Below are 72,089 nucleotides of genomic sequence, written 5' to 3' on the forward strand. Positions count from 1 at the left end.
AAAGTAGCTCCAACAAAGATTTAATTTCCAAAATGTATAAAAATTCATAAAGCTCAATACCAAACAAACACCCCAATCAAAAAGTGGGCAGATGGCCTGAAAATTCACCTCTCCCAAGAAGTCATACAAACAGCCAATAGATATATGAAAAGATCTCCAACCCCACCAGCAGTTAGGGAAATACAAATTAAAGCTGCAGTGAGATACCACCTTACACCTGTTAGAGTGCCCATTGTCAGCAGGACAAGCAATAACAAGTGTTGGAGAGGTTGTGGAAAAAAGGGAACCCTCATTCACTGCTGGTGGGAATGTAGACTGGTACAATCACTATGAAAAGACTTTTAAAAGAAAACACAGCTCTAGCCGGTTTGGCTCAGTGGATAGAGCGTGAGCCTATGGACTAAAGGGTTGCAGGTTAGATTCTGACCAAGGGCACATGCCTGGGTTGCGCTCTCAATCCCCCCACCCCCCAGTAGGGGGCGTGCAGGAGGCAGCCAATCAATGATTCTCTCTCGTCATTGATGATTCTATCTCTCTCCCTTCCTCTCTCCAGTCAATAAAAAATATATTAAAAAGGAAAAATAATATTTGAGTGAGCACTTATTTCCATTGAGGATGGATATTGGGGAAAACCAAATGGTAATAAAAATCCAGGATGATAACTGTCATATAAAAATTCTAACTGATTAATTACATTTGACTTTAAATTAGAATACCGGTAATGATATACACATGTATAAATATGACAAATTAAAGACTTTTTTGGCATAGTATTTGGATAGATTAAAGTATATTTGCTTCCCAGTGTCTTTGAACTGGAATGATTTAAATAAAATTTTATTAATGATTTTAAAGAGAGAGGAAGGGAGAGAGCGAAGCATCAATTTGTTGTTCCACTTATTTATGCATTCATTGGTTGACTCTTGTATGTGTCCTGACTAGGGATTGAACCTACAATCTTGCTGTATCAGGACGACTCTCTAACCAACTGAGCTACTGCCCAGGGCTGAAGTGATTTCTTTTAAGGGAGAAAGATATTTCTTATTCCATATATTTCCTTCAGGAGGAAACTAATATATACTGTGTTCATGACTTTATTAACTCTATTAACTTTAGTGTCTGTAAAGTAGGTATATGTAGAAACAGGTAAATACCCAAGAAATCAATGAGGAAAAATTCCTCTGAGGTACTGAGTTTGCCACCTCTCCTTAAGAATAAATGCTTTACTTTGATTTGACTAAATCGAAAATATAGACTCAGGCCTGGTTACCTGTGTAGTTGTTTCATTGCTCTGAGCATCTTTTCTTTTTCAGGAGGTGTCTCAGCCCCATGGAACTAAAGAATTTAACACATGTCTCAGAATTCTTCCTCCTGGGTCTCTCAGATGACCTGGCCCTGCAGCCTCTGCTCTTGGGGCTCTTCCTGTCCATGTACCTGGTTGCCGTGTTGGGGAACATGCTCATCATCCTGACTGTCAGCTCTGACTCCCACCTCCACACCCCCATGTACTTCTTCCTCTGCAACCTGTCCTTGGCGGACATCTGTTTCATTTCTACCACTGTTCCAAAGATGACTGTGGGCATCCTGACTCACAGCAGAGTGATCTCCTATGGGGCCTGCCTGACACAGATGTCTTTTTTAATCCTTTTTGCATGTATGGATGACCTGCTTTTGACTGTCATGGCCTATGACCGGTTTGTGGCCATCTGTCACCCTCTGCACTACTCGGCCATCATGAACCCACACCTCTGCTGCTTCTTAGTTTTGGTGTCATTTTTCATCAGCCTTTTGGACTCCCAGCTGCACAATTTGATTGTATTACAGTTTACCTGCTTCAAGGATGTAAACATTTCTAATTTCTTCTGTGATACTTCTCAGCTCCTTCATCTTGCCTGTTCTGACACCATCACCAATAACATAGTCATGTATTTTGTTGGCGCCATCTTTGGTGGTGTTCCACTCGCAGGGATCATTGGCTCTTACTATAAAATTGTTTCCTCCATTCTGAGAGTTCCATCGATAGGTGGGAAGTATAAAGCCTTCTCCACCTGTGGTTCTCACCTGTTAATTGTTTGCTTATTTTATGGAACAGCTCTTGGAGGTTACCTGGGATCAGCACTGTTGCCTTCCCCCAGGAAGGACGTGGTGGCCTCAGTCATGTACACTGTAGTTACCCCCATGCTGAACCCTTTCATTTACAGTCTGAGGAACAGGGACATTAAGAGTGCCCTATGGCGGCTCTACAGCAGAATAATCTAATGTGAATATCTCTGCAATCCTTTTTGGAGTACGATTGGTAAAACCAACAAAACCAAACATGTAGACCATGTACTCTTTCCTTGGTCACATTCTTTTTTTGTCTCATAGTTTTCATTCCTCTCCATGCCTCATATATGAACTTTACACCTTTTGATCTGTCTTTAATTGAATTGGCAGAGTATCCTGGGATCCTTTGTACATCATAGTAAATGAATGAGAGGTTCTCCTCATTGATTCTGATATCCAGGTGAAAGGCACAATTTTCTTAGTATATACTTAAACTTTACTTCTTTCCCCATATTTTTAGAGTATTTTCCATACAAAATTTGCATCTGTCAAATATATTTACTGAGGTAATTTCTGATGATGAAGTTCACTGGTTTTCAGTTGTGGATTTTATTGGATTCCCCTTGGCGATATATAAACACTGGTGACTGGGTTTGTTGGAGGAGTTCATCAAGACGATGTAACTGCCAGTGGACCCAAGAATTGGATTGTGGAATCAGAGACCCTTAACCCTCTCCCCTGTCCTTGGATTGTTCACATCACTTGCCTAACCTGAGCTAGAAGCTAGCCTTAGGAGACTATCTGGATGTATACATGACTGAATGTAGTTGGATTGTCAAACCTCAGAGGGAAGGCAGGGAAGAGTGAATGGGGGTGGCACGGGAAGTGGGGGGGGAAGACTTCAACCAATGAACTCATATGCTTATATACATAACCCATAGACACAGACAATAGGGTGGTGAAGCCTTGGGGGCGCAGGAGTGTGCAATGAGGGAAGAAAGGAAAGGGACATATGCAATACTTTCAACAATAAAGATTTATTTTTTAAAAAGGCCTTTACTGAATATAAATGTTTAAATTTTCTTTAAATGTCTTTATTGATTAAGGTATTACATATGTGTACTTATCCCCCCATTACCCCCTCCCCCAACCCCCCACTCAAGCCACCACCCCCCTGTTGTCTGTGTCCATTGGTTAGGCTTATGTGCATGCATACAAGGCCTTTGGTTGATCTATCCCCTATACCCCCACCCTCTCCTACCTTCCCTTTGAGGTTTGATGGTCTGATCAATGCTTCTTTCTCTCTGAATCTGGTTTTGTTCATCAGTTTGTGTTGTTCATTATATTCAATAAATGAGTGAGATCATGTGATATTTCTCTTTCTCTCACTGGCTTATTTAACTTGGCATAATGCTCTCCAGTTCTATCCTTGCTGTTGCAAATGGTAAGAAAAAATTTGGTGCATTCCTAGAAATGTACAATCTTCCAAATAGAATCAGGAAAAAAAAATCTGAATAGATAGATTACAACTAATGAAATTGAAGCAGTAACAAAAAAACTCCCAACAAACAAAAGATGTCTCAATAAATTTAAGAAGTTTGATATCATATCAAGCATCTTCTTTGACCATAATGGTATAAAACTAGAAATTAATCACAAGGAAAAGAAAAAGGAAAATCAAAGAAAGACATGGATGCTAAATAGTATGTTACTAAACAATGAATGGTTTAATGGGGAGAACAGGGAGGAAATAAAAAGACACCTGGAAACAAACAGCAAAAGCTGTCACAAGACATAATATTTTGCATTACAGACCTATCTTAAGAAACAAAAAATCTGAAATAAACAATCTAAATTTACACTTACTGGAACTAGAAAAACAAAAAGATTCACTTGTTGATAGATGTGTTTTTGTTGTTCATAATTTGTATCTTTACCTTTTTTTTCTTCTTCCTCTTCTTAAAGAATACCATTCAGCATTTCATATGATACTGGTTTGGTGGTCATAACTCCTTTAGCTTTTCCTTATCTGCGAAGCTCTTTATCTAACCTTCAATTCTGAATGATAGCTTTGCTGGGTAAAGTAATCTTGGTTGTAGGTTCTTGGCATTCCTCACTTTGAATATTTCTTGCCACTCCCTTCTGGCCTGCATAGTTTCTGTTGAGAAATCACCTGACAGTCGTATGGGTACTCCCTTGTAGGTAACTAACTGTTTTTCTCTTGCTGCTTTTAAGATTCTCTCTTTGTCTTTTGCTCTTGGCATTTTAATTATTATGTGTCTTGGTGTGGTCCTCTTTGGATTCCTTTTGTTTGGGGTTCTCTGTGCTTCCTGGACTTGTAAGTCTATTTCTTTCACCAGGTAGGGGGGGTTTTCTGTCATTATTTCTTCAAATGGGTTTTGAATATCTTGCTCTCTCTCTTCTTCTGGCACCCCCATAATTCGGATGTTGGTACCCTTGAAGTTGTCCCATAGGCTCCTTACACTATCTTCATATTTTTGAATTCTTTTTTCTTTTCCAGTTGAGTGTTTTTTGCTTCTTCATATTTCAAATCTTTGACTTGATTCTTGTGATCCTCTAGTCTGCTGTTGGATCTCTGTATAATATTCTTTATTTCAGTCAGTGTATGCTTAATTTCTAGTTGGTCCTTTTTCAGAACCTCGAGGGTCTCACTAGATTTATTGAGGGTCTCACTAAATTTATTGGTGGTTTCTAGAAAATTCTTGAAAACCCTTATAACCATGGTTCTGAACTCTAGATCCAGTCATTTGCTTTCCTCCATTTCTGTCATTTGTGACCTGTCTTTGTCTCCACATTGTGGCTGCTTCCCTGTGTTGATAGAGTGGCTTTTTGTACTAGGTGTCCTATGGGGCCCAGTGGCTCAGCCTCCCCAATTACCTGAGGTAGACACTCTTGGTGCACCCCTTTGAGGACTTTGTGCACAATCTTGTTGTAGTTAAGCCTTGATTTTGTAGGTATCACTGAGAGGAATTGACCTCCAGGCAAATTGGCTGTGAGAATCAGCTGTGTCTACAGTGGGAGAACTTCTGTGCTGGTGAGACCCCTCTGGGGCAAGACTTGCTTCAGTGGGGCTTTGGTGCTCACTGAGTCTGCCCCCTGAGTGTGTCCCTTATGGATCTGAGGAGTTGTAATCTGGATGGTCCCACTCTGACCACTGGGTACACTGGCTCTTGGATCTCTAAGGAGGTGCTAATTTAGCCTCTTCCTGAGGCTACCCAGCAGGAGCTATGGAGAGATCTGCAAATTCCTCTTCTTTGTTTGGGGTTTGGAGTTGCCCAGATGAGGCCCAGCTGTGAAGCAATGCAAGCTGCTGTGGGGCCTTGGGCCTTCTTTTGGAAGTTCTGGGTCTCTCTGACCCAGCTGCAATTTGTTAGGTAATTTTCAGATTGCAAAGGGCCAGGCCATTCATATGCAAAAGCCTCTGTGCACAGCTTGGGTGGGGCGGGGTCTCAGGGGATCAACAGGGCAGAGCAAGCAGGTATGGCTGATCGTCAGCCCTGCCCTAAGAGGCCCCGGGTCTCAGTGTCCCAGTAATCGCTGCAAGCACCTCAGAGAGAAAGCCGCCCTCGAGTTCTGACTGATGCCAGACAGTCTAGTTTCTCCCCGTATGAGTCTGGGTTCCCAGAGACTCACCGGAACTGGAGTTCAGAGCAGTCAGGAGCTTGAGACGCCCTCCCAACCGTGTCCTCAGTCGCCAGCCCTTTCCACGTGCCCCTCCATACCTCTGCACTTTACTTCCGTACCTCCTCTGAGTCTCAGTGTGCTTTTCTCTTTCCTTCTAGTTGTAGACTTTCCACTCAGCAAGCCTTCCTGTGGTTCTGGATGATGTCCATTTTGTCTTTTTGTTGTATTTTTGAAGTTGTTCTGCGAGGCAGCAATTTCCGGTGTTTACCTATGCCGCCATCTTGCTTTCTCCTATTGGCTTTCTTGTAGTTCTTCAAGCAGACTTCTTTGCAACCTGAGGACCATTAAAATTAATTATCTATGTCTGTAATGTTCTTCCCCTTTCTTACTCAACTTTCCACTTAAATATCAGCACTTAAAGATGTCTGACCATTCACCTAAATTCTCCTGATATTATCTCCATCAAGTTAGTCTCTATTCCTCTTTGATTATCATTGCTCTCTGAGTGAACTAACAGATTTTGAGTGTTATGAAAGACCATCTTTCTACCAACTATTTTGTCTCAACTAGCTTGTTCCAAGTTAAATTGATGAAGTTCTCAAGAAAGTGAGCTTTGCTCCTCTTCCAGTGCAATGATATTTGTGAATTGTGATATTATTGGCATAAACAAGCAAAGCATCACTCAAATTTACTGCCAAAAAACCTTTGGTAGAAATTTGTTATAAATACAGTTCTAGAAAAGCCATTGATTGTGGCAAAGAAAACTTGCATGAGAGATAGTCAAACACATAAGTAAGACTTTATTTAGGATTACTGAAAAAGGGGTCAAGACTATTGTAATAAGGAAGAGAAATTGAACCCAACTCCACTGAAAGATAAGGCAGGAGGATTTTTAAAATTGAAATATCTAGAATAGGCAAATTCATAGAAACAGATTAATGCATAGATTAATGGCCTGTCAGTGTATGGGGCTTGGGGTAACAGTGAGTGACTTTTTAAATTTGTTAATTACAGTTGGCATTCGGTATTATTTTTATACTAGAGGCCAGTGCACATATTCGTGCTCCTTGAAAGGAACTGTGGGCTGCAAGGCTGCAGTGGGCACAGGGGCGGATCTTGGCCCATCCTCCACGTCCCCTCCCAGCCCCTCCCACTGTGGCCCCTGGTCCCCCGTCTGCTGGTAGGCCTGTTCTGCTGTTGCTGCTCCCACACGCTGATGGTGCCAGCCCCGCTCACACCTGCTGACAGTGTGGAGCGATTGGGGCCAGTGTGAGCAGCAGGTGTGATTGGGGCCGGCACTGTCAGTGTGTGGGAGCGGCAGCTGCTGCCCTGATCACCCCTCAGGAGCAGGGAGAGGTGGAGAAGCAATCGGGGCCAGCAGCTGCCGCTTGCACTGCTGATGGTGCCACGCGATCGGGACCCGCGCTGGGTGCCAGCAGCGGTTGCTAGCGGCAGCTCTAGCACCAGCAGCGGGTGTGAGCAGGGCTGGCAGAAACTGTGGCATGTGGGAGCAAAGAATTTTCAGTAACCACTAGAGGCTCGCCTCAATGACAGTGATTGGCACCTGCCTTGGTCTGGTGGCCCCACTCACCTGCTCCACCATCCCACCACGGCTGATGCCCACCATGTTCCACACTCTGCTGCCTGCTGCTGATGCCAGCCATGTCCTACGTGTGCCCCCTGATGGTCAGCATACATCATAGTGACCAGTTGTTCGCTTGTTCCATCGTTAGGTCTATTTGTATATTAGGGTTTTATATATATACTAGAGGCCTGATGCACAAAATTTGTGCACAGGTGTGTGTGTGTGTGTGTGTGTGTGTGTGTGTGTGTGTGTGTCCCTCAGCCCAGCCTGCACCCTCTCTAATCTGGGATTCCTAAGGTTTATCCAACTGCCCGTTTAGGCCCGATTCCAGTGGGATCGCGCCTAAACGGGCAGTTGGACATTCCTCTCACAATCAAGAACTGCTGGCTCCCAACCACTCGCCTGCCTGCCAGCCTGATCACCCCCTAAATACTTCCCTGCCAGCCTGATTGATGCCTAACTGCTCCCCTGCTGGCCCAATTGCCCCTAACTGCCCTCCTCTGCAGGCTTATCGCCCACAACTACCCTCCCTTTCAGGCCTGGTCCCTCCCAACTGCCCTCCCCTGCTGGCCTGATTGCCCACAACTGTCCTCCCTTTCCTGCCATCTTGTGGTGGCCATCTTTGACCACACGGGGGCAGCCATCTTGTGTGTTGAAGTGATGGTCAATTTGCATATCACTCTTTTATTAGATAGGATAGATTACTTTCAGGTGCATAGTGTAGTTTACATAATTTATAAAGTGATCCCCTCCATAATTTATCACATATAGTTATTACAATATTATTGACTATATTTCCTATGTTGTACATTATATCAACTATAATTAAAATATTTTAAAAACAGATAATGTAATTACTCCTGATTTACCTTCACAGCATTTCATTTCAAAGTTAGGAGTTTGCAAAGAGCCAGATAGCGATGACCCTCCAAATCTATTGTAACAAATGAAGTACACGGGAAAGGTTCCTATTTTAAGAAACAGAATTCAGCCATTAGTACCATCACTACCGAAATAAACAAGCATTTTGGAGAATGGAAATATCCCTTAGGATTTGTTGGTCACAAGAAGTCACTGCAGGGAAAGCAATTGTGATAGAGGTGGAAAGACTCCAGATGAGTTGGTTGAAGGGAGAGTGAGCAGTGTGGAAATTAAAGTAACAAGTATTGACCAACTCTCCAAAGTTTGGAGCAATACTGAAAGGGGAGTGTGGTTCTAGGAGTGAGTTTCATTTTCATCAACAGAAATGGGGATGTGGGTCATTCTCATAATATTGAACATGATACATTGCAGACATTGGAATATATAAGTGAATGAAAGGATAAGTGAATATGTACATTCCTTAAAAGTTAGAAAGAGATGGGATTCAAAGCTCCAGTGCGGGTATTAAGAGGCAGTCATTAATAAAATAATTATTTGTATAATTATTATACAGTGGTTGTCAATATAAGAACATCCAAACCTGTAGAGAATTTTTATAAGAATTTATCTGAGAGAAACTGACAACGATTGCTGGGAAACAAGATCTCAAAAATGCTTTAGGAAATTGAGTTTTGCAGTTCCTTTTATATACTTGGAATCAAGCAGGGAATGTAAGGAAGATTTTATAAAGGTAGGGGAAAGCAAGGCAGGAATTCTTTATACAGTGGGGCCTTGACTTACGAGTGTCCCGACTAACGAGTTTTACAAGATACGAGCGTCTCTCGGCCGATTTTTTGCTTTGAGTTGCGAGCTAAAATTCGGGTTACGAGCCAGCTTCAGATACCCCACCGCTAGTTGGCACAGCGAGAGTCACAGTGAACGCCACAACATCAGCCCAGCATCATGTGTCTCACTCGTTCACAATTGATTTGCCATAGGAGTAATTTGAGTTACGAGCTCCGTCACGGAACGAATTAAACTTGTAAGTCAAGGCCCCACAGTAATTGTCTCACAGGATAGTTAACAAAATTGTGTGCTCCCTTGAGGTATCTGAGAAAAGAAGATTCCTCTGGCATTTCAAAGGTGTGTTAACCTAGGTGCACAAGAACAACGGACAGGGCTCATATAGGCAGAGATAAATCTCTCACTTCACTGAGTTATAGGCCTGGGACATGTCTTCCTACCATGACCTTCCCAGGTAGGAAATTATGATCGGATCACCCTGTGAGACCACCCAGGTTGTGGCAAATGTAGGGTTTTGGTTGTTTGTGTGAAAATAATGCAATGAATAATCCTATATAATAAAAGGGTAATATGAAAATTGACCCTAACAGCAGAACAACTGGGAATGACTGGTCACTATGACACACACTGACCACCACAGGGCAGACACTAAATGCAGGAGCTGCGCCCTGGTGGTCAGTGCGCTCCCACAGTGGGAGCTCTGCTCAGCCACAAGCCAGGCTGACGGCTGCCAGCACAGTGGTGGTGGCAGAGCCTCTCCCACCTCCTCAGAAGTGCTAAGGATGTCCGCATGCAGCTTAGGCCTGCTCCCCGCTGGCAAGTGGACATCCCCTGAGGGCTTCCAGGCTGCCAGAGGGATGTCTGACTGCCAGCTTAGGCCCAATCCCCCGGGGAGCAGGCCTAAGCCAGCAGGTGGACATCTCCTGAGGGGTCCCAGACTGCGAGAGGGCACAGCCCGGGCTGAGGGACACCTCTGAGTGCACAAATTTTTGTGCACCGGGCCTCTAGTAAATAATAATTACAAAAATAAACCCTGTGTTTCTCATATTCACAACTGTAAAACTACTTTTGCTCCACTGTATCAGATAAGGCCCCCATAACTGAGAACGAAAGGATCAGGGGTAGGATTCAGCCAGGTATTGGCTTGTCTTTCTAACTTCTAGCTCTCTCAACAGGAACTTCTCCCTCTTCCTGTATAATTAGCTAATTTATACTGATGGCAGTATAGTATTGATTAATGCCAGCTCAATACTGCATATGTGACTTCTGAGATAATGACACCAATGGGGTGTTCTGTAGGCCCTTCAACTCAACCTTTCCAAGATTAAACTGACACTTTACACTCTTTGAGAGTTGCTTTCCCTACTATCCCAACACTGTCAACTCTGGTACCCATGGAATTGTTTTACTCCAGGGGTCCTCAATCAGGCTGATTTTGTCCTCTCTTAGGATAATTAGCAAAGTCTAGAGACATTTCTGATGATCACAACTTGGTGCTGGCTTCCAGTGGGTAGAGGCCAGGGATCTGTGAAATATTTTACAGGACGTAGGACAGACCCCTGTGACAAATTATTCAAATCCGAAATTTCAATATTGTTGAGGTTGAGAAATCCTGGTGTAGACTGTTGAAAAATAATATTAAATATTTTACCTAAAAAAATCCCAACCATTCTCTATTATTGTGTAATGATATTAAAACATTATCTGAAGGGAATCTTCATCTTTCTCTATTATTTTGTTCTATTTAATATTTTTATGATGGTTAAATTTATATATCATAAAATGTACTGTTACTAGTTTAAAAGTTAATGTGCGCAACACTTCAAAAGGCCAATATACAAAACATCAGAGTTTGGAGTAAGGAAAGGTTCATTGATTAAGAAGACGCCCAATTGAGAAGATGGGGGCCTTAGAGGTTTCTCAAATCCATCTTCCCCCAGCACAAGGTAAGGCTTCTTTTAAATCAGGGAAGGGAAAGTAGGGGTGGGAGGGGAGACAAGTGGTGATTCAGGACAGCATACTTCTTTAGGAACCTGCAGGGATCTGAGGAAGAGCAAGAAATCTCTAAATCTCTTTGCTGAGTCCTGCTGATGCTTGATAAACACTCACTATTTTGCACACATTTCCCCACCTCCTTGGAAGAGGCACCTTCTGGCTGTTTTTCCAAAAACTGAAGTCTCAAGCAGAATTCCTCATGAATTAGCATATGTATAGCAGGAGCTATTAATTAGCCTGAAGACCATGGGGGAAATGCAGGCTGAAAGGAAGACAGCCTCAAAAACCAAGTGTTTTACTTTGTTACAGTACCATGTTAACAATTATCACCTGTGTTATTTTTATTCCCGCAGAAGGAGATGCTCAGCCAGGTATGCATGTGCAAGCACTTTATTGGAGGGAGCAAGGAACATGGATAGGAAAGAGGACAGTGAGTAAGAGAGGAACATACATCCAACAAAGTTTGCAATAAGTCAGTTACAAGAGTGAATGAGCTGAGTGATCATCCTGTGGAGAAATTGCGGGAAAGGGTACAAAAGCCAAATCTCAGCATTATCCCAACTAAGGAATGAGCGATATGGTAACCCCACACCTCTCCTATAAGAGCTGTCTATGGCACAGTGGTTGAGCATTGACCTGTGAACCAGGAGGTTATTGTTCAATTTCCAGTCAGGGCACATGCCCAAGTTGTGGACTTGATCCACAGTAGGGTGCATGCAGGAGGCAGCTGATCCATGATTCTCTTTCATCATTGATGTTTCTACCTCTCCCTCCCTCTCCATTCCTCGCTGAAATCAATAAAAATATAGATTTTTTTTTTTTATAAAAGAGCTGTCTCTGATATAACACAATTCCCTGTCACTTCTGCTCTCACCTATTGGGCAAAGTAGGTTCCAGCTAGTGCTGGATGTTGGCAGTCATGCAATAGAGATGGTGAGAGGTTCCCAGGGAACGTGGAAGGAATGTTGATAGCATGTACCACTCCATGCTTCCTTGCAGACTCAATTCTATCAACATTCGTTCCCCCAAGTGAATTAGGTTCTAAACATGAATTAGGTTCCACATATCTATAACTAATATTCCTGATGCAACACAATAGAGTCCCAGAAACAAATTGTATCATGTGAGAAAACAACTCTTATTATACTCAATATTACATGCTTTTGGATCTTAGAACATGTATCTCAAAATTGCAATAATGGGAAATATAAGTCAAATAAAAAAGGAAAGGAAGGAAGATGGATGAAAGAAAGGATAACAAAGAATGACACTTCTCAGTTTTTGAGGCAGTAAATTCCTGTACGTCTTTAGAAGAAACCATCTTTCAAAGCTAGATCCCTACTTTGAAGTAGAAAATCACATCACTGTTCTTGTGATAGGTAGGATAGCGAAGTCAGCTAGCCTGGTTGTAGTCCAACTCAATCTCAGCTCCTTCTTTTGAAAAGTGAAGTGAATGAGAGAAAATATCTCAAAGAAATATTTTTAAGATGAAATTAAATCATTTATGTGAAGAAACAGGTAGAGTCCTGATATTGTAAGCACCTTGTTCTGATTATTGTATAATTTTCATTCCATTCTTCTGGGAAAAAAAGGCATACAATCCAGTTAAGGTGAAGCTCCGAAACATATGAGGACAACATTTTGGGGAACTAACTTAACACTTGATATGATAAGTGCTTCAAATTTAAAGTAAAAAAATCTTCAGAACAGCTGGGGGAATGCTGTCCACACATGGAATATCGGGAAGGAAAGTGGAAAAGGAATTTCTGAGGGAGTTGATGAGAAGAAACTAATACAAAAATAAGCAAAAGCGAAATCACACGTGCTTTGAAAATAGAAGAAATAAACCATATCATTTAGGAGAAATAAGAACCAGATATTTAAATTTGCAACATTTACCTTTGGATACACAATGTACACTTAGTTCTGAGGCCAGTGATCCATCACAGACAAGATCCTGCTGGTTTTAGGAGCCTTCTCAGGGCCCCCTTCACATCCTTGTTCCTCAGGCTGTAGATGAAGGGGTTCAGCATGGGGGTGACCAGGGTGTACATGACTGAGGCAACTGAGTTTTGTAGGGAAGAATGGGTCAGAGCGGAACTGAGGTAGACCCCCAGGCTTGTCCCATAGAACAAGGAGACCACAGACAGGTGAGAGCCACAGGTGGAAAATGCTTTATATTTCACCCCTGTAGATGACATTCTCATTAAAGAGGAGACAATCTTGGAGTAAGAAAACAGAATCCCTGTGAAAGGAAACATGCCCAGTAGCGCAGCAGACACATACAAGAAGATGTTATTGATGAGGGTATCAGAGCAGGCCACCTTGAGGATCTGAGCCAGTTCACAGAAGAAATGTGGGATTTCAGTGCCGACACAGAAGGTCAGTCGCCTTATTAGAAGAGTATGAAGCAGAGAGACCCAGAACATGATGAACCAAGATATCAGAACCAGAATGCCACAGAAGCGTGGGTTCATGATGACCATGTAGTACAGGGGGTGGCAGATAGCCACATACCGGTCATAGGCCATCACAGTCAGGAGTAAGGTGTCCATTCCACCAAACATTAAAAAAAAATACACCTGAATGAGGCATCCGATGTAGGAGATGTTTTTGCTCTGTGCCTGGACATTCACCAGCACCTTTGGGACCGTGGTGGAGGTGAAACAGATGTCAACAAAGGACAGGTTGGCGAGAAAGAAATACATGGGCATGTGGAGGTGGGAGTCAGAGCTGATGGCCACAATGATGAGCAGGTTTCCAAGCACAGTGAACAGGTACATGCACAGGAACACTCCACAGAGGAGGGGCTGCAGTTTAGGGTCATCTGAGAGACCCAGGAGCAGGAATTGTGACACTTCTGTGTGGTTTTCTGCTTCCATGCAGCTGGTTTATCTTATGAAGAAGGAGACAAAAGCAACATTCAGTAAACAGCCAAAAGGCATCTAAGGGAGTCATCAACTTTTGATTCCACCTTTGTGTGGACATCATTCATGATCTAGTAGTCATTCCAATGCCAGTGACTTACTCATTTAACCCAGTTTAATTTTAAGTTGTGTAATCATTCAGAGTTTTTTAAAATTTAGCAGTAATATTTCTATCTCTTGTTTATATTCTACTCACTGGTTCTAATTCTCTTATCTAAATTTTGGGATATAAATCAATTTCTTCTCTCATATCAGCCTTCCAAAATAACTAAAGACATTTAAGGTATTCTCTTTGATAACCTCCCTACCTCTTTCATTTCATAATAATCATTTAAACATGTGTTTTCATCTCAAACAATCTTATGTCTATGACCTGATGCTTTATATTGATGTTACAGTTCACCCTCCATGTGCTTTATTGTATGTTCATCTAAAAATATGATTACTGCTAATACCATCTTTCTGAGGTACCAAAATGCCTTTAATTACTAAAAGAACTCCATAAATTATAGATATTATTGTAATTATTTATCTACATCTTTTAATCAATTATTTTCTTTTTGTTAATTTTCACCAAGAATATCCCCCCCGCCCCCCCCACACTGATTTTTAGAGAGAGTGGAATAGAGAGGAGAGGCAGAGAGAGAGAGAGAGAGAGAGAGAGAGAGAGAAACATCAGTGTGGGAAAGACACATTGATTTATTGGTTCCCACATGCACCACTGCAACTGAGGTACATGCCCTTGACCCTTCAGTCCATAGGCCACCGGTCTAACCAGTGAGCCAAACCAGCCAGAGCTAAATTATTTTTTTTATATAACTCTTCCAAAGTACAGTATAGAGCTATAATTTATAAAGTAGGCTCTTGAGTCAAACTTCCTGGAATAGAATTTGGTGTACTATGTTACATCTCTGTGACCTTGACTAAGTTATTTTAGCTGCTGATACCTCACCTATACAATGAGAGTAGTAAATATTTTTTACATTGTAGGATAGATGAATGATTACATGAGACGATGCATATAATTTTTCTAGTGTAGTTTCTTAGACATACAGTGTACACTTGATAAAAGTGAATTTCTGTTCTTAACATCACCCTAAATCTGCCTTGCATGGTCACCATTTTTAGTATTTCTAAATGTACTAAGCTGGGTCAGTCATCATTATAAACATATCAGGTCTATTATCTTTCTTTTATCACTGTGCAACACTTCTAATTAATGAAGATCCTCTGACTTCCTCCTCCAGATACTGCCTGCCAAGTGGATTCTTCTCAGAAGAGGAAGATGCATATGCACTACATACATAATAGGGGAAACAGAAGCACACTACCATCATAATAAAATAGAAAGCATGTGTGAGGGTACGTGCCTATGTGTACATGCTATTAAGTGGAGATGTGCTGTATTAAATTCAGTGGAATTAATTGAAAAAATGATATAATTTATGTTAAAGTATTCAAAGTGTCTATCTATGAAATCACCCTAAAAATTGAAAGGCAAATTTAAGATTTGAAAATAAAAAGGCAATCATTTAAATGGGAGAAGTTAAATATTTGCAAACAATACTTCCAATAAAGGGGCTAATATCCAAAATATATACAGAACTCATTCAACTCAACAACAAAAAACCCAGCAGTTCAATTTAATAATGGGCAGGAGACCTGAACAGACAATTTTCCCAAAAAGACATGCAGAGGGCCAGGAGATATATGAAACAAAGCTTAAGTTCACTAACTGCAGGGTCAGTGCAAATAAAATCCACAAGATATCACCTCATATCTTTTAGAATTGCTATTATCAATAACAAATGATAATAAGATTTTGAGAGGACGTGGAGAAAAGGGAACACTTTAGGGAATGAAAATTGGTGCAGCTTCTATGTAAAACAGTATACAGGCTCATAAAAAAAAGAAGAATAGATTACTTCATCACTCAGCAATTCCTTTTCTGGGTATTCACCTGAAAAATTTGAAAACATTTATTCATAAAGATATATTTAAGTACCTTTATGTTTATTGCAGCATTATTCCTAATAACCAAGATATGAAAACAACCTAAGTTTTTTTCAATGGATCACTGGATAGTGAAGATATGGTATATACTTATTATTGAAAACTACTCAGCCATTAAAAAGACAAAATACTGCCATTTGTGACAGCATGGATGGATCTGGAGAGTATCATGCTAAGTGAAATAAGTCACATAGTAAAGGACAAGAACCATATGATTTCCCTCATATGTTGGATATAAAACAGAAATCAACAAGTGAACAAACAAAGCAAACTCATAAATATAGACAGTAGTATGGTGGTTATCAGCGAAGAAGGGTGTAGGGGGAGGATGAAAGTATAGACGGGGTCAAATATATGGTGATGGAAGGAGACTAGACTTTGGGTGGTGTTGAGCAGACAATAGACTGTTCAGATGATGTATTCTCTAGACTTAAGCAGCGTTATTAACTAATGTCATCCCAATACATTTAATTTTAAAAAGAATGTACATAAGTGCTTATGTTCTCAATAAAATGTTTCACTGTTACTAATGACTAGAGGATGCTAATTACATAAGGAGAAAAGTCACTGAGGACCCATTCAGTCTGTGAAGGTTGGCAGAAAAGACTTTTCTGAAATATGAATATTTGAGCAGAGAGAGGGAGGATGGATAATTGGAAATTAGGAGAAATTAAAAAAGGGTAAGCACTTGGGACTCAGAGAAGAGAATTTGCAGTTGTACTTGGGTTGGTGAGCTTGGTATCAGAAGGGATTTGAGAAACCAGTGAGATAGAGGACAGGTCACTGGTGTCAGGTGGGATAGAGTGTGTGAGTCCTACAGTCTGAGCGTCCTGTACTATTCCTTAAAGTGCCTCTCATGTTGGTAAGTTTAAGTTCATTTGTTGGTAGAAGTTGCAACTATTTTTGCTCATAGTTGTCATGCCAGGAACCTATCAGGTACCTGGCACAGGTGTTCAACATACACAAATGTTAGATGTATAATAAAATCTGAGACCAAAGTGGCAGGCATAACACAAAAGAGGAATCTTCCAGTTCATCTCTAATTGTTTTCCTCTTGCTAAATGAGGAAACCAATGGCAATTCCTTAACAACAGCTGTTTTAAAACTGCAGACAACAGAATATTCTACATCAACTCCCTAGAATAGTGGTGTTAAATTCGTGAACAGAACAACACAGTAAATTCCATTCTCAAGCCCTTGATATTCTGCTGAACATCCAAAGGGATTGGTAAAATGAGGAAAGAAAATTTGCCTGAGTACTAAAGTCAGAAAAAATTACATTATTTGCAAGTACAATTATGGACACTGTGGTGAAACAACAATAACATCAATATAGAACTATTAAGTGATATAATTTGAGTTAGATCTGCTGCAAATTAGGTAGGCAGTACAATAAAGAAACCCAATCACATTCGGAACAACATAGACAATACCTCATGCATAGTAGATCTCCAGTGAGTGGTTAATGAATGAATTGTTGAACATATGGAAATCAAGAAGAGCCTACAGCTTGGGAAAAAAGATCGAGATAACCTGGGAAACAAGTCTCACTGTAGACATCTCTTGAACCCAAAAAGAGAGAGAAGGAAACAGACCCAAAGCTGGAAAAGACAGGTTTCAGTGGAAACAAAAGTACCTTTAAAGTACAGGGACTTCATTGTCATAAATTATATATTACAGGACTGTCCCAGTCTAATTATTCCAGAGTTAAAGTCCAGTACCCACTTTGTCTCATTTCCTTCTCATTCCACCAGCCCTCACTGGAAACTAGGACCTTTTCTGAAGGTTATCAGTGAAGCTTTCTGCTCTCCAAGGTCTGTCTCTGGCAAGCCCAATGGAGTTTTTATTTGGCTGGGTTCAGAGAATTAAGGAAATGGACAAAAGGAACACATTTAAAGTTTCCCGCATCTCAAGCGCTGCATTCTCAGAGCTCCTCATTAAGTAAATTGTTCCATTGTCTTTTCACTCTCCAAACAATTCAGATCCCAGGAGGTGCAAAGCTAAAAGAATGGATTTTTTTTCTCTGATGCTGTTCAAAGAAACATCAAGGGGGGAGATAAATTTATTTCCTCCAAGGAGATACACTTCTTTCATTGATTTGACTTAAAACGGACAAGTTGTCTCCCAGGGAATGTTTAATTGTCCCAGAAACTCACTGTCTGTGATGTTCTTCCCCTGAACAAGTTTGTAGGTGTCATGGATCCCTTGGTGCTAACAGTGATGCAGAGGCAGAGAGGCCCTTTCTAAAGAAAAGCAGGGTTTGGTTTAATAGTTTGATTTTTGAGTCACCATTCTGGGAGGTGTAAGTGATCCTGGTCATCAGTGTCATTGTGTGAGCAGGGCAATGGGCATGCACTGGCTTCTGCTGCTCTCAGTGAGTGGTTGGGAGCAGCTCAGGAGCACCCACAGTGCACAAACAGTGGTGAATGAAATGTCAAGAGCTCTGAGAGGGGTCTCCTGGGTGCGGCAGCTTCCTTTCACTGATGGGTCTTTGCAAAGAGGCCTGAGTGCTGTCAGATGGCTGCCCTCCCTGCACCCACATCATAAGCCCTTGACCCTGAAGAGGGATCTGAGCAAAGAGCACAGCATGCTCTAGTTCATTTCTAGGGACATTTAAATACACCATTTATTTTTATTTTTTTTAGCCTCAGGAGATTTTTTAAAATTCTTAAAACCAGTCGGAAATAGAGAAGTATCACATGATCACATTCATGTGGATACTAATGAACAAAATAAACTGATGAACAAAGTCGATCCAGAGACATGGAAGATTGGAATAGACTGATGAATCCCAGGCGGGTGGGTCGGGAAGAGATTAACCAAAGAATTTATATGTGTATTTGCATAACCCATGGACACAGACAATAGTGCAGTGAAGGCTTGTGGTGGAGGTAGGCTAATGGGGGGAAAAAAGGGACATCTGTAATACTTTCAAAAGATAATATAAGTTTTGAAAGAGCTGCATTTGAAGAAAATAAAATATTTTTTGCAGAAAATTAGATTAGATTAAATTAGATTTTATATGTTTGTTCATACTATATTTCTAGAAATGCATTGTCAATACAAGGACCACCAGCTACATGTAGCTATTGAGCACTTGAAATGTGACTAGTACAAATTGTCGTTGCTGTATTATAAAATACACATCAGATTCTGAACTTAATAAAAAATGTATAACATCCATTAATAAATTTTATATGGAATACATGTTAAAATGGTAATATCTGGATACCCTGGGTTAAATAAAACAAAATAAAATATACTATTAAAATTAAATCTTTAAAAAAATTTTCCATTATAGTTAACATTCAATATTATTGTATATTAGTTTCAGATGTACAGCATAATGATTAGACATTTGTAGAATTTATGAAGTGATTCACCTGATTAGTTTAGTACCAACCTGGTATCAGAAATAATTATTACAATACTAAAGGCCCAGTGCATGAATTCGTGCACAGGAGTGTTCTGGCTGGCCTGCCCTGATCAGGACCCATCAAGCTGGCCTACTGGGGGAGGGCCCATGGGTGGTTGGCTGGCCGGGCCTGCCCCCTGGTCAAACTCCCAGTTGAACTCCCTGTCAAGGGGACAATCTGCATATTAGCCTTTTATTATATAGGATTATTGACTGTAATCCATAAGCTCTTCTTTACATTCCCATATTTTGTAACTACCAATTTGTACTTCTTAATTCCATCACCTTTTTCACCCAGCCCCCAAAGCCCCCTCTCATGTTGCAAACATCGGTTTGTTCTCCATATCAATGAGTGTTTCTGCTTTGTCTGTTTCTTAATTTTGTTCTTTAGATTCCACATGTAAGTGAAATCATAAGGTATTTGTCTTTCTCTGACTGATTTATTTCAGCATAATATCCTCTGGTCCAGGCATGTTGTCACAAATGTTAAGGTTTCCTCCTTCTCCATGATAATGGTGGCTTCATAGAGTTTATGTACTTTGTGCATAAATTAGGTTTGAATTAATCTCTTTATTGTGCCACAGAGGTGCCATGCATGTTTCTCTTTAAAACTCTGAGGATTTATATCTGGGTTGAGACAAAGGCATGGGTAACAGTAGCAGCAGACATATTGAAAGGCCCTGGTGAGCTTCCTGTTTTCAGGAGTTCAGACCTCCACATTGCACATAATGTCTGCATTTCTCTCCTCTCCTTTTTCTTCCCATCCTGACCCTCCCCTTCTCTTCTTTTTCTTTTCTTTTCCCTCCCCTTCCCTTCCCTTCCCTTCCCTTCCCTTCCCTTCCCTTCCCTTCCCTTCCCTTCCCTTCCCTTCCCTTCCCTTCTGTTCCCTGCCCTTCTCCCTCTCTCCAAATGACGAATCTTTTGTGATCAACTACCCAATGGACCTATGTTGCATACAGGTTATACCTTTCCTCCTGAGCACCCATAGAGGCCAATGCCTGGTTGAAGAACACAACCAATCAGGTTAAGAATCTTTCCCCTGAAGCCAAAGTCATTCATATCTTCACTGTAAGACATACAGATAGGTCTGGGCCAAGAAACAAGGTCCAGAGGCACATTAACGAAAGATCCAATTCCATCCTCTTGTCTCTAATAGCCAAGTAACTATTGAAACTTCTAAGTTAGGTCAGTTATATCTATAAGCAATATTTGGAAAGTCCCGACAAATGCAGCACTGTCTAAAATGCAAGCCTGCAGCAGGCAGTAGCTCCAAGTGCATGGTTAACATCATCAGTCAAGCCAGTGCAAGACTCCGATGGTGGTGGCCATTGTCTCCACACCTCACTCACAGCATCAAGTGCAGTGGGCATGCTGCAGAGATAGGATGAACTCCCACCCAAAATTTGGTTTGGTTTTAATCCTCATATGACAATCTCCATGTCTGCAGTGAGCATAGCAGTCCTTCTAAACTGGTCTGAAATGGCATGAGATGTCAAGGAAAGTGGCTTTTAAAAATTCTGGTTAGAATGTGGGTTCAGAGTGGGGGTTCCTGCATAGGAAAATCTCCCCTTGTTGCCAAAAAAGGGAGGATCCAGCCTTTATAAAATTGAGGCATGATCGATATATAACATTATGCTTGTTTCAGGTGTACAACATAATGAGTAAATATTTGTATATATTGGAAAATAATCACCACAGTAAGTCTAGTTATTATCTGTCATCATACATAGTTATAAAATTTCTTTGTCATGAGAACTTTTAAGATCTATTTTCTTAGTAACTTTCAAATATGCAATATAGCACTTTTAAATTTTATCATTGAATTTTTAATAAATATTTTATTGATTTTTTACAGAGAGGAAGGGAGAGGGATAGAGAGTTAGAAACATGGATGAGAGAGAAACATTGATCAGCTGCCTCCTGCACACTCCCTACTGAGGATGTGCCCGCAACCAAGGTACATGCCCTTGATCGGCATTGAACCTGGGAACCCTCAGTCCACAGGCCGAGGCTCTATCCACTGAGCCAAACTGGTCAGGGCATCATTGAATTTTATTTGCAAATATATTTCATAACATGAACAGTATAGAAAATCTCAATAATGTTATTCTAATTTACAAGAGGACTATTAGAATTCAGCTAGATTATGTATATTTTTTTCTCTAAACAATGCTTGTAATTTAGGAAGGCAGCTATGCTCACCACTATACTACCAACGCCAACAATGCTTGTCATTTTGAATATTAAATCTGTAATTATGCAACCAGTAATATGAATTCTTGTAAGGTTCAAAGTTTATGGAAGCAAGTACAGCAACAACTTGTGTACATACATAAATATTAAATTCTTATTTATGTGACAATATGCTTTTCTTAGAACTTGCTCCATCATACCACTATTTCTCAACTCTTCCTAGCTAGTTCCTACATATTTTTTCATTTTTCAATTACAGTTTACATTCCATATTATTCTGTACTAGAGGCCTGGTGCACAGATTCGTGCATGGGTGGGGTCTGTCAGCTTGGCCTGCACCCTCTCACAATCTGAGACCCATCGGGGGATGTCAGACTGGCAGTTTAGGCATATGTGGATCGGGCCTAAACCGGCAGTCCAACATCCCCCAAGGGATGTAGCAGTGCCGAACACACCTCAACATAAATAAGAGAAAAAGAAAGAAAGAAAATTTGCTGTAGCTGGGTGGTTGAGTTGGTTGGAGCATTGTCCCATACACCAAAAGGTTGCACATTTGATTCCCAGGCAGGGTGCATAGCTAGGGTGTAGTTTCAAGGTCAGGGTGCATGCAGAAGGCAAACAATCACTGTATCTCACATCAATGTCTCTCTCACTCTTTCCTGTCCTCTCTCTAAAATCAATAAAAACACCCTTGGTGAGGATTTAAGAAAGAAAGAAAGTTATACCTCTTACGACAGAATGGATGGACCTGTACAGTATTTTTTTTTTTAAGTATTTTTTTTTTTAATTATATACTGGAGGCCTGGTGCAAGAAATTCGTGCACTGGGGGGGGGGCATTGAAGGTGGGTCCCTCAGCCTAGCCTGCCCCCTCTCACAGTCTGGGAGCCCTCAGGGGATATTCTATTGAAGGCTTAGGGGAGCAGGGAGCGGGGAGCGGGGAGCGGGCCTAAGCTGCAGTCTGGCCTTCCTCTGCGGGAGATGACTGGTGGGCCGTTTGGGATGGTACGGGAAGTGAGAAGCCAGCCCCTCCCCCAATTGCGCCACAGCCACTGGTAGCCTCCCTCTGTGGGAGGCAACCCCAGTAGGCCTATCTGGGGACAGTGCTGTGTGGCCCTACCCCGAATCTCCATGCTGCTGTTGCCGCCCATGGCCTCCCTCTGCAGGAGGCGACCAGGTGGGCAATCTGGGGATGGCGCCAGCCCCCATTGCCCCGCCACCACTGGTTGCCGCCGCCAAACCCCTCCTATCGCCCTCCCCTCCCTCTGCCTGCTGGCATGTGCCTTGGTTGGCCTGGCGAAACCTACTTGTCAGCCCTGCCCCCCACTGACTGGTTGTTCCACCGTTTGGTCAATTTGCATATTTCACTTTTATTATATAGGATTGCTTTACTTGGAGGGAGATTTATCCACCAAAATGAGCTCTAGAAGGAGTGTTTTCCAACGTGGTTCTACATTTTAACAGGCAACCCAGATGAGTGTTATGCATTGTATTATTTGAGAGGATCTCCTTTGAAGTGTGACACTTCAGTAAAGAGACAGTGGCTCATTAAAATTATGCCTCTGGCATGACCACATTCAGTATCTGATTTTTATTGTTAAAAATTGAGCACCCAGTATATCTTTATCAATCTATATAGGCTCATAATGTTTCCACATCTTGAAAGTCCCCATACTCACAGTGCATTGAATGACTTTGATAAGTATTTTTAAGGGATCATGCAAGAAAGATAATTTAGGTGCTAGGAATGTGTAGTAGATAGATAATATCCTAGATTAGGATAAAAGATGGCACATTAGCCTTACATGGTGGTGGCTGAAGGCAGAAAAACAAACTTTGCAGCAAAGAAAGAGCACTAAGTCTTCTGTCCTAACTGTTTGACTGTTGCTGAACTAAGCAAACTCCCTTACGCTGTTCCTTTTCCTCGATACCTTCTCCCAATTATTAGAGTCACCCATTCAACAAAGTTGCCTAAACTGGAAAACCTGGACTAATAACATTTGCTTTGTTTGCTTTCATCCCTGTGTAGTCAGCCAAATAGTTCCTTCAGGTTTCCTCATAAATATGTCTCTGATCCACTGCCTCTGTCTAGTTCTAGTTCCCAACATCAGTCTCCCTTTTTCTTGGGCCCCAAAACACTGCAGCTGTCTAAATTGATCCTTCCCACAGCCACCAGAAGGGTTCACTTAAAATGAAAGCGAGACCAGGATGCTCCCATGCTTGACATCCTTCACTTTTCCTCCTTCTGTGGAATGAAATCTAAGCTCTCTGCTATGGTATATAAGATCCTCAGCGGTCTGTCCTCTGCCTACTTCTCAGGCCACCACTGACCCAGGACTGACTGCCACCGTGGGCGGCAGAGACCTGGGCCTCACTTCCGCATTGTTAGCCGCCACAGACCCCCCTGCCTGTGTCTGCTCCAGAGTTGCCCAAGCCAGCGCGGCGGCTTGGTCAGCCCCAGGCACCCCCTGGCCCTCCTGCCTGTGGCTCTTCCGGGGCGGCCTGAGCCAGCGCAGCAGCGCGGCAGCTCGGGCAGACCCCCCTGTCTCTGTCTTTGTCTCTGCTCCGAACCTCACCTCCTCCTGACTGGTCGTGACTGTTACGGCGTCCTGGACTAATTTGCATATTACCTTTTTATATACAGATAGATTTTTTTTAGCCTGGAGAGTATTATGCCATGTGAAATAGGCCAGTCAGGGAAATAAAACTACCACATTATTTCACTTATATGTGGAACCTAATGAACAAAATTAAGTAACAAAATAGAAATAGACTGGTAGATTCAGATGACAGACAGATAGCTGTCAGAGGGCAAGGGTTTGAGGGGCTGGATGAAAAAGGTGAAGAGATTAAACATTAAAAGACCCCTCATAGACACAGACAACAGAATGGTGATTATCAGAAGGAAAAGGGTGTGGGGGGCGATTGATGAGGGTAAAGGGTCTCAGGATAAAAGGTGATGGAAGGAGACTTGACTTGGGATTGTGAGCATATAATACAGTCTACATATATGTATAAAAGCCTAATATGCAAATTGTCCTTTTGCGACTTCAACCAGGAGACCAGGAGTTTGATCGCTCGCTATGACGTGCGCTGACCACCAGGGGGTGGGGAGGAACCAAGGAAGGCCCCCGCCAATAGCCAGCAGCCAGGGAAGATAGGCCGTGGCCTGCAGCCCAAGGCCCCAATGGCCCTGATTGCCAGTCAGGCCTAGAAACCCTACCCATGATGCATTTGGTGCACCAGGCCTCTAGTATACAGATAAGGTATTATAGAATTGTACACTGAGCCTTAGCTGGTTTGGCTCAGTGGATAGAGAATTGGCCTGCAGACTGAAGTGTCCTGGGTTGCATTCTGGTCAAGGTCACATGCCCGGGTTGTGGGCTCAATCTCCAGTAGGGGGCATGCAGGAGGCAGCTGACCAATGATTCTCATCATTGATGTTTCTCCCTCTTCCTCTACCTTCCTCTCTGAATCAATAAAAATATATTTTAAAAAAAGAATTGTACACAGACCTATATAGTTTTGTTAATCAATGTCACCCCAATAAATTCAATTTAAAAAATAGAAAAAGAAAAGATGATATGACTATAGCCCTACATTCAGAACACAGACATCTGTGAAACCCCCGATAGGATCTAAGAAAATTGTCAATTTGGTATATCAAAACAGATGGTTGGCTAATGTACCAATATGCATAAATTCCACAGAAAAAGTTGAACTTTGATTGTCTTTCTAAATAACAACAGGAAAACCGCATCTCAATACATAAAGTCCCAAACCCCAAAGCTAGACTGTAGAAAAAAAAAAAAAAAAAGGAAGTTTCTCTTTAGGGATATAAATATTAAATGAGAAAATAGAAATGATATCATAATCTTGGTATAAAAAACATTATTATCTCTCCATAGAATGGTCAATTCAATGAATGTGCAGACATACAAGTCACACATTTCTGCTTTTCAATTGAAAAAAATTGTTTAAATTTATAAAATTCCTGCAACTTGGAAGTGAGAAGTACAGGGGAACATTCTCCTGAGAACAGGAAGGCCTCAAACCTGAAAAACTACATTCCCTTTTTCTCTACTATTAACAACAGCAAGTCCTCAGAGATTGGGATAACTCGGACCCATTTGACTAATTATGAGCTCTGGGCATTGAGCTCCCAGGGCCAAGCAGCAATAGATAACCAGCTGTGCCTCCAGCCCTTCAGGTTCCCGTCTCAGTCCAGGGGGCTTCACATCTGAGTCTTCTCCTCTCGCATCCACTGCATCAGGAGCCCATGACTAACTCTGACGTCTTGATGGAACCTGAGCCTTCATTGCTTGCCAGGCAGGACAGGGGCAGTGGATTCCCACTCCTTGGTCAGACTCCAGCAGGGACAGAACTGCCCAGTGAGTACTGTGGAGGCGCTGGATGGAGAAGGGACTGTCAGGAGCTTTTCTTTTTTTCATCATTAGGACAAACAGGAGAGTTGGGACAAACAGCTGGGAGGGCACCAGTATGGAACGTTTCAGATATTTTTGTCCTTAAAAGGGTAGAATCTGAATAGCTGGAGGGAAACATCTGAGTCTCATTTTTCTGATCCCCCAGGGCCTATACTCTGTGTAGCAGAGACAACAACAATCTCTGCTAAATACTGAAGAGACTCTTCCTTGGGTCTCAGAAACAGAGCGTGGGCGATAAGGCTTCCACAGCCCAGTGCTTTCTCTCCTGTACTCTCCCCCCTTCCAGCAATGCCTCCTCTCCTGGGGCTGGCAGAGGAGAAAACAGTGTTTGTGTGCATCTATGTGCAGATTTTCTAAGAAAACTTTCATTTCCATTTAGTAGAATCCACAGATTTAAATACAAAGAGAAATGGTGGAGATTTTCATAAAAATGAAAAAATAAAAAAAGAGAGGGAAAGAGAAAGGGAAGGAACTCCTGTTGTGTGGACTGAGACACATTTCAGGATGTCCACTCATTCCATGAGTGAGTTACCTGGCACATGATAGGCTTTCATCTCTCTCTACCGTATCATAGAATAAAATGTCATCCTTCAGCCTTTCGTGGGGTTGATTTTCATCAACACACCCACTCTTCCAACCTGATTTAAAGACCATCAGTGAATGTCTCTAAGGGCAAACCTCTCTTTGGTGCCACACTTTTCGCAGAGACGGGTGCTGTTCTCCCATTTCTATGTAAGAGATACCAGCACAGACAGGTGGAAGGACTTACCCACACTTCCCATTTGTGGTGACAGCTGTGGGACTCAGACACAGGTCTCCTGATTCCCACCCCAGGCTCTGTCCCCTCCACTGCAGCACAATGATTGTTTCTTTCCAAACCTGCTTTAGTCTCAGATGAGCAAATGAAGGCACAATCAGCAGTTCTTTTCCTTGGGATTTGATGAGTTCATCTGTGAATTAGCAAAATGTATCAAGTGGCCTGAACTGGTTTTGCTCAATGGATAGAGCGTCGGCCTGCGGACTCAAAGGTCCCAGGTTCGATTCCAGTCAAGGGCATGCACCTTCGTTGCAGGCACATCCCCAGTAGGGAGTGTGCAGGAAGCAGCTGATGGATGTTTCTCTCTCATCCATGTTTCTAACTCTCTATCCCTCTCCCTTCCTGTCTATAAAAAATCAATTTAAAAAAATGTATCAAGTAGTTTACTGGGACCTTTAATACATTAATGTTGTGGATCATAGGTTTCCTACGAGGAGCAATGCTTTTCTCAGCATATTTTGTAAAACCGAGATATGAAAACGTAATTCCCTGTACAAGATGCGCATTTTCCTGGGGCTCTATCATGAAGATTCTTGCTAGTCAGACATCAGGGAACTTTCTAACTTTATACCTTGGCAATCAGAGCATGTAGTTGATTTTGTCTCAGTCTTCTATTGGGAAAACAAGTATAGGTAATTGATAGTAAAATGGCACATATATCAATTTTTACAACTCACTCAATTATATGTTTTTAAATATATCTTTAGAAAATTCTCACTTTTTTTGATGTGGAAAGGAACTTAAGAATTTTCTTAGCCCTGGCATACTAAAAAATTGAAAAGGAAAATGATTATCCATCAGGTAATACTAATCATCATTGAAAGTGCTGAAAGTGATGTATGCATTTCACAGAGAGACCTGAAATGCAATTCTGTGGTAAAAATGAGAACTCAGGGAGCAATATGTGTAACATGAGAGTATTTAGATAAGTTTTCATGAAAACTGCTTATGTATACATAGCGTAAGGCTAACATTATAAAAATACTGAAAAGATAATGCATCCAGCAAATCCATGACAATGTTTCCCTTCGGACAACTAAGCGCAGGAGAAGACCATGCAGAAATAGCAAAATAACTTCAAGTTTTATCAATAATAAATATGAGTTCTTCAGCACATATTATTAAATATTTGTATTTTTATATGGGTAATGGGTAAAATGGTATTGATAATAATTGATAACTTAATACAACATTTATAAATAGCCTGGCAATAGTTCCCTCCACTGGCTATAGGTTAACATATCCAAAACACTTATGTGTAGAAATTCTGATTTAATTGTTTCTAGGTTATGACCAGCCCATCATTAAGCTTAAAAGATGGATAGGTAATTATAATGATCAACTTGCATTGATAACCAGAGTTTAATATTTTATACTTATAATTCAATGTTATTTCTTACAGCAACCCTATAAGGTCAGTTTAATTAATATACCCCTTTTACAGAGGAGCAAACTACCCAGTTGTTGGCAATAGTGGTCTTTGTTCTTTTTCCTTTTGATCTTTCCCAAGTTACATCATTTTTTAATGCAAAAATAGTTTTTTATGATATAGTGAATGTAAATTTAGGCAGTGTTTATAAAATAGAAGTGATCAGTTATACACATAGAAATCTAGCATGTCACACAAAAGAATAAATATTTTGACAAAGTAATATTTTCTAATTGCCTCATGTTTTGACCTGTCAAGAGAAATGATCCGAGTTGCCATCAGGGGACTGATTTAGGAGAAATGCAATCCCTTTGTAAGGAAGAACTGACTTGGAAAGCTCTGAAGCTGGCATAAGAAAGCCAACTTTAAGATTAAGGAATCTTTGGCCCTAAATTTCTCCGCTGTTCATTGGATGGTTACTTTTGAGGAGAAATTAACCCGTCACAAATGTTTCTGATTAGAGACAAATTTAAGAAGTGTTACTCATCCTCTATAAACCAAAACAGTATGAACTCAACTTCAGATGTTTTTCTTGGTTTGTGTATCACTGATAGAAAATAACCTTTCAAAAAAGAAAAGTAAGTACAGAGTATTCATGAAAGTTAGTTATTATTTAACCATTGAGGCATTGTAAATTGCTATCATCTTCGGGATCAGTGATGCTGTATGATTTTGTTCACTTAACAAAACCATATTTTCCCCCATGGTTGGTTTGGCTTAGTGGATAGAGCATTGACCTGCCCACTGAAGGGTCCCCAGTTCGATACTGGTCAAGGGCACATGCCCTGTTTGTGGGCTTGATTCCTAGTAGGGGGTGTGCAGGAGGCAGCCAATCAATGATTCTATCTCATCATTGATGTTTCTATTTCTCACTCCCACTCTGAAATCAGTAAAAATATATTAAAGATAACGAACAAACAAAACAAAAAACACACATCTTTTTCAAAATATGTGGTCTACCAGACCAAATATTTATATATGAGTTATATTTGAGGGACTTTTGTCAGACAACCCACCCATTTGAGTGAGCACTTATCTCCATGAAAGATGGATGTCAAAAAACAAATAAAGATGAAAACCCTTAAAGATATTTGCCATGTCAAAATGCTATCTCATTATGAACATTTTATTTTCGGTTAGAATAGAGTTAATGTGGTTTAAGCTCTTTCTAGACTATATTTTAAAATAAGGAAACTTCTTATACTGCATTTGGGTGAGATAAAGTACTTTCAACTGCTTCTTAGTTTCTTTCAATTATAATATTTGCCTTATAAAATAATATATCTCATTCCATATTTTTCCTTCAAAAGTTTAGGGCTGATATTTTGATGTGCTCATGGACTTGTTACCTCAACATGTCCTTTCTTCTCCAATATTCTTTGACCCAGTGACTCTAAAGTGTTTGTATATAGAAACAGATGAATAGCCCAGACATCAATAAGGAAAGAGTTCTAAAAAGAGTTAACAACATAGTCATGTTGCTGAAGGCAATAAGTGAGGAGGGTATGTGGTCCTCATACTGTATTTGTGTAAATACTGTATTTTTGAATTGCTTGAGTCCAAAATATGGACGCCTCTACACTTGTCTCATTTATTTAGCGCTCTCTTCTTTTTCAAAATGTGTCCTATAGGCATAGAACCACAGAATCAAACACGTGGCTCAGAATTCTTCCTCCTGGGACTCTCAGATGATCCAGAACTACAGCCTCTTCTGTTTGGGCTGTTCCTGTCCATGTACCTGGTGACCATGCTCGGGAACCTACTCATGATCCTGGCTGTCATGTCTGACTCCCACCTCCACACACCTATGTACTTCTTCCTTTCTAATTTGTCCTTGGCTGACATCAGTTTCAGCACCACGACAGTTCCCAAGATGCTGCTGAACCTCCAGACACACAGCAAATCCATCACCTATGCAGGCTGCCTAACTCAGGTTACCTTTATTTTTCTTTTTGGATGTTTGGAAAGTCTACTCCTGGCTGTGCTGGCCTATGACCGGTTGGTGGCCATTTGTCAGCCCCTACACTACCTGGTCATCATGAGCCCCCGCCTCTGTGGCTTGTTGGTCCTGTTGTCATATTTCTTCAGCCTTTTGGACTCCCAGCTGCACTACTTGATGGTGTCACAACTTAGCTTCTGTGCAGATGTGGAAATCCCTCATTTCTTTTGTGACCCTTCTCAACTCTTCAACCTTGCCTGTTCTGACACCTCCACCAATGACATATTGATCTACTTTATTGGAGCCATCTTTGGTGGTGTCCCACTCTCAGGGATCCTTTTCTCTTACTATAGAATTGTGTCCTCCATTCTGAGAATCCCATCAGCAGGTTCAAAACATAAAGCCTTCTCCACCTGCGGCTCTCACTTGTCAGTTGTTTGCTTATTTTATGGAACAGGCCTTGGTGTCTACCTCAGTTCAGCTGTGTCATCTTCCCCAAGGAAGGATGCGGTGGCCTCAGTGATGTACACTGTGGTCACCCCCATGCTGAACCCCTTCATCTACAGCCTGAGGAACAGAGACATCAAGAGGGCCCTAAGGAGGATGATCAGAAGAATAGTCTGATCCCTACACCTGTGCTATCATTTTTGATTCATAGACTGGAAAAAGCAGCAAAATCAAACATGTGCAACCAGATATTCTGAATCTGCAGTCACACAATTCATAGGTATCTATATGGCTTCCTGCTTTCTGCTCACACAATTTTCCCTCTTAGAATAGCTATAATGGAATTGAGAGATTGTATTGGACTCCCAAATTATGTGATAACCCCTTCTAGATTATACATCATATTTCAGTCTACCCCTCTTATTTTACTTATGCATTAACCAGGATTCTTGGTCATGAGCAGTCTTGTTTCTATTCTTTTTTTTAAAAATATATTTTATTGATTTTATACAGAGAGGAAGGGAGAGAGATAGAGAGCCAGAAACACCGATGAGAGAGAAACATCGATCAGCTGCCTCCTGCACATCTCCCACTGGGGATGTGCCCGCAACCAAGGTACATGCCCCTGACCAGAATCGAACCTGGTACTCTTCAGTCCGCAGGCTGACGCTCTATCCACTGAACCAAACCGGTTTCGGCATCCATTCTTAAAAACAAATGATAGCTCTCTCTTTGTTGTTATTTATTCTTTTTGTACTTTCCCCATAATTCTTCTCTATTTATCCTTTTTTTTTCTGATTCATGACCTTATCCATATTTCTGATAAAATAGGTTACCATTCAATGTTGTATGCATGCAAGGGTATTTTGAACTTTTAATGGGATGGTATTAATACTGAGTTTGAATAAGTAGTTACCAACTGGGACTTTCTTAGGATAATTGGATGTATGATTCCCAATTATCCAGATAATTTTTTCCATTCTATGTAACATCTCCTCCATCAATTACATAGTCCAAGATGAAAGGACAAATACTGTATAATTCCACTTATATGAGGTACCTAAAGAAGTCAAATTCATAGAGACATACTGTAGAATTTTGATTGCCAAAGGCTGGGGGAAGAGGGAATAGAGAGTTAGTGTTTAATTGGGAAATAAAGACTTTTACTTTGCAAGGTGAATAAAAAAAGTTCTGGAGTTGCATGTTGGTGATGGTTTCACAGCACTGTGAATGTACTTAACTATTGAACTCAACACTTAAAATGGTTAAAATGGGCAGTAGCTGGGTTTACTCAGTGGATAGAACATCAGCCTGAAGACCACAGGTTCCCAGTTCGATTCTCATCATCAGATTGTAGCTTGGTCGCAGGCCCCTCCCTGGCCTGTGGCCCTGGTAGGGCTGGTGCAGTAGGCAATCAATCGATGTGTTTCTCTCTGTCTTTCCCTCTCTCTTCCACTAAAAGATCAATGGAAAAATATCCTCTGGCGAGGATTAACAACAACAACAACAAAAATGCTTAAGATGGTAAATTTATGTTATGTTATTTTACCACAATAAAAAGAAAAGATATCCTTTTAGTTATGAGGGACATGTCCCACGTGTTTGGTGTACCACTTAGCCCTCAACATCAGCCCCCATAGGGACCGGCCTCAGCTGCAGAGAGCCATGGTAACCAAGGTCATGCCTCCTTCTGAAGCATCTCACATGCCATGACATTTGGCATCTGGTCAGCAATACCAGCCAACTCTGAGGGATCATCCTCAACCCAGACCTTCCTGGTGATTTTAGGAGGCCTTTGAGGGGCTCCAACTTGGCTTGACTTCATCCACTGCCCTTCCTTGTTACAAAGAGTTTGCATAAGCACAGCGTGTGAGGGAACAGTCCCTGCAAGACTGTTTTGACTTAAGACACCAGCCACAAGTTCAGAAGTCCCCAAGGCCATCCTCACTTCATACCAGTGAGCCACAAACTCAGGGTCTCACTCACATTCAATAATTTGCTCAAGTGACTCAGAATGAGGGCATTTCCTCAGGTTGAAGAATCACCAGCGTGAGCCACAGAACTTAGGAGAGTGTTGTATGTATGGTTACAGTTTGATTACAGTAGAGAAAGATAAATATCACATGATTTCCCTCATTTGTGGAATATAATGAACAACAGAAGCTGATGAACAAAAACAGATCCAGAGACATTGAAGCATTGATCAGACTGTCGAACATCAGAGGGAAGGTAGGGGAGGGCACGAGTAAGGTGGAGAGATCAACCAAAGGACTTGTATGCATTCATATAAGCCTAACCAATGGACATAGACACCAGGGGGGTGAGGGCATGAGTGTGTGTGTGGGGGACAATAGGGGGATAAGGACACATATGTAATACCTTAATCAATAAAGAAAAAAAATTTATAAAACAAAACAAAACAAAAATGAATACAAATTAGAACTAGTGAAAAGAAGATAGACATAGGGAATACTGAAGCATCCCATATGTAAAGCCTCTTGTCCTTTCCTCATGAAGTCTGACACAATGTGACACAATACTCAGAGTCTTGCCAACCAGGTAGCACACCTGAGCTCCAGTATCCAGGCTTTAAAGAGGCTTTGTTTGTTACCTAGATGTGATTAATTGAATTATTGCCCATTTGGTTGAACACAGTTTCCAGCTTTCCTCCCCACTGGGCTGGCATCATTTGGCCCAAAGCCCCACCTCTTGATTTACCTGGTTAGTCTTTTTGGCATGACCAATTTCCATCTTGAATCATCTCATTAGTATAAATTATCAGGTATTGTTGATGGGGCCCACCACAAATAACAAATCAATCCTATCACTAGAGTAATTTAAAGGGCTTCATCTCTCTTCATTATTTTGTTCTCTTTGATATTTTTATTGTGGTTAAAGTTATATATCATAAAATGAACTGTTACCCGTTTAAAAGTGAATGTGCCCAACACTTCAAAAGGCCAATATTCAAAATGTCAGTTTGGAGGAAGGAAAGGTTTATTGATCAAGATGGTGCCCAACTGGGAAGGTGGGGGCCTTAGAGGTTCCTCAAATCCATCTTCCCCCAGCCCCAAGGTAAGGCTTCTTTTAAATCAGGGAAGGAAAATGGGAGGGCCAAGAGGTGATTAATGGCAGCAGACATCTCTGGGCACCTGCAGGGATCTGAGGAAGAGCAAGAAATCTCTAAATCTCTCTGTTGAGTCCTGCTGATGTTTGATAAACACTCACTATTTTGCACCAACTTCCCCATCTCCTTGGGAGAGGCACCTTCTGGCAAGGGGCTATTCTTCCAAAATCTCAAGTCTCAAAGGGAATTCCTCTAATGAATTAGCATATCTATAGCAGGAGTTTGAAGACCATGGGGGAAATGCAGGCTGAAAGGAAGACAGCCTCAGAAACTAAGTATTTTACTTTCTTACAGTAGCATTTTAACAATTTTTAAGTGTACAGTTTATACCCTTGGCATTAAGTAAATTGGCAGTGTTATGTAACCATCACCACCATGTGTCTCAAGAACTTTTCCTTTGTGTTACAGAAGACGGGAGAAAAACCAAGCCTCGCTTAGAGAAAGGGTGTTACATTTTGTTATTAAATTCTGTGCAGGCCCAGAGAAAATTGTGTCTTTCAAATTCTGTGCCCACCCCCCCCCTCCCACCCCAACATGGAGGAAACTCTCTCTATTTATACATTTTCCAGGTTTTTGTCTGCCAAATTTGGAATGAGACTTCCGGGCCTTCTGAGAAAGAAGGCCTGCGTGCTGGGTAGGGACCATGAGACCATATCTCAAGGCCTGGCCTGGCGCCAGCACTGACAACTCTGTCTGGGGCATAGTTTATGGCCTCTCTGGAATGGGAGTAGTCTTACTTCCCTTATTATTTAAGCAAGCAAGCATTTACAGAAGCCAAAATAGCAGGGTTAAAGTTTAAAACAGCAGTTTTTAGATAAGATGGATGCTTCAGTTGAACACTAAGTTCCCATTCCTCCACTCTTTCAGAACCCTGGCAAACTCCAGTCTACTTTCTGTCTATGAATTTTACTACTCTTGGTAAAGTACGTAAGTAAAATAATATTGTATTTATCTATTCAGAATGTTTCCATTTGGACATTTCAAAATGTCAACTTCTACTTTCTCTTTCCTTCCCAATTTGCTCCACTCACAGACCTCCTTGTCTCAGTGGGTGCAATTCCATTCTTCCAGTTGATCAAACCCCACACCCTGGAGACATTCTCGGCTTTTCCCCTCTCTCACACCCTGACTGACAACAAATTCTGGTGGCTCCTCCTTCAAAATGTAGCACACTGACCACTTCCAGCCCTTACACTACTATCCCTACCCTGGTCCTAACAACCAGTATCACACCTGCATAGCATAAGCTGGTCCAAGCAGTCTGCCTCACCCTACCATCCATGCTCAACCTGCAGCCATAATGATTTTTTAAAATCCTAAGTCAGACCATCTTATGTGTCTGCTCAAATCCCTGCAGTGACTCCCCAGTCACTCAGAGTAATGAAGACAAAAGCCCTTCAGTGGCAGAGAAAGACTCACAGGATGACCCCTGATGCCTGTCCTCCTCTGAGCTGCTCTGCTCCCCTCACTGGCTCTGCTGCAGCCACATTGCCTCCAGGCAACCTCCCACCTCAGGGTCTTGGTATTAACTTCACCCTCTGCCTGGGGCACTGTATCCCCAGATGTGCACTCACCTAATATTATTCAACATCTTCACAAATGTAACATTCTCAGTGAGGTTTATGAAGACCACTGGTTTTAATATGACAGCCTGCACTTTCCCATACTCCTGATTCTTTTAATCCTGTGGCAGTTGAGTCTAAAATAATGACTGACATATAGTAAATAGTCAGTGAAAATAGGTTTGATAAGTTGAGTAAACAAATGTGGTTCTGAGGGGTCTGCCAGTAACATTGTGTCCTGACTACAGTAGGTTGACCAACGTGGAAAGAAGATATGACTGTGCCAATTAGAATCTTTTTCTAAGTATTTTTTTTTTTTTTAACACAAAGGAGCTTAAATACATCTAGTTTCTATTATGTAGTGAAGTTGCCAGATGGGAATTGTTAGAACACCTGTCTCCCAATCTCTTTTTATGTAGAGGTAACCAGTCTGAGAAAATAAAGCTGATAATCTGAAAGGAAACCCTCACGAAGGTTGAGCCCCTACTTGCAGTTGTGCCAGTGTGCCGGAAGCCGGTCCATCCATGCTACTTGACACAGTCGCTGTAGGGAAGAAACATCTGCACAGCATATGTTTCAAGGGACCTGGTGTATATGGCATACTGTTCTTAATATGTTTGCTCCCCCTCTTAGTGCTATGTGTTTTAACCAGGGCCACCTCCCAGAGAAAGGTTGTTTCCCCAGGTGGGATGTTTCTCTGGAGTTGGGCACTGACGGGACTGAGGAGGGGAATGAATCGGTAAAACTCCCTAGTGTTACAGAAATACCGTGTACTACTTATGAAGAACTTTGACTAAGACTATTGGCAATAAATTTGGGACGTGTTGGGCCCACATCCCCAGGGGTCTGCCCACCAGGGAAAGCACCAAAGCCTAAACCCCTGGAGACCCACCGACACAGGGCAGTCCCAGGGAAGGCAAGCAGCAGGGCTGGGAGGACATAACCTTTACTGGGTAGGATAATCTTCTTCAGTCACTTCCTTGTAGCCTATCAGTAGAGCAGTAGAATAGGGACCTTGGAATAGCCCTTATAATGGAACACAGAGATTAACCTGGACAAGATTAAAATCAACAGAACTAGATACAGACAGGTTTTTTGGCAATGGTCAGATAAGAAACTATGGACATGAAACCAGAAACTGTAGAAGGCTGAGGGATGACCCAAAACGTACCATTATGTCACGCTTATAAATACAGTTGTAACAGGACAATAAAGGAGAGAAAAAGAGAGAACCTGGCTATGCTGATCAACTGAACGCTGTCTCCTTGTCATTCCTTCTTCGTTGACTCTGTCCACACCATTGGGAACCCCTGGACCTGCTGGGGCTGCCCCCCAACACCAGTGCACAGCTGAGCCCCTGCTCTTCTAGGTTCAGATGAATCAGGAGATTCTCTATATGTCACTTGCCACCAAAGCTCACCTGTCCAGTGTGGCCTCATCGCTATGTGAGCCAGTATCAGGAGATGGTCACGCTCAAAGAAAATCAGCAAGAGAGCTTTTCCACCTTTCAACTCAAGACTTATGGGTCAATTATTGGCAAATTGTAAATCACACAATATCCTGTCATAGGTTGGATAACCTCCTGAACATTTTCATGTACTAAGCTCTAGAACAGTGATGGCGAACCTTTTGATCTCGGAGTGTCAGCATTTTGAAAAACCCTAACTTAACTCTGCTGCCATGTCACATATAGAAATTTTTTGATCTTTGCAACCATAGTAAAGTAAAGATTTATATTTTTGATATTTATTTTATATATTTAAATGCCATTTAACAAAGAAAAATCAACCAAAAAAAATGATTTCGCGTGTAACCTCTGACACCTGTGTCATAGGTTCGACATCACTGCTCTAGAACCTGTGAATATGTTACCTTGGATGGCAATAGGCACTTTGAAAATGTGATTAAGTTAAGGATCTTCAGATGGGGAGGGTACCCTGAATTATCTGGGTGATTATAAGGGTCCTTATTAGAGGAAGTCAGGAGGGCTAGAGAGAGTTGATGATGTTCTACTGTTGAGTTGAAAGATGGAAGAAGGCATCACAAGCTAATGAATGCAGGAGATTTGTAGAATTTGGAAAAGGCAAAGTAAGATTCTCCTCCAGAGTTCCTAGAGGGAAAGCAGCCCTGATGATACATGTCAAACTTCTGCTCTCTAAGGTTGTAAGTCCCTTTAAGCCCGTAGACTTATGGCAATTTGTTATAGCAGCAAGAGGAAACTAATACACCTCTTTAAAAAATGTACGCATCTCATTGCTACTGGCTTAAATCAGGTCCCCATCATCTCTCCCCAGGACTATTTTTTTTTAAATATATTTTATTGATTTTTTACAGAGAGGTAGGGAGAGAGATAGAGAGTTAGAAACATTGATGAGAGAGAAACATTGATCAGCTGCCTCCTGCACACCCCCCACTGGGGATATGCCCGCAACCCAGGCACATGCCCTTGACCGGAATCGAACCCGGGACCCTTCAGTCCGCAGGCCGACGCTCTATCCACTGAGCCAAACCGGTTTCGGCCTCCCCAGGTCTATTTTAATAGCCTCTTAAATGTTTCCTGTACCTCACATTTCTCTCATGTGGGGAAATTCTAAAGTCCTCACATTATACCATTGATGATGACATGGCCCTGGTGCTAAGTTGCTTATAAAATCCACAGTAAGTCAAATTATACTATTAAGTAGAGGCCCAGTGCATGAATTCATGCACGGGTGGGGTCCCTTGGGTGGCCAGCAGGGATCAGGCCCAAACTGTCAGTCCATCGCTGCCTGCCTCTCCTGCCTGATGTTCCTGCTCATCTAGGTTCCGCTGTGCCTTCCAAGGGCTCATGCCCAGTCAGTCCCGATTGGTAGCAGCAGCGCTCGCCAGCTGTGAGCCTGTGAACCCTGCATCTGGTGCCTTTCACAAGGGCAGTGGTGGTGGAGGGGGCGGGGAGCAAAATGGACAAATTCCTAGACACATACAATTTTTCAAAACTCAACCAGAAGAATCAGAAAACCTGAACAGGCCAATAACAACTAATGAAATTGAAAGTTATTTAAAAAAAACCTCCCAGCAAACAATAGTCCTAGACTGGAGGACTTCACAGGCAAATTATAAACATTCAAAGAACTAATACCTATCCTTTTGGAACTATTGCAAAAAATTCAAGAGGAAGGAAGACTTCCACACTGTTTCTACAAGGTCAGCATTATTGTAATTGCAAATCCAGATAAAGCCACTACACAAATAGAAAATTATAGGTCAATATCCCTGGTGAACATAAATGTTAATCCTCAGCAAAATATTAGAAACTAGGATCCAGCAATACATTAAAAAGATCATACACCATGATCAAGTGGGATTTATTACAGGGATGCAAGGTTGGTGAAATATTTGCAAATAAATAAATGTGATACATCATTTAAATAAAATGAGGGATAAAAACACACGATCTTATCAATAGATGCAGAAAAAGCATTTGACAAAATCCCAAACCCATTTATGATAAAAACTCTCAGCAAATTGGGAATACAAGGACCATACCTCAAATAATAAAGACCACATAAGAAAAACCTAGAGCCAACATCATACTCAATGGGCAAAAGCGAAAAGTACTTCACTTAAGATCAGGAGCAAGACAGGGCTGTCTGCTCTCACCACTCTTATTTAACACAGTACTGGTAGTACTAGCCACAGCGATCACACAAGAAGAAAAAATAAAAGGAAGAAGTAAAATTGTCATTATTTGTAGATGACATGATACTGTACATAGAAAACACTAAGGACTCCACCAAGAAATACTGTATTAGATTTAAGAAATGAATTTGGCAAAGTATCAGGATATAATACTAATATCTAGAAATCAATGGCATTTTTATACACAATAATGAACTGTCAGAAACTAAAAAGAAAATTCCCATTTATCATTGCAACAATAAAAAAATAAAAGCCCCAAGGAATAAACTTAACCAAGGTGGTAAAAGTCCTGTGCTCAGAAAACTATAGGATGTTGAAAAAAGAAACAGAGGAAGATACAAACAAGTGGAAGCTTATACTGTATTCATGGATTGGAAGAATTAACATTATTAAAATGACCATATTACCCAAAGCAATCGATAGATTCAATACCTAGTAAAATACCAATGGTATATTTCATGGATCTAGAACAAATATTCCAAAAATGTATATGGAGCCCAAATACCCCAAATAGTTGCAGGAATCTTGAGAAAGAAGAACAAAGTTGGAGTGATCACAATACCAGCTATCAAACTATATGACAAAGCCATTGTAATCAAAATAGCCTTGTACTGGTACAAGAACAAACATGTAGATTAATGGAACAGAACCGAGAGCCAAGAAATCAACCCACATCTCTATGGTTAATTTACATTTGACAAAGGAGGCAAGAGCATACAGCAGAATAAAGACTATCTCTTCAATGAAAGGTATTGGGAAACTGGACAGGTAAAGAAAGAAAGAAAGAAAGAAAGAAAGAAAGAAAGAAAGAAAGAAAGAAAGAAAGAAAGAAAGAAGGAAGGAAGGAAGGAAGGAAGGAAGGAAGGAAGGAAGGAAGGAAGGAAGGCAGGCGGGAAGGAAAAAAGAAAGAAGACTACAGCTTATACCATACACAAGAATAAACCCAAAAGGGATAAAAGACTTAAATGTAAGTCATAAACCCATAAAAATCCTAGAGGAAAATAGGCATTGCACAGAGTAGTATTTTCTCTTATACATCTCCTAGGCCAAGAGAAGCAAAGGAAAAAATAAACAAACGGGACTACTTCAAATGAAAAAGCTTCTGCACAGCAAAAAGGAAACAGCAAATTAAAAGGGAATCCACTGTATGGGAGAACATATCCACCAGTGATACATCTGATAAGGGGTTCATTTCCAAAATATAAAAAGAACTTATACAACTCAACACCAGGAATACAAATGGGGGCTGGAGCAGGGTGTAAGGGGTCAAGTGGAGAGAGGAGGACATCTGTAATACTTTTAACAATAAAGATAAATTAAAAAAAATAGATAGAGACTTGAAGAGACACTTCTCCAAAGAGGACATAGAGATGGCCAATAGGCCAATGAAAAGATGCTCAATGTCACTAATCCTCAGATTGATGTAAATTAAAACTGCAATGATGCCCTAACTGGTTTGGCTCAGTGGATAGAACGTCGGCCTGCAGACTCAAGGGTCCCAGGTTCGATTCTGGTCAAGGGCATATACCTTGGTTGCAGGCACATCCCCAGTGGGGAGTGTGGAGGAGGCAGTTGATCAGTGTTTCTTTGTCATCGATATTTCTAACTCTCTATCCCTCTCCCTTCCTCTCTGTAAAAAATCAATAAAATATACTTTAAAAAATAAATAAAAAAATAAAACTGCAATGAAGTATCACCTCACACCTTCCAAAATTTCTACCATCAATAAATCAATAAACAAAAGTGATGATGAAGGTGTGGAGGAAAGGGAACCCTGGTACACTGCTGGTGGGACTGCAGACTGGTACAGCCACTGTGGAAAACTTTATGGCGTTTCTTCAAAAAATTAAAAATGAAACTGGTGTTTGATCCATCCATCCAACTGCTGGGAATATATCCTAAGGTTTCTGAAACACCAATCAGAAAGAATATATGCACCCTCATGTTCATAGTGGCATTATTTACAATAGCTAAGATCGGGAAACAGCCCAAATGCCCATCAGTAGATGAGTGGGTAAAGCTGTGGTACATTCACACAGAGGAGTAAGATGTGGCTGTATAAAAGAAGGAGCTCTCACTCTTGCAACAGCATGGATCGGCCTAGAGATGATTATGCTAAGTGAAATAAGCCAGTCTCCCTCCACCCCCCCCTCCCAAAAAAAGACATATGTCACATGACCTCACTTATCTGTAGAATCTAATTAACCAAATAAACTAATGAACAAAATAGGACTAGAGGCATGAATACATGGAATAGAATGACAGATCTCAGAGGGGAGGCTGGGGGACTGGACTAGATTAACCAAAGAACATATATGTGTATAAGCATAGCCTGTGAACACAGACAAAAATGTGGTGAAGGCCTGGGGTAGGATGGGGCTGGTTGGAGGAAGGCAAAGTGGTGGAAAATGGGGGACATCTGTGATACTGCCAACAATAAAACAAAAAGGAGAGTGCTAGATAATGGAGATATACAATTTAATTGTGTTCTAATATGCCAATATAAATCAATGAACAATAAATGAAACCAATGATGTTACTTAAATTAGCAACAAAAAAATTACCAAGGAATGAACTCCATAAGAAATTAGAATTCATGTTAAGAAAGGCATGAAGCTTTCTTGCAGACATAAACATGTTCAAATGTGGAAATATTTTCATATTCTAGCATAGAAAATGCATTTCAGAACATCAAAATTGAAAGTGAGATTAAAAAAAATTAATTGATTTTTAGAGAGGGAGGAAGAGAGAGGGGGCAAGAAAAACATTGATGTGAGAGCCAAACATCAATATGTAAACTGCCTCTTGCACGCCCCCTACTGGGGACTGAGCCCACGATCCAGGTATGTGCCCTTGACCAGGGATCAAACCAGCAACCTTTCAGTGAATGGGAAGACATGAAAACAACTGAGCTACACCAGCCAGGGCAGAAAGTGAGTTTTTAAGTGGGAATAATAAATCTAAGGAGAGTCTTCCTTTTGGATAGGTGACTAGAGGCAGGCAAGTGAACTTCCCCCTGGGATGGGATAGGGCTCAGAAGTAATTGAGCTGGACCAAGGACACTGACTTTTTCCTCCCGTGGTCCTCTAAGATTGTGAAGTCTGCAGGGAATAGAGTTCATGGACCAATTTGGTTAATTAAGAAGACTGTGCATTGAATGCTCAAAGGCATACTACCATAAATAATTAGTCTGAGTCTCCAGCCTTTCAGGTTTCCAGTCCCTGTCCCGCTGGCTTCACATCTGTGCCTCTTCCTTTCAGAGTAGTAATCTCCATCAGGAGGTCTGGCCCAAGTCTGTCTTTCTGCCAGTCCTGGCAACAGAGCCTCAGCCATCATTGCTCACCAGGCAGAAGAGGACTGGCCCTCCTTGGTCATGCACCAGCAGAATGGCAGCCCAGCCCAGTGAGTGCCATGGGAGACAGTGGAGGGAGGAGGGCCTGGGGAGCGTTGTTGGCTTATGGTCAGGACAAGCAGGACATTTGGGGTAGACAGGTGGTAGGGCACCAAAATGCAGTTCTTATTCCAAGCACTATGAAGTTTATGTTCTTGGTTCTGGTGGGAGTCCAAGGACTTTCATTCAGAGTTCTGCTTTCCTCTAACAATAGCTTTAATTCCCATAGAAATTACCCCCGTGATAGCAGGAAACAGTCCTTTCTAAACTGTCCCCTAAACCCTAGCCGGTTTGACTCAGTGGATAGAGCGTTGGCCTGCGGACTGAAGGGTCCTGGGTTTGATTCCTGTCAAGGGCACGTACCTTGGTTGCAAGTTCCCTGGCCCTGATTGGGGTGTGTGCAGGAGGCAACCAATCGATGTGTCTCTCTCACATCAATGTGTCTCTCTGTCTCTCCCTCTCCCTTTCATCTCTCTAAAACTCAATGGAAAAATATCCTTGAGTTAGCATTAACCAAAAATAGATAAACAAATAAATAAACAAACAAATGAGTAAATAATAAGAACTGTTCCCTAAGTACTCCAAAATCATGAGGTGTTGATGATGATGATGATGAGGAGGAGGAGGATGAAGATGGTAAGCCAGATATCATGAATGGTCACTGAGGACTTCCCAAGAGCCAGGCTCTGAGCTGAGTGTTGTACAGCTTGTTCCATTTCATCTGCATAATCACTCCCCAACAAAGAGGAATGCACATTATCATCATTTTAAAAATGAACAAAGAAGCACAGCATTTAAATATAACTTGTACGAGGTTATGTGGTAAAATAGGAGTGAATTCAGGTTTGAATCCAGGCATCAGCCTGTAGACACAGAACACATAACCACTATTCTCTCCTTCCAAGCCAACCTTTCATTTAACTTGTCAGGTCACTCCAGGCAAAGACCCTCCCTCCCCCCGTTCTCTGTTCTCTTTCCTTTGGGGGTTCCTCGTGGACCCCAGCAGAGAGTAATGGATGCCCCTTGCTGCACTGATGAAAAGGAGGATAGCTGAGCTCAAAGTGGGGATCATAGAAAAATTATCAGATTATATTTTAGGGCAGATCTTGCTCCTGCCCCCACTCCTTAAACTGTCTTCTTCCTCCTTCATTTCTGTACCTTAGCCCTCTCAATTTCCAGAAGAGACATAAATTGCGTGTCTTGAGTCCTATTATTAACAAACTAAAACCAGTGAAAAGATGGATCTTAGCTGTACTTTTGGTAAAGACACCTGAACTTCTGTGTTCATCTTTCTGAAGTGTCAGGAAACAGAGTGAAGAAATTTATCACATGGGCAATTGGAGACTGGCAATTCAGTTTAATTTTGTCTGCTCTTCTTATTATCTTGTGCAATTTGGGGCAAGTTCTGGGTATCTCTGAACCTCAACATTGTCATCTGAGTTGATCCCTAGTTGTCACAACTGCACTGCTACAAGGATTAAACAATATAGTGAAAGAACATATGCGATTATGTATGTGATGAATGTATAGAGAAAGGAAAAATACATTTAAACTATCATTATTAATATCAACAGGCTAGCTTTATGCACTTTGATTAAAATATTCTGTGATTTGAAGGTATGAGCTTACCTGGATCTCTGAAGGACAGTTTTAAAGAATATTTTTATTGATTTCAGAGAGGAAAGAAGAGGGAGAGAGAGTTAGAAACATAAGTGATGGGAGAGACTCATTTATTGGCTGCCTTCTGCACACTCCCTACTGGGGGTCGAGACCACACCCTTGGCATATGCCTTTGACTGGAATTGAACCCAAGATCCTTCAGTCCACAGGCTGATGCTCTATTTACTGAGCCAAACCAGGTAGGGCTCTGACAAGACATTTTATTTAGTCCTTGTACAAATAGATACTGATTGAATGAAGGGAAGTGACTGAATCTCATTCATTTGTGATTCCTCAGAGCCTATCTTGTCTTTGGCACAGAGTAGCCAATAAAAACAAAAAATCCCTGTTAAACATGAACTAGATCCTTAGCTTACAGCAGCACAGAGTAGGCAAAAAGGCTTCCACCCACTGGGTGCTGTTCTGCCTGTCCTTTCATCCCGTTCAGCAATATTCCATAGGACTAGAGACATGATGCAATAGGGACTATGTATATCTATGACATGAACTTCCTATGAACCTATTATTTTCCTTTATAAGACATACATCATTCAATTGCCAAAAAATCCTGGCAATTTTAAATACTGAACAATTTTAAAGGACTGGAGAAAAGCGGATCAATCTTACTTCATGGACTGAGACACTTTTAGGATTTCACATTTAGGATGCCAAGTCATTCCGTGTTCAGGTTCCTTGGGACAAGGAAGGCTTTGGCTTCTCTGCCATGTGATTAAATAAAAGTCATTAAATATCTCTTGAGATTAAATTAATCAATAACCTGCTACTGCAAGAATAATCGAATTCTGATTGAAATTCAATAGCTGAATATATTAATTGTCAAACTTCTGGGGGTATTAGTCTCTCCATTCATAGGTAAAAAATGCCATCAGGGAGAGGTTGAGATATCTGCACACACTCTAACTTTACTGTGTGAAAGATGCGGGACTCAAATTTCATCTCCTGAGTCCTGTCCCAGGAATCTCTCCTATCCACTAGACCTGAACAAATATATTTTTTCTCATGTTTGTTTTGTCTAAGACAGTGGTTCTTAACCTTCCTAATGCCGTGACCCTTTAATACAGTTCCTCATGTTGTGGTGACCCCCAACCATAAAATTATTTTCATTGCTACTTCAGAACTGTAATTTTGCTACTGTTATGAATCATAATGTAAATATCTGATATGCAGGATGTATTTTCATTGTTACAAAGTGAAAATAATTAAAGCATAGTGATTAATCACAAAAACAATATGTAATAATATATATGTTTTCTGATGGTCTTAGGCGACCCCTGTGTAAGGGTCTTCGACCCCTAAAGGGGTCGCGACCCACAGGTTGAGAACCGCTGGTCTAAGATGAGGAAACAGAGGCAAAATAATTGATTTCTCCTATTGGGACTCAGTGAGGTCATCTATGAATCAGGGGATGGACAAAGTGATTCACAGGGGTCCTTCTGGAATATATATTGTAGTCTATAGGATTTTTCATTAATAGTAATGTTTTTCCCATCTCACTTAGGAAGTCTAAGATATGCAAGCATTATTTCCTCTACAAGTTGAGAATTTCATGGCATCTATCATGAGATGACTATTACTAGACAGATTTCGGGGACATCCTGGATCTATATCTCAACAATAAGAGCAGGTAATTGATTGTATTTGATTTTTTTTACTGGATAAAAGTTTAGGCAACTAATAGTAAAATTCAATGTGCACTGATTTTTACAAAGCAGACAATTATACTTCACACATATCTATCTTATAGACATTCTTGTTTGTGGGATTTGGACAGGTAAAACAATTTGCATAGGATTGTCATTATAATGAATTAAAAATAAAATGAAGTCTATTCCTCTGGCAATAATATTCATTAGCTTAAAGGTTTAAACTAGATGCATGTACTTCACATAAAGATTTAAAATATGAAGTTTTTTTAAAATAAAAAACAGGAAGTTTTAATGAGAACATTTCAGGGATAACATGTGTAGTATGATACTTTACAACTAAATTTTCAGGAAGACTGTTTATGAGTACAAAATCAATCCTAATGCCATGGAAGCATTGGCAAGAACATATACCCACCAAATTCACTGACAAGGTTGACTTTGTGGGACAGGTATGCAGGGGAATGGGACAGAAACAAAACTGAAATGTTATTGGTAATATTTCAAATCTCTATGAAATACAAGTTCTGAAGCAAATATTACTGAATGGTCACATTTTAAATATGGTGAGTGGGTACAATGATAATAGATAACATGAATGAAATATTTGTTAAGTGCCTGGTAATATTCTAACGCAATGATTCTCAATTTTGGCTGTACATTAGAATCACCATCAGACTCACACATAGAAATTCTTATTTAACTGATTCTAGGCTGTAGCTAGGGCATCAGTATATTTTAAAAGATCCACAGGTAATTATAGTGGCCAATCAGAAGTGAGAGTCACTGGTCTATATTGATTTAATTAAATCTCTTGCAACAACCCTATAAAGTAGGTTCCATTTTTATCCCCATTTTATAAATGTAGAAACTATCCAGGCTTTTGTTATATTATTTTATGTGTTCCCTATTTGCATTTTTCTCAAATTAAATCATATTGCTACCTGCCAGGAGAAAGGGAGTTTAAAGTTGTCTTCAGGGAGCTGGTTTAAAGAGAACTGTAATTCCTGTTAGTAGGAAGGCTTGACATAAACAATTTTCAACTAGACTTAAAAAGACTGAGTTTTAGACATAGCTTTGGGACTTCTCTTGGGTGTGAAACCCCAACTGTAAATAAGATGGTTGATTTGATGAGAAAAGAATGCTTCACAAATTTTAAAATTAGAAGCATGTTTAAACACTTTAACCTAGCCACTACATTATGAAGATAAGCAAAGCAAAGAGCAGTTTCAAACACATAGACTCCCTGAGATTGTATAGTGTGATATAAATAACCTGCCTGAAAAGCCTAGGGGTAGAATTAATATTTGAAAATACTTTTTTGCATCTTTTAAAAAATATTTATTTATTTGATTGGGGTGACATTGGTCAACATGAACACATAGGTTTCAGGTGTGGGTTTCTATGTTATAAGATCTGTATATTGCATTGTGTCCCTGCCATCCAAAGTGAAACCTTCTCCTGTCACCACATATTAGAACTCCCTTCTTCCCCTACCCGCTTCTCTCTGGCAATCACCATACTGCTGTTTATGTTTACAAGTTTCATTTTTATATCTTACATATGAGTGAAATCATATAGATCTTAGCTTTTCCTGACTTATTTTACATAGCATGGTGTTCTCGAGGTCCTTCCATGTTGTTGCAAATGGCATAATTTCATTCTCTCTTATGGCTGAGTAGTGTTGTATTTTGTATATGTAGCACATCTTCTTTATACAGTCCTCTATCAAGGACACTGGTTGTTTCCATGTTTTGGCCACTGTGAATAATGCTGCAAGGAACATAGGGGCGCATATGTCTTTGCAAATACATGATTTTGAGTTTTTAGTTATATACTCAGGAGAGGGATTGCTGGTCATATGGTAGCTCTATTCTTAAGTTTTTGAGGACTGGCCATACTAGATTCCATAGTGGATGTATCAGTCTATATATGGACAGATAATATTTGACAAAGGAGCCAGACACACACAATGGAATAAAGATAGTTTCTTTAATAAACATTGCTGGGAAAACTGAAAAGCCACATGAAAATGAATGAAACTGGATTATAGTTTGTCCCCATGTACAAAAATGAATTTAAAATGGATCAAAGACCTAAATATAAGACCCCAAACGATAATCACATAGAAGAGAATATAGGTACCAAACCTATGGTCCTGGGCCATAGAGGACATTTTACAAACTTGACCCCAAAGGCAAGGGAAGTAAAGGCAAAAAACACACAACAAAAACCAACCAACCAACAAAAAAACAAAAAAACTGAATGGGACTATATCAAACTAAAAAGCTTCTGCACAGCTAAAGAAACTGACAACAAAACAAATAGCCAGCCAGATGGGAGATGATATTTGCAAAAAGTAGCTTCAACAAAGGTTTAATTTCCAAAATGTATAAAAATTCATAAAGCCCAATACCAAACAAACACCCCAATCAAAAAGTGGGCAGATGGCCTGAAAATTCACCTCTCCCAAGAAGGCATACAAACAGCCAATAGCTATATGAAAAGATGTCCAACCCCACCAGCAGTTAGGGAAATACAAATTAAAGCTGCAGTGAAATACCACCTTACACCTGTTAGAGTGCCCATTGTCAGCAGAACAAGCAATAACAAGTGTTGGAGAGGTTGTGGAAAAAAGGGAACCCTCATGCACTGCTGGTTGGAATGTAGACTGGTACAATCACTATGAAAAGACTTTTAAAAGAAAACACAGCTCTAGCTGGTTTGGCTCAGTGGATAGAGCGTGAGCCTGTGGACTAAAGGTTGCAGGTTAGATTCTGACCAAGGGCACATGCCTGGGTTGAGCTCTCAATCCCCCCACCCCCCAGTAGGGGGCGTGCAGGAGGCAGCCAATCAATGATTCTCTCTCGTCATTGATGATTCTATCTCTCTCTCTCCCTTCCTCTCTCCAGTCAATAAAAAATATATTAAAAAGGAAAAATAATATTTGAGTGAGCACTTATTTCCATTGAGGATGGATATTGGGGAAAACCAAATGGTAATAAAAATCCAGGATGATAACTATCATATAAAAATTCTAACTGATTAATTACATTTGACTTTAAATTAGAATACTGGTAATGATATACACATGTATAAATATTCCAAATTAAAGACTTTTTTGGCATAGTATTTTGGTAGATTAAAGTATATTTGCTTCCCAGTGTCTTTGAACTGGAGTGATTTAAATAAAATTTTATTAATGATTTTAAAGAGAGAGGAAGGGAGAGAGCGAAGCATCAATTTGTTGTTCCACTTATTTATGCATTCATTGGTTGACTCTTGTATGTGTCCTGACTAGGGATTGAACCTACAATCTTGCTGTATCAGGACGACTCTCTAACCAACTGAGGTACCGCCCAGGGCTGGAGTGATTTTTTTTAAGGGAGAAAGATATTTCTTATTCCATATATTTCTTTCAGGAGGAAACTAATATTTACTGTGTTCATGACTTTATTAACTCTATTAACTTTAGAGTCTCTAAAGTAGGTATATGTAGAAACAGGTAAATACCCAAGAAATCAATGAGGAAAAATTCCTCTGAGGTAAGGAGTTTGACACCTCTCCTTAAGAATTAATGCTTCACTTTGATTTGACTGAATCGAAAATATAGACTCAGCCCTCGTTGCCTGTTTAGTTGTTTCATTACTCTGAGCATCTTTCCTTTTCCAGGAGGTGTCTCAGCCCAATGGAACTAAAGAATCTAACACGTGTCTCAGAATTCTTCCTCCTGGGTCTCTCAGATGACCTGGACCTGCAGCCTCTGCTCTTGGGGCTCTTCCTGTCCATGTACCTGGTTGCCGTGTTGGGGAACATGCTCATCATCCTGATTGTCAGCTCTGACTCCCACCTCCACACCCCCATGTACTTCTTCCTCTGCAACCTGTCCTTGGCTGACATCGGTTTCATTTCTACCACTGTTCCAAAGATGATTGTGGACATCCAGACTCACAGCAGAGTCATCTCCTATGGGGGCTGCCTGACACAGATGTCTTTTCTTAGTTTTTTTGGATGTATGGATGACATGCTTTTGACTGCGATGGCCTATGACAGGTTTGTGGCCATCTGTCACCCTCTGCACTACTCAGGCATCATGAACTCACGCCTTTGCTGCTTCTTAGTTTTGGTGTCATTTTCCAGCAGCCTTTTGGAGTCCCAGCTGCACAATTTGATTGTATTACAGTTTACCTGCTTCAAGGATGTAAACATTTCTAATTTCTTCTGTGATCCTTCTCAGCTCCTTCATCTTGCCTGTTCTGACACCATCACCAATAACATAGTCATGTATTTTGTTGGTGCCATCTCTGGTTTTCTCCCTATCTCAGGGATCATTGGCTCTTACTATAAAATTGTTTCCTCCATTCTGAGAGTTTCATCAATAGGTGGGAAGTATAAAGCCTTCGCCACCTGTGGTTCTCACCTGTCTGTTGTTTGCTTATTTTATGGAACAGGTATTGGAGATTACTTTGGTTCAGCACTGTTGCCTTCCCCCAGGAAGGACGTGGTGGCCTCAGTCATGTACACTGTAGTTACCCCCATGCTGAACCCTTTCATTTACAGTATGAGGAACAGGGACATTAAGAGTGCCCTGTGGAGGCTCTACAGCAGGGCATTCTAATGTGGATATCTCTGCAATCCTTTTTGGAGTATGGTTGGTAAAACCAACAAAACCAAACAGGTAGACCAGTGAATACTCTTTCCTTGGTCACATTCTTTTTTTGTCACATAGTTTGCATTCCTCTCCATGCCTCACATATGAACTTTACATCTTTTGATTTGTCTTTAATTGAATTGGCAGAGTATCCTGGGATCCTTTGTACATCATAGTAAATGAATGAGAGGTTCTCCTCATTGATTCTGATATCCAGGTAAAACGCACAATTTTTTTAATATATACTTAAACTTTACTTCTTTCCCCATAGTTTTAGAGTATTTTCCATACAAAATTTGCATCTGTCAAATATATTTATTCAGGTAATTTCTGAGGAATAAAGTTCACTGGTTTTCAATTGTGGATTTTATTGGAGTGCCCTGGGCATTCTATAAACACTGGTGACCGGGTCTGTTGGAGGAGTTTGTCGAGAAGATGCCACTGCCAGTGGACCCAAGAGCTGGATTGTGGAATCAGAGTCCCTAACCCTCTCCCCTGTCCTTGGACTGTTCATCTCACTTGCCTACCCTGAGCTAGAAGCTAGCCTCAGGAGACTATCTGGATGTATACATGACTGAATGCAGTTGGATTGTCAAGCCTCAGAGGGAAGGCAGGGGAGAGTGACTGGTGGTGGCGCAGAAAGTGGGGGAAGAGATCAACCAATGAACTCATATGCATATATGCATAACCCATAGACACAGACAATAGGGTTGTGAAGGCTTGGGGGTGCGCGAGTGTGCAATGAGTGAAAAAAAGGGACTTATGCAATACTTTCAACAATAAAAATTTATTTTGTTAAAAAGGCCTTTACTGTATATACATGTATAATTTTTTTAAATGTCTTTATTGATTAAGGTATTACATATGTGTACTTATCCCCTTTTTACCCCCCTAACCGCCCGAACTCTAACCGTCACCCCCCTGTTGTCTGTGTCCATTGGTTAGGCTTATGTGCATGCATACAAGGCCTTTGGTTGATCTATCCCCTATACCCCCACCCTCTCCTACCTTCCCTTTGAGGTTTAATGGTCTGATCAATGCTTCTTTCTCTCTGGATCTGGTTTTGTTCATCAGTTTGTTCATTATATTCAATAAATGAGTGAGATCATGTGATATTTATCTGTCTCTGAGTGGCTTATTTCACTTAGCATAAGTTCCACCCATGCTGTTACAAATGGTAAGATAAAATTAGGTGCATTCCTAGAAACGTACAATATTCCAAATGGAATCAGGAAAAAATATCCTGATAGACAGATTAGAACTAATGAAATTGAAGCAATAACAAAAAAAACTCCCAACAAACAAAAGATGTCTCTATAAATTTAAGAAGTTTGATATCATATCAAGCATCTTCTCTGACCATAATGGTAGAAACTAATCACAAGAAGAAAAAAAAGAAAGCAAAGGAAGACATGGATGCTAAATAGTATGTTACTAAACAATGAATGGTTTAATGGGGAGATCAGGGAGGAAATAAAAAGATACCTGGAAACAAACAGCAAAAGCAGTCCCTAGACATAATTCATAGCATTACAGACCTATCTCAAGAAACAAGAAAAATCTGAAATAAACAATCTAACCCAGTGATGGTGAACCTATGACATGCGCGTCAGAGGTGACACGCGAACTCATTTTGGGTGACACACATGGACAGAGACAAAAAATTGCATAATTCAAATATTTGTCTCTTGCAACGGCCAGAGTTGGGCCTCACTCAAGTAATATTATTACTCACATTACTCATGATCAATAATGCAATTCTAAAACCGGATGTAAACATGTACATCGGTGTTGCGTAGCAAAGATACATAGTGAAAACATCCAAGATACATTGTTCCAATATTGACATTAATTCAAAAAGGTTAAGAATTGCACTATAAAGAGATTAATCTTTACTCATGACATTTTATTTTTACTCGAGTGACAAAATGCCCAATTCTGGAAACGGCCTCGTTATTGTCAACCTGTGCCTCGGGTAAGCTTCCCGTGCGTTCAGGTGCATTTGGCAAACGGACGCACTTGATCGCCATGTTTGTTAGGAGACAGGAGTGGGAGGGTTAGAAGAAAAAGATATACAGTGCAACAGTGCTTGATGAGACATTCTGCATGTCGGATAATTGATTACAGCACCATATATTTGTTGGCTATACATACTATCTTTTAATTGTTTTGCACCAGGAGTCAGTGCAACAACACTGCAAAAAGTTAATAGGTAAGAAACCTATCAACCTTTTATAAAAAACGCCGTGATTTATATTTATTTATTTTTGCAGTCTTGTGATGGAGAATCAAAAAATTAGAAAAGCAAGATTGAATGATAAAGGAAGTGGAAGTAGCAGTAGCCAACCCTTTCAAGACATATGGACCGAGATGTACGGGATTGTCGACAGAAACAACAGATCATTGTGCATACTGTGTAATGAAACGGTAGTAAGCAGAATGTGGAATGTAAAGAGACACTTTGAAACTAATCATTGTCAGCTCTTGAAAAAAGTATCGATGAAAGGAAGGAATACATTTCTAGGTAGTTACACCTCTATAAAAGTCAATCAAATTCTATCATTAAATTTATAAGATGCTCTACAAATTTAATATCAGCAAGTAATTGTATTGCTCACTCCATAGCTCAGCATGGAAAAGCCCTCAGTGATGGAGAATTTATTAAGGAAACATTTCTAAGAGGTGCACCAGCTCTATTTCATGATATGAAAAATAAAGATGATATTATTAAAAGAATTTCTGAGTTACCACTCAGTAGAAATACTATCAAATACAGAATAATAGATCTTAACAAAAACATACAACATAAATTAAAAAAAGACTTAAATAGTTGTAAATATTTTTCTATTTCTTTTGATGAAACTACTGATGTCACATCAAATGCTTGGTTGGCCATTATTGCTAGATAGTCTGATGGTCTCACAATGAGAGAAGAGTTGATAAAGTTAGAATCAATGCCAATAAGTACATCAGGAAACGAAATACGTAAGGTTGTTATAAAAACATTCAGTGACCTAAACATTGATATCTCTAAAATTGTGTCAGTCACAACAGATGGGGCACCACATATGGTGGGAAAAAATGTGGGATTCCTGAAATTGTTTATGGAAGCTATTAGACATCCACTTGTACCTTTTCATTGTATTATCCATCAAGAGGTATTGTGTGCCAAAGCGGGATTCTCAGAATTGAATGATTCAATGTCAGTTGTAACAAAAATTGTGAATTTTATAGCTTCTCGAATCCTTCACAAGCGAGAATTTTCTGCACTTTTACAGAAAGTTGATTCAACCTACAGTGGACTACTGATGTTCAATATTGTGAGATGGCTGAGTTGAGGTAAAGTACTTGAGCAATTTATATGTGGAGTGCTTTGAAGAAATTATGGTATTTATCGAGAATAAGGATCTGGCAAACTTTCCTCAGATCAATGATCATAAGTGGGTCAGCAATTTGATGTTTTTTACAGATCTCTCTGTTCATATGAATGAACTGAACTTAAAATTACAAGGTTTTGACAAAAGTATTGACGATGTTTGGATACATCTAATCTTTTGAAAGTAAACTTAAAATTTTCAAGCGAGATATTGAAACTAAAACTTATAAGTATTTCCCTCAGATAAAAAAGTATTTCGAGAAGGCCACTACAACGAGTGTAATGGAGTCCATACTTATGTACCAGAATATAGTAAACTCGTTATTTGAACAGTTCAGCAAAAGATTTGACGAATTTAGAAGCCTAGAACAGACCATTAAAATAATTAAGTATCCAGATGTAATTGTTTACAGTACTATAGAATTAAAGGATTTCCAATGGAGACAAATTGATGAGTTAGAGATGCAACTTGCAGATTTTCAAGGTAGCATTTGGACTCTCGTGTTTGTCGACTTAAGGTCGAAACTTGAAAATCTGGAACGAAATTGTTTGAATAATGAAGAAGGTTGCAACTATGAACAAGAAATTTTGCATGCTTGGAACAGAGTACCTGACACTTTTAGCGACATAAAAAAATCTAACGATGGCTTTGCTAACAATTTTTTCATCAACATATTTTTGTGAGACTTTGTTCTCAGCATTAAATAATATTAAAACGTACAAAAGAAACTGGCTAACAGATGAAGTTAGTGGCGCTTGCTTGGCCTTGAAGTGCACCAAGTATGAACCTGTAATTGAAGAATTAGCAGACAAACTTCAGCACCAAAGCCACTAATTTCTAGTTTTCATACCATTTGATTATCATTGTTTTTATTATTATTTTTTCCTAAATGTACATTTTTTTCTGTTTTTGTTCATTTTATACATATTTTTGGTTGATTTTTCTTTGTTAAATGGCATTTAAATATCCTATCTCATAATAGACAAACATGGTAATTGACCATACCTTCGCTACACCTCCCATTGGCTAATCAGCATGATATGCAAATTAACCGCCAACAAAGATGGTGGCTAATTTGCATACTGCAGGCAGGGTGGGACAGCACCATCCTGCCTGCCCCGCTGCCATCCGGGAATGTTATCTGCGGCCCAGGGCGGCGGGCATCCTGTGTGCGACCCGACCCGAGGCGGCCAGGCGGTGTAGCAGCAATTGGCTGGCCCACCTGGCCGCCATCCGGGCATCCCGTGTGCGACCCGGCCCGGGGCAGCCGGGCGGGGCAGCAGTGATCCACAGGCCCACCCAGGTGCCCTGTGTGCAACCCGACCCGGGGCAGCCGGGCAGGGCAGTGAAGGCTTGAAGGCAGCTCTGGCCAGAGCAGCGAAGGCTTGAAGGCATCTCTGACTGGAGCAAAGGCCTGGGTCCCGGGTGCCGGAGGAAAACCAGTGCTGGCAACCAGGGGAAGGGAAAGCCTATTGCATGAATTTTTCGTGCAAAAGGCCTCTAGTATAAAATAAATATCAAAAATATAAATCTTTTTTTAGTATGGTTGCAAATATAAAAAAAAATTATGAATATTTCTATATGTGACACGGCACCAGAGTTAAGTTAGGGTTTTTCAAAATTTTGACATGCCGAGCTCAAAAGGTTCGCCATCAATGATCTAACCTTATACTTACAGGAACTAGAAAAAGAACAAAAAACAGCACCCAAAGTGAGTAAAAGAAATGAAATACTATAGATTAGAGCAGAAATACATAAAATAGAGTCTAAAAAAATACAAAAGATCAATGACAGCAAGAGCTGTTTTCTTTTTGAAAAGTAAACGAGATTGAAAAACTTTTAATCAGATTTATCAAGAAGTAAAAGAGGACTCAAAGAAAATCAGAAATTAAAGAGGAGCCATAACAACTTACTCCACATAAATACAAGGGATACTAAGAAAGTAGTAGGAACAACTATATCCCAACAAATAAAACAATATTGATGTCATGAACACATTCCTAGAAATGTACAATTTTCCAAAACTGAATAAGGAAAAAGAAATCTGAATAGACAGATTGCAACTAATGAAATTGAAGCAGTAACCAAAAACTCTCAGCAAACAGAAGTCCTGGACCGGATTACGTCCCAAGTGAATTTTACCAACTGTTTAAAGAAGAATTAAACCAATTCTTCTCAAATGATTCCAAAAAATTCAAGAAAAGAGAAGACTCCCTAGCTCCTTTAAAGAGGCCAGCATTATCCTGATTCCAAATCCAGATAAAGACTGTACAACGAATGAAAATTATAGCCAATATCCCTGAACATAGATGTTAAATTCCTCAACAAAATATTAGCAAATGGAATTCAGAGACACATTAAAAAGATTATGCACTCCAATTTAGTGGAATTTATTCCAGGGATGCAAGGTTGGTACAACAGTCAGAAGTCAATAAACCTGGGACATCATATAAACAAAATGAAGGATAAAAACCGCATGATCCTGCCAATAGGTGCAGAAAAAGCATTCGATATAATGCTGCACCCTTTTATGATAAAAACTCAGTAAAGTGGGAATAGAGGGAACACACCTCAGCATGATAAAGGTCATAAAAACAAAAGAAATTTGCTGTAGCTGTGTGATTGAGTTGTTTGGAGCATTGTCCCAAACACCAAAAGGTTACAAGTTCGATTCCCAGCCAGGGTACATACCTAGGGTGTGGGTTCAATCCCTGGTCAGGGTGCATGCAGGAGGCAACCAATTGATGTGTCTCACATCAATGTCTCTCTCACTTTTTCCTGTCCTCTCTCTCTAAAATTAATAAAAATATACCATTGGTGAAGATTTACAAAAAACAAACAAGGAAGTTTTATCTCTTATGACAGAATGGATGAACCTGGAGAGTACTTTTTTTAAGCTTTTCCTTTTATTTTCTTTTATTATATACTAGGGGCCCAGTGCACGAAATTCGTGCACTGGGTGTGTGTGGGGGGGAGTGTCCCTCAGCCCAGCCTGCCCCCTCTCACATACTGGGAGCCCTCAGGCGTTGACCCCCATCACCCTCCAATCGCAGGATCGGCCCCTTGCCCAGGCCTGACGCCTCTGGCCTAGGCGTCCAGCCCGGGCAGTGGGGACCTGCAGCTGCAGCGGCTCCGCGATCATGGGCTCCGCTTTAGGCCCAGGCAAGGGACCCCTAGCTCCTGGGACTGCCAGCTTCGACCATGCCCAGCTCCCATTGCTGGCTCCACCCCTACTTCCTGCTATCACTGGCCAGGGCGGCAAAGGCGCCTGATTCTCTGATCATGGCTGGGGGGCAGGGCAAAGGCGGCCCCAGGGCCGCCTTTGCCCTGCCCCCCAGCTCTTAGCTCCCCCCTGGGTTTCTGATCACTGTCAGTGGCAGGGGGCTTCTTCCTGCTTTCCCTTTTGCCTCCCTGCATTGTGCCTACATATGCAAATTAACCGCCATCTTGTTGGCAGTTAACTGCCAATCATAGTTGGCAGTTAATTTGCATATAGCCCCAATTAGCCAATGAAAAGGGTAGCTCGTACGCCAATTACCATTTTTCTCTTTTATTAGTGTTGATTTTTTAGCCTGGAGAGTATTATGCTATGTGAAATAGGTCAGTCGGAGAAAGAAAAATACCACATTATTTCACTTATATGTGGAATCTAATGAACAAAATAAATGGAAATAGACTCATAGATTCAGACGACAGACTGAGAGCTGTCAGAAGGCAAGGGTTTGGGGGGCTGTGAAAAAGGTGAAGGGATTAAGCATAAAAACCATAAATTAAAAAATAGAGAAAGAAAAGACAAGATGACTGCAGCCCTACATGCAGAACACAGACATCTGTGAAACCCCCGATAGGATTTAAGAAAATTGTCTATTTGGTATATCAAAATAGATGGTTGTCTAATGTACCAATATGCATAAATTCCACAGAAAAAGTAGAACTTTGATTGCCTTTCTAAATAACAAAAGAAAAAACACATCTGAACACATAAAATCCACAACCCCAAAGCTAGACTATAGAGAAAAAAGGAAGTTTCTCTTTAGGGGCATAAATATTAAATGAGAAAATAGAAATGAGATCATATTCTTGGTATAGAAAACATAATTATCCCTCCATGGAATGGTCAGTTCAATGAATGTGCAGACATACAAGTCACACATTGCTGCTTTTCAATTGAAAAAAATTGTTTAAATTTATAAAATTCCTGCAACTTGGAAGTGAGAAGTACAGGGGAGCTTTCTCCTGAGAAGACGAAGGCCTCAAACCTGAAAAACTACATTCCCTTTTTCTCTACTATTAACAACAGCAAGTCCTCAGAGATTGGGATAACTCGGACCCATTTGACTAATTATGAGCTCTGGGCATTGAGCTTCCAGGGCCATGCAGCAATAGATAACCAGCTGTGCCCCCAGCCCTTCAGGTTCCCGTCTCAGTCCAGTGGCTTCACATCTGAGTCTTCTCCTCTCTCATCCACTGCATCAGGAGCCCATGACTAACTCTGCCACACTCCAGTCTTGATGGAACCTGAACCTTCATTGCTTGCCAGGCAGGACAGGGGCAGTGGATTCCCACTCCTTGGTCAGACTCCAGCAGGGACAGAACTGCCCAGTGAGTACTGTGGAGGCGATGGATGGAGAAGGGACTGCCAGGACAATTTATTTTTTTTTTCATCATTAGGACAAACCGGAGAGTTGGGACAAACAGCTGGGAAGGCACCAGTATGGAACGTTTCAGATATTTTTGTCCTTAAAAGGGTAGAATCTGAATAGCTGGAGGGAAACATCTGAGTCAAACAAAACATGTCATAGGCAGGGTTAGGGCCAGTAAATCTCTCCTCCCTGCAGAGCTGTAAGCCCTTGTGTCCACCAAAGAGATCAGAAAACCATAAATAACAAGTTCTTTGAAATTTACTACTTTGTTAATTTGCTAAGCAAACAGTTAACTTGAAAAGACTTCTCTCTTGCTTTTCTTAACAAATAATCTTGGAACCTAGCCCACCTTTATTTTAGCCTTTAAATCTACCCTAGAACTTCAAAATTTCAATTTAATACAGCGAATTTACAACCCAGGTAAGAGCAACTGATAGACAGAAATTTTTGTTCCAACACCCGTATTTACATTTTCTTGGTAGACTAGCCCAGGCTGGAACTGCATCCAGTCCCCCTTCTCTGTAGTAAATTGGCTAGTACCACACAAATAAACTTTGTCCTGATGACGAGAGACAGACAAGGGAGGGGGTGACCTGTTTTCACAGATCCTCACTCAGATGCCCACCTGACCGAAGTCGTGGAGCCACACAAAGGAGAGGAGAGGGCAGGCCCCCTCGCTCCACACTCACATACTTTCACCAGACATTCATTCAGAGTTTAAACAATCCATCTAAGTGCTAACAATTTTCCAATTCCTGAGGGAGCTTTATAGCCTCCCCTAATCTCTTTGAAATACCTGAAATAATTGTTACCATACTTCAATTTAGAAATTGGATTAAATAAATCCTCGAGGCAAGCACACTTTCTGCCCCATCCGCATTTCTGTAGTAAAACTCCGCCTTAAAGTTCCACCCCTGAAATTCCATCCTGCCTCAGTGAGCAGACATTCCTTTATGGCTAAATCAGAGGGAGGGGCCTTTGCTGTTTCAAGATGGCGGCCCCCAAGGGCATGGAAAGCCATGTGGCTGACATGGTGGCTGCCAAGTCATGCAGCCCAAAATGGTGGCTGTCTACACTGTTTTGTTTTTTTTTTAGTTTTTTACTTTTTTAATTTATTGTTACTGTTGACACTATTACAGACATCCCCATTTTCTCCCTTTACCCAGCCCCTGTCCCCTCTTCCTTCTGGCCATCACAACACTGTTGTCTGTTTTGTGGGTTATGCATATATGTCCTTTCTATTTTTTAAAATGTTTTTGATTGATTTTTAAAGAGAGTAAAAGGAAGAGAAAGATAGAAACATCGAGAGATAAATATCAATATAAATCAACTGCTTCCTGTACACCTCTTGTTAGGGATCAAGCCCACAACCGGGACATGTGCCCTGACCAGAAATCAAACCAGTGACTTCCTGGTGCATAGGTCAACACTGAACCACTGAGCCATACTGCCAAACTGCATATATATCTTTGGCTAATTGCTTCATCTTCTTTCATCTAGTCCCCCCTCATCCCTGTGTTCTGTTAGCTGTAAGTCTGTTTCATGTACCCATGCTTTTGTTGCTATTTTGTTTGTCAGTTTATTTTGTTCTTTATATTCCATATATAATTGGAAAGGTATGGCATTTGTCTTTCTCTAACTGGCTTATTTCACTTAGCATAATAATCTCCATGTCTATCCATACTCTCACAAAAAGTTGAGTTCCTTCTTTTTCTTTTCTTTTTTTTTATTGCTTAAAGTATTACAAAGGGTATTACATATGTGTCCTTTTTCCCCCCCACCCTTGACAGTCCCCTAGCCTCCCCTATCCCCCAGTGTCTTATGTCCATTGGTTATGCTTATATGCATGCATACAAGTCCTTTGGTTGATCTCTTAGCCCCCTCTCTCCTGCCCCCCAACCATCCCCGGCCTTCCCGCTGCAGTTTGACAATCTGTTTGAGGCAGCTCTGCCTCTGTATCTATTATTGTTCAAAAGTTTATAATGGTCTCTATTATCCATGAATGAGTGAGATCATGTGGTATTTTTCTTTCATTGACTGGCTTATTTCACTTAGCATAATGCTCTCCAGTCCCATCCATGCCATTGCAAATGGTAAGAGTTCCTTCCTTTTTACAGCAGCATAGTATTCCATCGTGTAGATGTACCACAGTTTTCTAATCCATTCATCTACTGATGGGCACTTAGGCTGTTTCCAGATCTTAGCTATGGTGAATTGTGCTGCTATGAACATAGGGGTGCATATATCCTTTCTGATTGGTGTTTCTGGTTTCTTGGGATATATTCCTAGAAGTGGGATCACAGGGTCAAATGGGAGTTCCATTTTCAGTTTTTAGAGGAAACTCTATACTGTCTTCCATAGTGGCTGCACCAGTCTGCATTCCCACCAGCAGTGCACAAGTGTTCCTTTTTCTCCACATCCTCTCCAGCACTTGTCATTTGTTGATTTGTTGATGATAGCCAGTCTGACAGGTGTGAGATGGTACCTCGTTGTTGTTTTGATTTGCATCTCTCAGATGATTAGTGACTTTGAGCATGTTTTCATATGTCTCTTGGCTTTCTGAATGTCCTCTTTTGAAAGGTGTCTATTTAGGTCCTTTGCCCATTTTTTGATTAGATTGTTTATCTTCCTTTTGTTAAGTTGTATGAGTTCCCTATAAATTTTGGAGATTAGGCCCTTATCAGATATGACACTGGCAAAAAGTTTTCCCACGCAGTGGGTTTTCTCGTTGTTTTGTTGGTGATGAACTCCTTTAGCTTTTTCTTATCTGTGAAGCTCTTTATCTGACCTTCAATTCTGAATGATAGCTTTGCTGGGTAAAGTCATCTTGGGTGTAGGTTCTTGCTATTCATCACTTTGAATAATTCTTGCCACTCCCTTCTGGCATGCATAGTTTCTGTTGAGAAATCAGCTGACAGTTGTATGGGTACTCCCTTGTAGGTAACTAACTGTTTTTCTCTTGCTGCTTTTAAGATTCTCTCTTTGTCTTTTGCTCTTGGCATTTTAATTATGATGTGTCTTGGTGTGGTCCTGTTTGGATTCCTTTTGTTTGGGGTTCTCTGGGGTTTCCTGGACTTGTAAGTCTATTTCTTTCACCAGGTAGGGGAAGTTTTTTGTCATTATTTCTTCAAATAGGTTTTCAATATCTTGCTCTCTCTCTTCTTCTGGCACCCCCATAATTCAGATGTTGGTACGCTTGAAGTTGTCCCAGAGGCTCCTTACACTATCTTCATATTTTTGGATTCTTTTTGCTTTTTGCTTTTCCGGTTGGGTGTTTTTTGTTTCTTCACATTTCAAATCTTTGACTTGATTTTTGCGATCCTCTAGTCTGTTGTTGGAACTCTTTATAATATTCTTTATTTCAGTCAGTGCATGCTTAATTTCTAGTTGGTCCTTTTTCATAACCTCGAGGGTCTCACTAGATTTATTGAGTGTCTCACTAAATTTATGGGCAGTTTCTAGAAAATTCTTGAAAAACCTTATAACCGTGGTTTTGAACTCTAGATCCAGTAGTTTGCTTTCCTCCATTTCTGTCATTTGTGACCTGTGTCTTTGTCTCCACACTTTTTATGCTTCCTTGTGTTGATAGAGTGGCTTTCTGTGGTAGGTGTCCTATAGGGCCCAGTGGCTCAGCCTCCCCAATTACCTGAGGTGGACACTCTTGGTGCACCCCTTTGAAGGCTTTGTGCACAGCTTGTTGTAGTTAAGCCTTGATTGTTGTAGGTATCACTGGGAGGAATTGACCTCCAAGCCAATTGGCTGTGAGAATCAGCTGTATCTGCAATGGGAGAACTTCTGTGCTGGAGAGACCCTTCTGGGGCAAGACTTGCTTCAGCGGGGCTTTGGTGCTCACTGAGTCTGCCCCCTGAGTGTGTCCCTTATGGATCTGAGGAGTTGTGATCTGGATGGTCCCACTCTGACCACTGGGTACACTGGCTCTTGGATCTCTAAGGAGGTGCTAATTTAGCCTCTGCCTGAGGCTACCCAGCAGGAGCTATGGAGAGATCTGCAAATTCCCCTTCTTTGTTTGGGGTTTGGAGGTGACCAGATGAAGCCCAGCTGTGAAGCAATGCAAGCTGCTGTGTGGCCTTGGGCCTTCTTTTGGAAGTTCTGGGTCTCTCTGACCCAGCTACAGTTTGTTAGGTAATTTTCAGATTGCAAAGGGCCAGGCCATTCACATACAAAAGCCTCTGCACACAGCTTGGGTGGGGCGGGGTCTCAGGGGAACAACAGGGTGGAGCAAGCAGCTATGGCTGCTCCTCAGTCCTACTCTAAGAGGCCCTGGGTTTCAGTGTCCCGTGGTAATCGCTGCAAGCACCTCTGAGAGAAAGCCACCCTCTAGTTCCGCCCGATGCCAGACAGTCCAGTTTCTCCCCGTATGAGTCTGGGTCCCCAGAGACTCATGGGAACTGGAGTTCAGAGCAGTCAGGAGCTTGAGACTCCCTCCCAACTGTGTCCTCAGTCGCCAGCCCTTTCCATGTGCGCCTCCGTACCTCTGCACTTTACTTCCACACCTCCTCTGAGTCTCAGTATGCTTTTCTCTTTTTTTCTAGTTGTAGACTTTCCACTCAGCCAGCCTTCCTGTGGTTCTGGATGATGTCCATTTTGTCATTTAGTTGTATTTTTTGAAGTTGTTGTGCGAGGCAGCAATTTCCAGTGTTTACGTATGCCGCCATCTTGGTTTCTCTTATTGGCTTTCTTGTAGTTCTTCAAGCAGACTTCTTTGCAACCTGAGGACCATTAAAATTAATTATCTATGTCTGGAATATTCTTACCCTTTCTTACTCAACTTTCCACTTAAATATCAGCACTTAAAGATGTCTGACCATTCACCTAAATTCTCCTGATATTCTCTCCATCAAGTTAGTCTCTATTCCTCTTTGATTATCATTGCTCTCTGAGTGAACTAACATATTTTGAGTGTTATGAAAGACCATCTTTCTACCAACTATTTTGTCTCAACTAGCTTGTTCCAAGTTAAATTGATGAAGTTCTCAAGATAGTGAGCTTTGCTCCTCTTCCAGTGCAATGATTTTTTGTGAATTGTGATATTATTGGCATAAACAAGGAAGGCATTACTCAAGTTTACTGCCAAAAAACCTTTGGTAGAAATTTTTTATAAAGACATTACTAGAAAAGCCATTGATTGTGGCAAAGAAAACTTGCATGAGAGATAGTCAAACACATAAGTAAGACTTTATTTAGGATTACTGAAATAGGGGTCAAGACTATTGTAATAAGGAAGAGAAATTGAACCCAACTCCACTGAAAGATAAGGCAGGACTTTTTTTAAAATTGAAATATCTAGAATAGGCAAATGCATAGAAACAGATTAATGCATAGATTAATGGCCTGTCAGGGTATGGGACTTGGGGTAACAGTGAGTGACTTTTAAAATTTGTTAATTACAGTTGGCATTTGGTATTATTTTTATACTAGAGGCCAGTGCACAAATTCGTGCACCTTGAAAGGAACTGTGGACTGCAAGGCTGCAGTGGGCACAGGGGTGGGTCTTGGCCCATCCTCCATGCCCCCACCCAGCCCTTCCAACTGTGGCTCCTGGTCCCCTGTCTGCTTGTAGGCCTGCTCTGCTGTTGCTGTTCTCACACACTGACGGCGCCAGCCCTGCTCGCACCCGCTGGCAGTGTGGAGCGATTGGGGCCAGCATGAGCAGCGGGTGTGGTTGGGGATGGTGCCATCAGTTTGTGGGAGCGGCAGCTGCTGCCCTGATCACCCCTCAGGAGCAGGGAGAGGTGGAGAAGCATTCAGGGGCAATCGGGGCCAGCAGCTGCCGCTTGTACTGCTGATGGTGCCATGCAATCGGGACCCATGCCAGGTGCCAGCAGTGGGTGCTAGTGGCAGCTCCAGCATCAACAGCGGGTGTGAGCAGGACCGGCAGAAACTGTGGCATATGGGAGCAAAGAATATTCAGTAACTACCAGAGGCTCACCCCAGTGACAGTGACCGGCACCTGCCTTGGTCTTGTCAATGACCCCCACTCACCTGCTCCACCATCCCGCCATGGCCGATGCCCACCATGTTCCGCACTCTGCTGCCTGCTGCTGATGCCAGCCATGTTCTACGTGCGCCCCCTGATGGTCAGCGTATGTCATAGTGACTGGTTGTTCGCTTGTTCCATTGTTAGGTCTATTTGCATATTAGGGTTTTATATATATATTAGAGGCCCAGTGCACGAAATTCGATGCACAGGTGTGTGTGTGTGTGTGTGTGTGTGTGTGTGTGTGTGTGTGTCCCTCAGCCCAGCCTGCACCCTCTCTAATCTAGTATTCCTAAGTGATATTCCACTGCCCATTTAGGCCCAATTCTCACAATCAAGTACTGCTGGCTCCAAACCGCTCTCCTGCCTGCCAGCCTGATCACCCCCTAACCCAGGGGTGAGCAAACTTTTGACTCGAGGGCCACAATGGGTTCTTAAACTGGACCGGAGGGCTGGAACAAAAGCATGGATGGAGTATTTGTGTGAACTAATATAAATTCAAAGTAAACATCATTACATAAAAGGGTATGGTCTTTTTTTTTTTTAGTTTTATTCATTTCAAACGGGCCAGATCCAGCCTGTGGGCCGTAGTTTGCCCACGGCTGCCCTAACCACTCCCCTGCCAGCCTGATGGATGCCTAACTGCTCCCCTGCCAGCCCAATTGCCCCTAACTGCCCTCCTCTGCAGGCCTGGTCAACCCTAACTGCCCTCCCCTGCAAGCCTGATCTCCCCCAACTACCCTCCCTTTCAGGCCTGATTCCTCCCAACTGCCCTCCCCTGCTGGCCTGATCACCCACAACTGCCCTCCCTTTCCGGCCATCTTGTGGTGGACATCTTTGACCACATGGGGGTGGCCATCTTGTGTGTTGGAGTGATAGTCAATTTGCATATTACTCTTTTATTAGATAAGGATAGATTAGTTTCAGGTGCATACTGTAGTTTACATAATTTATAAAGTGACCCCCTCCATAATTTATCATATAGTTATTACAATATTATTGACTATATTTCCTATATTGTACATTATCTCAACTATAATTAAAATATTTTAAAAACAGATAATGTACTTATTCGTGACTTACCCTCACAGCATTTCATTTCAAAGTTAGAAGTTTGCAAAGAGCCAGATAGCAATGACCCTCCAAATCTATTGTAACAAATGAAGTACACAGGAAAGGTTCCTATTTTAAGAAAGAGAATTCAGCCATTAGTACCATCACTACTGAAAAAACCCCCAGCATTTTGGAGAATGGAAATATCCCTTAGGATTTGTTCGTCACAAGAGGTCACTGCAGAGAGAGCAATTGTGATAGAGGTGGAAAGACTCCAGATGAGTTGGTTGAAGGGAGAGTGAGCAGTGTGGAAATTAAAGTAACAAGTATAGACCAACTCTCCAAAAGTTTGGAGCAATACTGAAAGGGGAGTGTGGTTCTAGGAGTGTGCTTCATTTTCATCGACAGAAATGGGGATGTGGGTCATTCTCATAATATTGAACATGATACATTGCAGACATTGGAATATATAGGTGAATGAAAGGATAAGTGAATGTGTAAATTCTTTAAATGTTAGAAAGAGATGGGATTCAAAGCTCCAGTGGGGGTTTTAAGAGGCAGTCCTTAATTAAATAATTATACACATAATTATTTAATTATAATGGTTGTCAATGTAAGAACATCCAAACCTGTAGAGAATTTTTATAAGAATTTATCTGAGAGAAACTGACAACAATTGCTGGGAATCAAGATCTCAAAAATGCTCCAGGAAATTGAGTTTTGCAGTTCCTTTTATATACTTGGAATCAAGCAGGGAATGTAAGGAAGGTTTCATAAAGGTAGGAGAAGGCAAGGCAGGAATTCTTTATAATTGGCTTATAGGATAGTTAACAAAATTGTGTGCTCCCTTGAGGTATCTGAGAAAAGAAGATTCCTCTGGCATTTCAAAGGTGTGTTAACCTAGGTGCACAGGAAAAATGGACAGGGCTCATATAGGCAGAGATAAACCTGTCACTTCACTGAGTTATAGGCCTGGGACATGTCTTCCAACGATGACCTTCCCAGTTAGGAATTTATGATCGGATTACCCTGTGAGACCCGCCAGGTTGGGACAAAAGTAGGGTTTCAGTTGTTTGTGTGGAAAATAATGCAAAGCATAATAAATAATAATTACAAGAATAAACCCTGTGTTTCTCATACAACTGTAAAACTACGTTTGCTCCACTGTATCAGGTAGGCCCCCATAACTGAGAACTCAAGGATCAGGAGTAGGATTCAGTCAGGTATCAGCTTGTCTTTCTAACTTCAAACTATCTCAACAGGAACTTCTCCCTCTTCCTGTATAATTAGCTAATTTGTACTGATGGCAGTATAGACTGATGGATGCCAGGTCAATACTGTATATGTGACTTCTGAGATAACGACACCAATGGGGTGTTCTGTAGACCCTTCAACTCAACCTTTCCAAGATTAAACTGACACTTTACACTCTTTGAGAGTTGCTTTTCCTACTATCCCAACACTGTCAACTCTGGTACCCATGCAATTGTTTTACTCCAGGGGTCCTCAATCAGGCTGATTTTGTCCTTTCCTAGGACAATTAGCAAAGTCTAGAGACATTTCTGATGATCACAACTTGGTGCTGGCTTCCAGTGGGTAGAGGCCAGGGATCTGTGAAACATTTCACAGGACCTAGGACAGACCCCTGTGACAAATTATTCAAATTATTCAAAATTTCAATATTGTTGAGGTTGAGAAATCCTGGTGTAGACTGTTGAAAAGTAACATTAAATATTTTTATCTAAAAAAATCCCAACCATTCTCTATTATTGTATAATGATATTAAAACTATCTGAAAGGAATCTTCATCTTTCTCCATTATTTTGTTCTATTTAATATTTTTATGATGGTTAAATTTATATATCATAAAATGTACTGTTACCAGTTTAGAAGTGAATGTGCCCAACACTTCAAAAGGCCAATATTCAAAACGTCAGAGTTTGGAGTAAGGAAAGGTTTATTGATCAAGAAGGTGCCCAATTGAGAAGAGGGGGGCCTTAGAGGTTTCTCAAATCCATCTTCCCCCAGCACAAGGTAAGGCTTCTTTTAAATCAGGGAAGGGAAAGTAGGGGTGGGAGGGGAGACAAGTGGTGATTCAGGACAGCATACTTCTTTAGGAACCTGCAGGGATCTGAGGAAGAGCAAGAAATCTCTAAATCTCTCTGCTGAGTCCTGCTGATGCTTGATAAACACTCACTATTTTGCACATATTTCCCCACCTCCTTGGGAGAGGCTCCTTCTGGCTGTTTTTCCAAAAACTCAAGTCTCAAGCAGAATTCCCTATTAATTAGCATATCTATAGCAGGAGCTATTAATTAGCTTGACCACCATGGGGGAAATGCAGGCTGAAAGGAAGACAGCCTCAGAAACCAAGTGTTTTACTTTGTTACAGTGCCATTTTAACAATTATCACCTGTGTTATTTTTATTCCTGCAGAAGGAGATGCTCAGCCAGGTATTCATGTGCAAGCACTTTATTGGAGGGAGCAAGGAACATGGATAGGAAGGAGGACAGTGAGTAAGAGAGGAACATACATCCAACAAAGTTTGCAATAAGTCAGTTACAAGAGTGAATGAGCTGAGTGATCATCCTGTGGAGAAATTGCGGGAAAGGGTACAAAAGCCAAATCTCAGCATTATCCCAACTAAGGAATGAGCGATATGGTAACCCCACACCTCTCCTTTAAGAGCTGTCTATGGCTTGGCTGGTATGGCACAGTGGTTGAGCATTGACCTGTGAACCAGGAGGTTATTGTTCAATTTCCAGTCAGGGCACATGCCCAAGTTGTGGACTTGATCCACAGTAGGGTGCATGCAGGAGGCAGCTCATCCATGATTCTCTTTCATCATTGATGTTTCTACCTCTCCCTTTCTCCCCATTCCTCACTGAAATCAATAAAAATATAGATTTTTTTTATATAAAAGAGCTGTCTCTGATATAACACAATTCCCTGTCACTTCTGCTCTCACCTATTGGGCAAAGTAGGTTCCAGCTGGATGTTGGCAGTAATGCAATAGAGATGGTGAGAGGGTCCCAGGGAACGTGGGAGGAATGATGACAGCATGTACCACTCCATGCTTCCTTGCAGACTCAATTCTGTCAACATTCGTTCCCCCAAGTGAATTAGGTTCTAAACATGTTCCACATATCTATAACTAATATTCCTGATGCACCACAATAGAGTTCCAGAAACAAATTAAATCATGTGAGAAAACAACTCTTATTTTATTATACTCATTATTACATGTTTTTGGATCTTAGAGCATGTATCTCAAAATTGCAATAATGGGAAATATAAGTCAAATAAAAAAGGAAAGGAGGGAAGATGGATGAAAGAAAGGATAACAAAGAATGACACTTCTCAGTTTTTGAGGCAGTAAATTCCTGTACGTCTTTTGAAGAAACCATCTTTCAAAGCTAGATCCGTACTTTGAAGTAGAAAATCACATCACTGTTCTTGTGATAGGTAGGATAGCAAAGTCAGCTAGCCTGGTTGTAGTCCAACTCAATCTCAGCTCCTTCTTTTGAAAAGTGAAGTGAATGAGAGAAAATATCTCAAAGAAATATTTTTAAGATGAAATTAAATCATTTATGTGAAGAAACAGGTAGAGTCCTGATATTGTAAGCACCTTGTTCTGATTATTGTATAATTTTTATTCCATTCTTCTGGGGGAAAAAGGCATATAATCCAGTTAAGGTGAAGCTCCCAAACATATGAGGACAACATTTTGGGGAACTAAGTTAACACTTGATATGATAAGTGCTTCAAATTTAAAGTAAAAAAATCTTCAGAACAGCTGGGGGAATGCTGTCCACACATGGAATATCGGGAAGGAAAGTGGAAAAGGAATTTCTGAGGGAGTTGATGAGAAGAAACTAATACAAAAATAAGCAAAAGCGAAATCACACGTGCTTTGAAAATAGAAGAAATAAACCATATCATTTAGGAGAAATAAAAACCAGATATTTAAATTTGCAACATTTACCTTTGGATACACAATGACACTTAGTTCTGAGGCCAGTGATCCATCACAGACAAGATGCTGCTAGTTTTAGGAGTCTTCTCAGGGCCCCCTTCACATCCTTGTTCCTCAGGCTGTAGATGAAGGGGTTCAGCATGGGGGTGACCACGGTGTACATGACTGAGGCAACTGAGTTTTGTAGGGAAGAATGGGTCAGAGCGGAACTGAGATAGACCCCCAGGCTTGTCCCATAGAACAAGGAGACCACAGACAGGTGAGAGCCACAGGTGGAAAATGCTTTATATTTCCCTCCTGCAGAGGACATTCTCATTAAAGAGGAGACAATCTTGGAGTAAGAAAACAGAATTCCTGTGAGAGGAAGCACACCCAGGAGGGCAGCAGACACATACAAGACGATGTTATTGATGAGGGTATCAGAGCAGGCCACCTTGAGGATCTGAGCTAGTTCACAGGAGAAATGTGGGATTTCAGTGCCGACACAGAAGGTCAGCCCCCTCATCAGTAGAATATGAAGCAAGGAGACCCAGAACATGATGAACCAAGATATCAGAACCAGAATGCCACAGAAGCGTGGGTTCATGATGACCATGTAGTACAGGGGGTGGCAGATGGCCACATACCGGTCATAGGCCATCACAGTCAGGAGTAAGGTGTCCATTCCAGCAAAAATCATTAAAAAATACACCTGAATGAGGCACCCAATGTAGGAGATGTTTTTGCTTTGTGCCTGGACATTCACCAGCATCTTTGGGACCGTGGTGGAGGTGAAACAGATGTCAACAAAGGACAGGTTGGCGAGAAAGAAATACATGGGGGAGTGGAGGTGGGCATCAGAGCTGATGGCCACAATGATGAGCAAGTTTCCAAGCACAGTGAACAGGTACATGCACAGGAACACTCCACAGAGAAGGGGCTGCAGTTTAGGATCATCTGAGAGACCCAGGAGCAGGAATTGTGACACTTCTGTGTGGTTTTCTGCTTCCATGCAGCTGGTGTTTTATCTGAAGAAGGAGGCAAGAGCAGCATTCAATAAACAGTCAAATGTCATCTCAGCTAGTCATCACCTTTTAACAATTAAATACATTTTTATTGATTTCAGAGAGGATGGGGGAGAGAGAAAGAAACATCAATGATGAGAGAGAATCATAAATCAGCTGCCTTCTGCACACCCCCCCACTGGGGGCAGAGCTTGCATCTCTGACCTAGAATTGAACCATAACATCCTGGTTCATGGGTTGATGGTCAATCTCTGATCTATGTCGACTGGACTATGCATCACCATTTGATTTCAGCATCGCTTGGACATCTTACATGATCTAGTAGTCATTCCAATGCCAGTGACTTACTCATTTAACCCAGTTTAATTTTAAGTTGTGTAATCATTCAGAGTTTTTTTAAAATTTAGCAGTAATATTTCTATCTCTTGTTTATATTCTACTCACTGGTTCTAATTCTCTTATCTAAATTTTGGGATATAAATCAATTTCTTCTCTCATATCAGCCTTCCAAAATAACTAAAGACATTTAAGGTATTCTCTTTGATAACCTCCCTACCTCTTTCATTTCATAATAATCATTTAAACATGTGTTTTCATCTCAAACAATCTTATGTCTATGACCTGATGCTTTATATTGATGTTACAGTTCACCCTCCATGTGCTTTATTGTATGTTCATCTAAAAATATGATTACTGCTAATACCATCTTTCTGAGGTACCAAAATGCCTTTAATTACTATAAGAACTCAAGAAATTATAGATATTATTGTAATTATTTATCTACATCTTTTAATCAATTATTTTCTTTTTGTTAATTTTCACCAAGAATATCCCACCCCCCACCCCCCCCCCTCCGCACACACTGATTTTTAGAGAGAGTGGAATAGAGAGGAGAGGCAGAGATAGAGAGAGAGAGAGAGAGAGAGAGAGAGAGAGAGAGAGAGAGAAACATCAGTGGGGGAAAGACACATTGATTTATTGGTTCCCACATGCACCACTGCAACTGAGGTACATGCCCTTGACCCTTCCGTCCATAGGCCACCGGTCTAACCAGTGAGCCAAACCAGCCAGAGCTAAATTATTTTTTTTATATAACTCTTCCAAAGTACAGTATAGAGCTATAATTTATAAAGTAGGCTCTTGAGTCAAACTTCCTGGAATAGAATTTGGTGTACTATGTTACATCTCTGTGACCTTGACTAAGTTATTTTAGCTGCTGATACCTCACCTATACAATGAGAGTAGTAAATAGTTTTTACATTGTAGGATAGATGAATGATTACATGAGACGATGCGTATAATTTTTCTAGTGTAGTTTCTGTGACATACAGTGTACACTTGATAAAAGTGAATTTCTGTTCTTAACATCACCCTAAATCTGCCTTGCATGGTCACCATTTTTAGTATTTCTAAATGTACTAAGCTGGGTCAGTCATCATTATAAACATATCAGATCTATTATCTTTTTTTTTTATCACTATGCAACACTTCTAATTAATGAAGATCCTCTGACTTCCTCCTCCAGATACTGCCTGCCAAGTGGATTCTTCTCAGAAGAGGAAGATGCATATGCACTACATACATAATAGGGGAAACAGAAGCACACTACCATCATAATAAAATAGAAAGCATGTGTGAGGGTATGTGCCTATGTGTACATGCTATTAAGTGGAGATGTGTTGTATTAAATTCAGTGAATTAATTGAAAAAATGACATAATTTATGTTAAAGTATTCAAAGTGTCTA

At 40.9% G+C, this 72,089-nt stretch overlaps 5 protein-coding genes across 5 annotated transcripts; 3 read left to right on the forward strand and 2 right to left on the reverse strand.

Annotated features, from left to right (window-relative positions):
* Positions 1-1,314: 1,314 nt before the first annotated feature.
* LOC132234184 (olfactory receptor 7E24-like) lies at positions 1,315-2,259 on the forward strand. The gene has a single exon (XM_059695225.1). The coding sequence runs from the start codon at positions 1,330-1,332 to the stop codon at positions 2,257-2,259; it is 930 nt and encodes a 309-aa protein (XP_059551208.1). The 5' UTR covers positions 1,315-1,329.
* Positions 2,260-12,879: 10,620 nt separating this feature from the next.
* LOC132234185 (olfactory receptor 7D4-like) lies at positions 12,880-13,818 on the reverse strand. Its single transcript, XM_059695226.1, has one exon. It carries the CDS (start codon positions 13,816-13,818, stop codon positions 12,880-12,882), a length of 939 nt encoding a protein of 312 aa, XP_059551209.1.
* Positions 13,819-29,755: 15,937 nt separating this feature from the next.
* LOC132234186 (olfactory receptor 7E178-like) lies at positions 29,756-30,846 on the forward strand. Its single transcript, XM_059695227.1, has one exon. It carries the CDS (start codon positions 29,792-29,794, stop codon positions 30,734-30,736), a length of 945 nt encoding a protein of 314 aa, XP_059551210.1. The 5' UTR covers positions 29,756-29,791; the 3' UTR covers positions 30,737-30,846.
* An 18,467-nt stretch (positions 30,847-49,313) lies between these two features.
* Positions 49,314-50,258, forward strand: LOC132234534 (olfactory receptor 7E24-like). The gene has a single exon (XM_059695482.1). The coding sequence runs from the start codon at positions 49,329-49,331 to the stop codon at positions 50,256-50,258; it is 930 nt and encodes a 309-aa protein (XP_059551465.1). The 5' UTR covers positions 49,314-49,328.
* A 19,133-nt stretch (positions 50,259-69,391) lies between these two features.
* LOC132234187 (olfactory receptor 7D4-like) lies at positions 69,392-70,330 on the reverse strand. The gene has a single exon (XM_059695228.1). It carries the CDS (start codon positions 70,328-70,330, stop codon positions 69,392-69,394), a length of 939 nt encoding a protein of 312 aa, XP_059551211.1.
* Between the last annotated feature and the right edge of the window lie 1,759 nt (positions 70,331-72,089).

The sequence above is a fragment of the Myotis daubentonii genome, chromosome 5 (assembly GCF_963259705.1).
Source record: "Myotis daubentonii chromosome 5, mMyoDau2.1, whole genome shotgun sequence".
NCBI lineage: Eukaryota > Metazoa > Chordata > Mammalia > Chiroptera > Vespertilionidae > Myotis > Myotis daubentonii.

Coding starts and splice junctions, on each gene's coding strand:
- LOC132234186 (XM_059695227.1), top strand. CDS start 29,792: ATGTGTCCTATAGGCATAGAACCACAGAATCAAACACGTGGCTCAGAA.
- LOC132234185 (XM_059695226.1), bottom strand. CDS start 13,818: ATGGAAGCAGAAAACCACACAGAAGTGTCACAATTCCTGCTCCTGGGT.
- LOC132234534 (XM_059695482.1), top strand. CDS start 49,329: ATGGAACTAAAGAATCTAACACGTGTCTCAGAATTCTTCCTCCTGGGT.
- LOC132234187 (XM_059695228.1), bottom strand. CDS start 70,330: ATGGAAGCAGAAAACCACACAGAAGTGTCACAATTCCTGCTCCTGGGT.
- LOC132234184 (XM_059695225.1), top strand. CDS start 1,330: ATGGAACTAAAGAATTTAACACATGTCTCAGAATTCTTCCTCCTGGGT.